The sequence below is a fragment of the Engystomops pustulosus genome, chromosome 6 (genome assembly GCF_040894005.1).
Source record: "Engystomops pustulosus chromosome 6, aEngPut4.maternal, whole genome shotgun sequence".
In the NCBI taxonomy this organism is placed as follows: Eukaryota; Metazoa; Chordata; class Amphibia; order Anura; family Leptodactylidae; genus Engystomops; species Engystomops pustulosus.
The window spans coordinates 189,953,866-190,025,954 of record NC_092416.1 but is presented as its reverse complement, the minus strand read 5'-3'; the positions used below and the strand labels follow the sequence as shown (position 1 = coordinate 190,025,954).

Sequence of the window (72,089 nt, the reverse complement as noted above, 5' to 3'; positions counted from 1 at the left end):
GCGTCACAGTTACATTGCTTAGCAACAGGACGTTTTTTTCCCCCTATAAATTTCAAAACCGGAAGGCGAGCGGCGAAAACGGCTACCGCCCATTCTGTTGTCCTTTACTCGCACTCATCGTTTGATAAAAACGTTTTAATTTTTTTAAATATTTGATGACACCATACTGTGTATTTGGAGGAATTGTTTAATAATGGATAATAATTTTTATCTTATTATATAAAATACCACCTATACAGAAGATTAGAATGTGAAGGTATTTAAATATGGATATCTGAATCTTATATGTTTTAAGCCTGACGAAGGCCCGACTCCCGGGCCGAAACGCGTTGCATACCGAATAAAATACGCTTTTAACAAAGAACCAGTTGCGGAGCAGTTCATCCATGAGCGCCGGTACCAGTGATCTTCCGTAATCCATTTGGGCCCATTTGAATGCATCACAACAACGTCCTCTGAACCTTGGAACAGACGGCCGTGAGGAAGGAGGAACCGGCAGCCACCAAGGATAATTCTGCAGAAGGCGCTAAACCTAGCGCCACAAGGTGAGCGCATAAACCAGAACTACAAATAATTGTCACTTACACTAATCTACTACACTAGGAAAGCGCCTATTTGTCGCTCTTCCTTCCTGCCTCTTTTTCCCCTCCTGTCACTGGGTTTTACCTTCGAGGGCACCACACAGAGGGGATCCAAACTACCATAGCACTCAATCAAGACCGTGATTGGAGGATGAGGTAAGAAGGTCAAAGGGCATCATGAGGTTGTGTTAAATACTCTGGACCAATCAGGTCATAGCCCCTCAGTGTACAAGTCACTTGCTGAATGCTATGAATTTCCCTGGACGCCTTCTAGTGCATTCATTGGTCAGCACACTGGTCAATATTGTGTCGCTAGGCAACCTTACTAGTAATCTGAAGCAATTGGTGTCAGGAATGTAACACAAGGCACCGTGGAAAATAATGTACACATTGGGGGTCATTTACTAAGGGCCCGATTTGCGTTTTTGCGACGGGTTAACCGAATTTTTTTGCGTTTTGCGCCAATTTTCCCTGTATTGCCCCAGGATTTTGACGCACGCGATCGGATTGTGGCGCATCGGCGCTGGCATGCACGCGACGGAAATGGGGGGGGGGCGTGGCCGTGAAAACACCTGACGGTTTCGGAAGAACCGGCGCATTAAAAAAAAAAAGTGGCGCTGGACTCGCGCTTACCTTCATCCAGGAATAGGCCGGTGAACTCCAGTGCGTTCCGATGCTCTTCAGAGCAGCAGCGACACCTGGTGGACGTCGGAGGAACTGCCTTAGCGAATCGCTGGAAGACCAGAATCCACCTCTGAGAAGGCGCCGCTGGATCGCGAATGGACCGGGTAAGTAAATCTGCCCCAATATTTCCCATCTGTACACAGAGGTTTATATGTCTGTAGCTGAATATTAGCAGACGGTCCCTAAGTACAAGGAGGCGGGGCAGTTATATGAGGAGACACAGAGCTGTCAGTCACAATAATGGGGCGTGGCTCACTGCCTGTGAGAGAGAAGAGTCAGACACCAGACACGAGGCAGGAAAGCTAATTTGCATATCAGAAAAATGTCTGTAATTAAGGTGCAGGGCCCCACTGGCAGCTGATTTTAGGTGATGACTTGTAACCCTTTATCAGGCATTGTTTCTCGAGGAGGGGGGTCAAATTCTGGTGACAGGTCTTCTTTAAGAGAGTTGGTGATCTTTGCCTTTAAGATGTGCCCTCCCCTGTTACCTCCTGACGTCCTTCCCTCATACAGCACCTGATGACTCCATGTTATCTCCCTCCTTGAGGCGTCACTCTGTCCTCTTACCCTAATTATGCTCCCGCCTTGTCCTGCCCGGCATAAGCCGAGAGAATACGTCATCACTGTTGTCCCTGACAGGCAGAAGTAATCAATCCGGCTCAGGTTGATTAGTCCTGTCTGGACAGTTCAGGAAGCTCCATGTAAAGTGTTTATGTATGGCGGCCAGAGCACCCAGCTTTCCCAAGGTCCTGAATTTTACAATTGTTTTTTGAGCAAAAGCACTCGGTTCAGGAATTAAGCAAGATATGTTTCTGCATCAGTGCAGCTACAGCATTCTCCGGTTGTGTTTGGTTCATGATGCATGAAAGCAAAGGGTAGATTTCCTATAAAGTGCCCTGTCAGGGGGATTCCACAAGGTGTTACCTGCCCTCCAGTCTGGGGTGGCAGAAAATCAGGTGATATTTAGGGTTGGCCCCTAGAATGAGTCTTATTGGTGATGACGACTACAAGGGGATCTCCAGGAGGGACCCGGGCACTGGAGGGTTAATCGGTGCTGTCACATCTGCACTCGGCCCAGAGAACATCAACCAGACAATAAGGAGAGATGACAGTTTGGGGTCTCCATCCGACAGCGGCCCCTCCGTAACTACAACATCACAGAAGCGACGCGGCCCCGGGGGGCACGAGCTGCAGCAAACAAGACGGCACTGAAATGTCCTGTATATCGGGTATAGTGCAAGACCCCCGATACCGACACCGGGTACAGTGCTAGACCCCCGATACCAACACCGGGTACAGTGCAAGACCCCCGATACCGACACCGGGTACAGTGCAAGACCCCCGATACCAACACCGGTTACAGTGCAAGACCCCCGATACCGACACCAGGTACAGTGCAAGACCCCCGATACCGACACCGGGTACAGTGCAAGACCCCCGATACCAACACCGGGTACAGTGCAAGACCCCCGATACCGACACCAGGTACAGTGCAAGACCCCCGATACCGACACCGGGTACAGTGCAAGACCCCCGATACCGACACCGGGTACAGCGCAAGACCCCCGATACCAACACCGGGTACAGTGCAAGACCCCCGATACCGACACCGGGTACAGTGCAAGACCCCCGATACCGACACCGGGTACAGCGCAAGACCCCCGATACCGACACCGGGTACAGCGCAAGACCCCCGATACCGACACCGGGTACAGTGCAAGACCCCCGATACCGACACCGGGTACAGTGCAAGACCCCCGATACCGACACCGGGTACAGCGCAAGACCCCCGATACCGACACCGGGTACAGTGCAAGACCCCCGATACCGACACCGGGTACAGTGCAAGACCCCCGATACCGACACCGGGTACAGCGCAAGACCCCCGATACCGACACCGGGTACAGCGCAAGACCCCCGATACCGACACCGGGTATAGTGCAAGACCCCCGATACCGACACCGGGTACAGTGCAAGACCCCCGATACCGACACCAGGTACAGTGCAAGACCCCCGATACCGACACCGGGTACAGTGCAAGACCCCCGATACCGACACCGGGTAATAATAATAATTCTTTATTTATATAGCGCACACAGATTACGCAGAGCAGCACAGGCATGTCAAATTGGTCCCTGTCCCCATGGGGCTCACAATCTAAACAAGACCCCCGATACCGACACCGGGTATAGCGCAAGACCCCCGATACCGACACCGGGTACAGTGCAAGACCCCCGATACCAACAACGGGTACAGCGCAAGACCCCCGATACCAACACCAGGACACGTGGCAGATCCGGTGTCTTGCAGATTTCTCAGCTCCTCCTGGAGACGTCCATCACATCTTATTCCATGATCCGTCACCGGCTCCGGATCTGCCCGGAAGGAGCCGGGTCCACACTTGAAATTGTTGTGACATGTCTGCTGGGGGGTCCCCATACAGGGAATGATCTGCAGCCCCCCGAGGTTCTCCAGCGAGACGTCTCCATAATTGTTACCAAATGTCAGGCTGCAGGACACAAGGAGAACATCTGATGACATCTCCAGCCGGGCCCCAGGGAGCCGGGCCCCGGAGTCACCGGAATGATGAGGGGTGATGGGAGATGGACCCGCAGTAAATGAGCCCCATTGCCCGGGATATCTGGGTGATGTTCATATGGCCGAGCGTTTTCCTCTGTCTGTGATTTCTCCTTAGTCTCCTCCTTCCTCCCCAGGTTCTGGACCTTCGCCCTCAGCCGGTGCCATATTTACCGCTGGATCCGCACATTATTGTTTCTCTGAAGTTCAGGAAAATCTTTTTCCTCTCTTGATTTTTCCTTAATTGATCATCAGCTAATCTAACAAGCCAATGAGCTGCAGCCGGTAAGTGTCCGGGGCCGTCTCCTCCTGGGTCTGAGCCGCTGTGGACGCCTTGTGTGACCCAGTATAGGCAGGGATACCTCTGCACCCATGACTTTGGGGATATCCTGGAGACGATGTCTGATGGTCGTGCTAAATCCTTTAAACTCTTCTGACCTAAATTAAGCAGCATTGTCAGAGACCACGGTGTCAGGAGCCATCAGTGTAGCCCCCCAGACACTGCTCACTCCCCCTCTATCAGTGTAGCCCCCCAGACACTGCTCACTCCTCCTCTATCAGTGTAGCCCCCCAGACACTGCTCACTCCTCCTCTATCAGTGTAGCCCCCCAGACACTGCTCACTCCTCCACTATCAGTGTAGCCCCCCAGACACTGCTCACTCCCCCTCTATCAGTGTAGCCCCCCCAGACACTGCTCACTCCTCCTCTATCAGTGTAGCCCCCCAGACACTGCTCACTCCTCCTCTATCAGTGTAGCCCCCCACACACTGCTCACTCCTCCTCTATCAGTGTAGCCCCCGGACACTGCTCACTCCTCCTCTATCAGTGTAGCCCCCCAGACACTGCTCACTCCTCCTCTATCAGTGTAGCCCCCCAGACACTGCTCACTCCTCCTCTATCAGTGTAGTCCCCCAGACACTGCTCACTCCTCCTCTATCAGTGTAGCCCCCCAGACACTGCTCACTCCTCCTCTATCAGTGTAGCCCCCCAGACACTGCTCACTCCTCCTCTATCAGTGTAGCCCCCCCAGACACTGCTCACTCCTCCTCTATCAGTGTAGCCCCCCAGACACTGCTCACTCCTCCTCTATCAGTGTAGCCCCCCAGACACTGCTCACTCCTCCTCTATCAGTGTAGCCCCCCAGACACTGCTCACTCCTCCTCTATCAGTGTAGCCCCCCAGACACTACTCACTCCCCATCTATCAGTGTAGCCCCCCAGACACTGCTCACTCCCCCTCTATCAGTGTAGCCCCCCAGACACTGCTCACTCCTCCTCTATCAGTGTAGCCCCCCAGACACTGCTCACTCCTCCTCTATCAGTGTAGCCCCCCAGACACTGCTCACTCCCCCTCTATCAGTGTAGCCCCCCAGACACTGCTCACTCCTCCTCTATCAGTGTAGCCCCCCAGACACTGCTCACTCCTCCTCTATCAGTGTAGCCCCCCAGACACTGCTCACTCCTCCGCTATCAGTGTAACCCCCCAGACACTGCTCACTCCTCCTCTATCAGTGTAGCCCCCCAGACACTGCTCACTCCTCCTCTATCAGTGTAGCCCCCCAGACACTGCTCACTCCTCCTCTATCAGTGTAGCCCCCCAGACACTGCTCACTCCTCCTCTATCAGTGTAGCCCCCCAGACACTGCTCACTCCTCCTCTATCAGTGTAGCCCCCCAGACACTGCTCACTCCTCCTCTATCAGTGTAGCCCCCCAGACACTGCTCACTCCTCCTCTATCAGTGTAGCCCCCCAGACACTGCTCACTCCTCCTCTATCAGTGTAGCCCCCAGACACTGCTCACTCCTCCTCTATCAGTGTAGCCCCCCAGACACTGCTCACTCCTCCTCTATCAGTGTAGCCCCCCAGACACTGCTCACTCCTCCTCTATCAGTGTAGCCCCCCACACACTGCTCACTCCTCCTCTATCAGTGTAGCCCCCCCAGACACTGCTCACTCCTCCTCTATCAGTGTAGCCCCCCAGACACTGCTCACTCCTCCTCTATCAGTGTAGCCCCCCAGACACTGCTCACTCCTCCTCTATCAGTGTAGCCCCCCAGACACTGCTCACTCCTCCTCTATCAGTGTAGCCCCCCAGACACTGCTCACTCCTCCTCTATCAGTGTAGCCCCCCAGACACTGCTCACTCCCCCTCTATCAGTGTAGCCCCCCAGACACTGCTCACTCCTCCTCTATCAGTGTAGCCCCCCAGACACTGCTCACTCCTCCGCTATCAGTGTAGCCCCCCAGACACTGCTCACTCCTCCTCTATCAGTGTAGCCCCCCAGACACTGCTCACTCCTCCTCTATCAGTGTAGCCCCCCAGACACTGCTCACTCCTCCTCTATCAGTGTAGCCCCCCAGACACTGCTCACTCCTCCTCTATCAGTGTAGCCCCCCAGACACTGCTCACTCCTCCTCTATCAGTGTAGCCCCCCACACACTGCTCACTCCTCCTCTATCAGTGTAGCCCCCCCAGACACTGCTCACTCCTCCTCTATCAGTGTAGCCCCCCAGACACTGCTCACTCCTCCTCTATCAGTGTAGCCCCCCAGACACTGCTCACTCCTCCTCTATCAGTGTAGCCCCCCAGACACTGCTCACTCCCCCTCTATCAGTGTAGCCCCCCAGACACTACTCACTCCCCATCTATCAGTGTAGCCCCCCAGACACTGCTCACTCCCCCTCTATCAGTGTAGCCCCCCAGACACTGCTCACTCCTCCTCTATCAGTGTAGCCCCCCAGACACTGCTCACTCCCCCTCTATCAGTGTAGCCCCCCAGACACTGCTCACTCCTCCTCTATCAGTGTAGCCCCCAGACACTGCTCACTCCCCCTCTATTAGTGTAGCCCCCCAGACACTGCTCACTCCTCCGCTATCAGTGTAGCCCCCCAGACACTGCTCACTCCTCCTCTATCAGTGTAGCCCCCCAGACACTGCTCACTCCTCCTCTATCAGTGTAGCCCCCCAGACACTGCTCACTCCTCCTCTATTAGTGTAGCCCCCCAGACACTGCTCACTCCTCCGCTATCAGTGTAGCCCCCCAGACACTGCTCACTCCCCCTCTATCAGTGTAGCCCCCCAGACACTGCTCACTCCTCCGCTATCAGTGTAGCCCCCCAGGCACTGCTCACTCCTCCTCTATCAGTGTAGCCCCCAGACACTGCTCACTCCTCCTCTATCAGTGTAGCCCCCCAGACACTGCTCACTCCTCCTCTATCAGTGTAGCCCCCCAGACACTGCTCACTCCCCCTCTATCAGTGTAGCCCCCCAGACACTGCTCACTCCTCCTCTATCAGTGTAGCCCCCCAGACACTGCTCACTCCTCCTCTATCAGTGTAGCCCCCCAGACACTGCTCACTCCTCCGCTATCAGTGTAACCCCCCAGACACTGCTCACTCCTCCTCTATCAGTGTAGCCCCCAGACACTGCTCACTCCTCCTCTATCAGTGTAGCCCCTCAGACACTGCTCACTCCTCCTCTATCAGTGTAGTCCCCAGACACTGCCCACTCCTCCGCTATCAGTGTAGCCCCCCAGACACTGCTCACTCCCCCTCTATCAGTGTAGCCCCCCAGACACTGCTCACTCCTCCTCTATCAGTGTAGTCCCCAGACACTGCTCACTCCTCCTCTATCAGTGTAGCCCCCCAGACACTGCTCACTCCTCCTCTATCAGTGTAGCCCCCCAGACACTGCTCACTCCTCCTCTATCAGTGTAGCCCCCAGACACTGCTCACTCCTCCTCTATCAGTGTAGCCCCCAGACACTGCTCACTCCTCCTCTATCAGTGTAGCCCCCCAGACACTGCTCACTCCTCCTCTATCAGTGTAGCCCCCAGACACTGCTCACTCTTCCTCTATCAGTGTAGCCCCCCAGACACTGCTCACTCCTCCTCTATCAGTGTAGCCCCCCAGACACTGCTCACTCCCCCTCTATCAGTGTAGCCCCCCAGACACTGCTCACTCCTCCTCTATCAGTGTAGCCCCCCAGACACTGCTCACTCCTCCTCTATCAGTGTAGCCCCCCAGACACTGCTCACTCCCCCTCTATCAGTGTAGCCCCCCAGACACTGCTCACTCCCCCTCTATCAGTGTAGCCCCCCAGACACTGCTCACTCCTCCTCTATCAGTGTAGCCCCCCAGACACTGCTCACTCCTCCTCTATCAGTGTAGCCCCCCAGACACTGCTCACTCCTCCTCTATCAGTGTAGTCCCCAGACACTGCCCACTCCTCCGCTATCAGTGTAGCCCCCCAGACACTGCTCACTCCCCCTCTATCAGTGTAGCCCCCCAGACACTGCTCACTCCTCCTCTATCAGTGTAGCCCCCAGACACTGCTCACTCCTCCTCTATCAGTGTAGCCCCCCAGACACTGCTCACTCCTCCTCTATCAGTGTAGCCCCCAGACACTGCTCACTCTTCCTCTATCAGTGTAGCCCCCCAGACACTGCTCACTCCTCCTCTATCAGTGTAGCCCCCCAGACACTGCTCACTCCTCCTCTATCAGTGTAGCCCCCAGACACTGCTCACTCCTCCTCTATCAGTGTAGCCCCCCAGACACTGCTCACTCCTCCTCTATCAGTGTAGCCCCCCAGACACTGCTCACTCTTCCTCTATCAGTGTAGCCCCCAGACACTGCTCACTCTTCCTCTATCAGTGTAGCCCCCCAGACACTGCTCACTCCTCCTCTATCAGTGTAGCCCCCAGACACTGCTCACTCCTCCTCTATCAGTGTAGCCCCCCCAGACACTGCTCACTCCTCCTCTATCAGTGTAGCCCCCCCAGACACTGCTCACTCCCCCTCTATCAGTGTAGCCCCCCAGACACTGCTCACTCCTCCTCTATCAGTGTAGCCCCCCAGACACTGCTCACTCCTCCTCTATCAGTGTAGCCCCCCAGACACTGCTCACTCCTCCTCTATCAGTGTAGCCCCCCAGACACTGCTCACTCCTCCTCTATCAGTGTAGCCCCCCCAGACACTGCTCACTCCTCCGCTATCAGTGTAGCCCCCCAGACACTGCTCACTCCTCCTCTATCAGTGTAGCCCCCCAGACACTGCTCACTCCCCCTCTATCAGTGTAGCCCCCCAGACACTGCTCACTCCCCCTCTATCAGTGTAGCCCCCCAGACACTGCTCACTCCTCCTCTATCAGTGTAGCCCCCCAGACACTGCTCACTCCTCCTCTATCAGTGTAGCCCCCAGACACTGCTCACTCCTCCTCTATAAGTGTAGCCCCCAGACACTGCTCACTCCTCCTCTATCAGTGTAGCCTCCAGACACTGCTCACTCCTCCTCTATCAGTGTAGCCCCCAGACACTGCTCACTCCTCCTCTATCAGTGTAGCCCCCCAGACACTGCTCACTCCTCCTCTATCAGTGTAGCCCCCCAGACACTGCTCACTCCTCCTCTATCAGTGTAGCCCCCCAGACACTGCTCACTCCCCCTCTATCAGTGTAGCCCCCAGACACTGCTCACTCCTCCGCTATCAGTGTAGCCCCCCAGACACTGCTCACTCCTCCTCTATCAGTGTAGCCCCCCAGACTCTGCTCACTCCCCCTCTATCAGTGTAGCCCCCCAGACACTGCTCACTCCTCCTCTATCAGTGTAGCCCCCCAGACACTGCTCACTCCCCCTCTATCAGTGTAGCCCCCCAGACACTGCTCACTCCTCCTCTATCAGTGTAGCCCCCCAGACACTGCTCACTCCTCCTCTATCAGTGTAGCCCCCCAGACACTGCTCACTCCCCCTCTATCAGTGTAGCCCCCCAGACACTGCTCACTCCTCCGCTATCAGTGTAGCCCCCCCAGACACTGCTCACTCCTCCTCTATCAGTGTAGCCCCCCAGACACTGCTCACTCCTCCGCTATCAGTGTAGCCCCCCAGACACTGCTCACTCCTCCTCTATCAGTGTAGCCCCCCAGACACTGCTCACTCCTCCTCTATCAGTGTAGCCCCCCAGACACTGCTCACTCCCCCTCTATCAGTGTAGCCCCCCAGACACTGCTCACTCCTCCTCTATCAGTGTAGCCCCCCAGACACTGCTCACTCCTCCTCTATCAGTGTAGCCCCCCAGACACTGCTCACTCCTCCTCTAGACTGGGAGGTAGTAAACATTACCCATGTAACTCCACATGAAGGCACTTTAGTAAAGATACATAATCCTACCCGTAACATTAACCCCATAAACCATTTATAACTAAACATAACTAAGAAATGATGACACGAGGCTCCTGTTGGGCAGAAAAGGTCACAGCTATTTATTGCTGATAAACACAATTATTATTATTTTAATATTCTCAAAATCAACCGCAATCTCTGTTCGTTTCTTTGTAAACCATAGCTGCCGAAGTGGTTTGTTCATCCGGACTCCCGAACCACCACTTCGACTTCCGAAAAAATCCACATCAATTCTCTTTTCCGCCACTAGGAGCTCCGAGTACTCCTACTCGGAGCTCCGACCCCCACCCAACAGGAATAGGGCTCGCTCAAAAACAAAAACAAGCAACCTACAAGAAAGGACATAAGCCTCAGTAACAGTAACAAAGGGCAAACCAGCTCCGAGCCTGCACATAAGCAGACCCAGGTTCTCCTCCTATAAAACTTACAATGGGAGATTTCAGTCTGCCACCCTACAGGACTAATACCATCTCCAGCCGTGAGAAACCCCAGAGGAAGTAGCCCCTGTAACAGGCACCTAAAGGACCCAACAAAGCAAAGAACACCCCGCAACGTTACTCAGCAGTCCAGCCCCTGCACGGCCCTCCCTGAACATCACACAGTACGCTGCTTTATCTGTAAGAAATCTCTGATATGTCTCTTAAGACCAGAGGGCCTTACAGGAGACTACTACCTAAATCCTTGCCTATGATGTACAGCGCTACAGCGCACGTTGTAAATACAGTATAGATATAAATGCTATACAATGAGCCTGCAGGTCTGAATACAGACAGACAACGCCCTTCTGTTATATATACAAGCACAGCAATACAGGCCATAGTCATATCCATTATTTACCCTACATGTGATAATAACTACAATTCTCGTATACAATATAGTGGGGGCAGGTAAGACACTATATAAAATGCACAAAGGACCTGGCTATATCCATACGGTCCGTTTATCTGCAGAAATATGTGCGGCTGCAACCCCAATGGCCCCTGACTATGTGTCTGGCTAATTCCCCCGCTATTTTGTGGGTATAACTGTAGTATAATATTACACCGTTTCTTCCTCATTATAGGCTGAGGCGGCATGTTATCCCCACAATATCGCACTATCCACCACTCATGTAACATACATTATATATGAGTGTGCAGAAGTATACATGGGCACTCCCTAATACATAAGACAACTAAAGGCCATATACATCTATATATCTATATATACACACAACATACAGTTTGCGCCAATAACTACAAAAAGCAGTTAGACAAAGCCACGTACAATGCACAAATACAACAAGCATCTAAATGCAGCATGTGGTGAACATATAGCAAAAGGTAGTGATATGGAGGTTACTTTCAGAGCACCAAAAACTCCCCATAACCAGCCCCCCCAATTTACTCTGTACAGGTCAATGCTGGACCACATAGACCAGGAATGTGGGGGACCTGCACCTATCATGGTCAATCGATAGCCATAAAGTGTAGGACACCATGATTACGGAGAACTGGATGAGATAATAATAGACTCGTACAGTATCACAGATGGAGGCCGCACTATTACATGTGCTCTCTCCCGGCAGCTCCCCTACATAGTGTATAATACATGTGACCTCCCCATAACAAGCAGAGTAATGGAGGATATCTACCCCTTCCAAAGAAGCTCCAGTCCGAGGCTCGTGATTGTCACCATGTTAGTGCCATTAGGACTAGTAATACCGTAGTCATGTGCACCTGTGATTGGAAGGTACAAATAACCTGTGGCACATTACATAGTATACATGAGGTAAGTACCCACATGTAAAACAACAACATATCCAGCGTCTGAGGTCCAGTGTCTGAGGTGAACACCCTCATGTAGATCAGTGCCATGTACAGCGTGAGGAAACTACACCCTCATATATATCAGTGATATGTACAGTGTATGAGGTAAGTACATCCTCATATATATCAGTGATATGTACAGTGTATGAGGTAACTACCCTGATATATACCAGTGATATGTACAGTGTATGAGGTAACTACATCCTCATATATATCAGTGATATGTACAGTGTATGAGGTAACTACCCTGATATATACCAGTGATATGTACAGTGTATGAGGTAACTACATCCCCATATATACCAGTGATATGTACAGTGTATGGGGTAACTACATCCTCATATATATCAGTGATATGTACAGTGTATGAGGTAACTACATCCTCATATATAATCAATGATATGTACAGTGTATGAGGTAACTACACCCTCATATATACCAGTGATATGTACAGTATATGAGGTAACTACACCCTCATATATATCAGTGATATGTACAGTGTATGAGGTAACTACACCCTCATATATATCAGTGATATGTACAGTGTATGAGGTAACTACATCCTCATATATATAAGTGATATGTACAGTGTATGAGGTAACTACATCCTCATATATATCAGTGATATGTACAGTGTATGAGGTAACTACACCCTCATATATATCAGTGATATGTACAGTGTATGAGGTAACTACATCCTCATATATATAAGTGATATGTACAGTGTATGAGGTAACTACACCCTCATATATACCAGTGATATGTACAGTGTATGAGGTAACTACACCCTCATATATACCAGTGATATGTACAGTGTATGAGGTAACTACATCCTCATATATATCAGCGATATGTACAGTGTGTGAGGTAACTACACCCTCATATATATCAGTGATATGTACAGTGTATGAGGTAACTACACCCTCATATATATCAGTGATATGTACAGTGTATGAGGTAACTACATCCTCATATATATCAGTGATATGTACAGTGTATGAGGTAACTACACCCTCATATATATCAGTGATATGTACAGTGTATGAGGTAACTACACCATCATATATATCAGTGATATGTACAGTGTATGAGGTAACTACATCCTCATATATATCAGTGATATGTAAAGTGTATGAGGTAACTACATCCTCATATATATCAGTGATATGTACAGTGTATGAGGTAACTACATCCTCATATATATCAGTGATATGTACAGTGTATGAGGTAACTACATCCTCATATATACCAGGGATATGTACAGTGTATGAGGTAACTACACCCTCATATATATCAGTGATATGTACAGTGTATGAGGTAACTACATCCTCATATATATCAGTGATATGTACAGTGTATGAGGTAACTACATCCCCATATATACCAGTGATATGTACAGTGTATGAGGTAACTACACCCTCATATATATCAGTGATATGTACAGTGTATGAGGTAACTACACCCTCATATATATCAGTGATATGTACAGTGTATGAGGTAACTACACCCTCATATATATCAGTGATATGTACAGTGTATGAGGTAACTACACCCTCATATATATCAGTGATATGTACAGTGTATGAGGTAACTACACCCTCATATATATCAGTGATATGTACAGTGTATGAGGTAACTACACCCTCATATATATCAGTGATATGTACAGTGTATGAGGTAACTACATCCTCATATATATCAGTGATATGTACAGTGTATGAGGTAACTACCTCCTCATATATATCAGTGATATGTACAGTGTATGAGGTAACTACACCCTCATATATATCAGTGATATGTACAGTGTATGAGGTAACTACACCCTCATATATACCAGTGATATGTACAGTGTATGAGGTAACTACATCCTCATATATATCAGCGATATGTACAGTGTGTGAGGTAACTACACCCTCATATATATCAGTGATATGTACAGTGTATGAGGTAACTACACCCTCATATATATCAGTGATATGTACAGTGTATGAGGTAACTACATCCTCATACATATCAGTGATATGTACAGTGTATGAGGTAACTACACCCTCATATATATCAGTGATATGTACAGTGTATGAGGTAACTACACCCTCATATATATCAGTGATATGTACAGTGTATGAGGTAACTACATCCTCATATATATCAGTGATATGTAAAGTGTATGAGGTAACTACATCCTCATATATATCAGTGATATGTACAGTGTATGAGGTAACTACATCCTCATATATATCAGTAATATGTACAGTGTATGAGGTAACTACATCCTCATATATACCAGGGATATGTACAGTGTATGAGGTAACTACACCCTCATATATATCAGTGATATGTACAGTGTATGAGGTAACTACATCCTCATATATATCAGTGATATGTACAGTGTATGAGGTAACTACATCCCCATATATACCAGTGATATGTACAGTGTATGAGGTAACTACACCCTCATATATATCAGTGATATGTACAGTGTATGAGGTAACTACACCCTCATATATATCAGTGATATGTACAGTGTATGAGGTAACTACACCCTCATATATATCAGTGATATGTACAGTGTATGAGGTAACTACACCCTCATATATATCAGTGATATGTACAGTGTATGAGGTAACTACATCCTCATATATATCAGTGATATGTACAGTGTATGAGGTAACTACCTCCTCATATATATCAGTGATATGTACAGTGTATGAGGTAACTACACCCTCATATATATCAGTGATATGTACAGTGTATGAGGTAACTACATCCTCATATATACCAGTGATATGTACAATGTATGAGGTAACTACATCCTCATATATAACAGTGATATGTACAGTGTATGAGGTAACTACATCCTCATATATACCAGTGATATGTACAGTGTATGAGGTAACTACACCCCATATATATCAGTGATATGTACAGTGTATGAGGTAACTACCCCTCATATATATCAGTGATATGTACAGTGTATGAGGTAACTACCCCTCATATATATCAGTGATATGTACAGTGTATGAGGTAACTATATCCTCATATATATCAGTGATATGTACAGTGTATGAGGTAACTACATCCTCATATATAATCAGTGATATGTACAGTGTATGAGGTAACTACACCCTCATATATAATCAGTGATATGTAAAGTGTATGAGGTAACTACATCCTCATATATAATCCGTGATATGTACAGTGTATGAGGTAACTACATCCTCATATATATCAGTGATATGTACAGTGTATGAGGTAACTACATCCTCATATATATCAGTGATATGTACAGTGTATGAGGTAACTACATCCTCATATATATGAGTGATATGTACAGTGTATGAGGTAACTACATCCTCATATATACCAGTGATATGTACAGTGTATGAGATAACTACATCCTCATATATACCAGTGATATGTACAGTGTATGAGGTAACTACACCCTCATATATATATCAGTGATATGTACAGTGTATGAGGTAACTACATCCTCATATATACCAGTGATATGTACAGTGTATGAGGTAACTACATCCCCATATATACCAGTGATATGTACAGTGTATGAGGTAACTACACCCTGATATATACCAGTGATATGTACAGTGTATGGGGCAACTACATCCCCATATATACCAGTGATATGTACAGTGTATGAGGTAACTACACCCTCATATATATCAGTGATATGTACAGTCTGTGAGGTAACTACATCCTCATATATATCAGTGATATGTATAGTGTATGAGGTAACTACACCCTCATATATATCCGTGATATGTACAGTGTATGAGGTAACTATATCCTCATATATATCAGTGATATGTGCAGTGTATGGGGCAACTACATCCCCATATATACCAGTGATATGTACAGTGTATGAGGTAACTACACCCTGATATATACCAGTGATATGTACAGTGTATGGGGCAACTACATCCCCATATATACCAGTGATATGTACAGTGTATGAGGTAACTACACCCTGATATATACCAGTGATATGTACAGTGTGTGAGGTAACTACCCCCACATATATACCAGTGATATGTACAGTGTATGAGGTAACTACCCCTCATATATACCAGTGATATGTACAGTGTATGAGGTAACTATATCCTCATATATATCAGTGATATGTACAGTGTATGAGGTAACTACCCCTCATATATACCAGTGATATGTACAGTGTATGAGGAAAATACCTCCTCATATATATCAGTGATATGTACAGTGTATGAGGTAACTACCCCCATATATATCAGTGATATGTACAGTGTATGAGGTAACTACACCCTCATATATATCAGTGATATGTACAGTGTATGAGGTAACTACATCCTCATATATATAAGTGATATGTACAGTGTATGAGGTAACTACACCCTCATATATATCAGTGATATGTACAGTGTATGAGGTAATTACACCTCATATATATCAGTGATAAGTACAATGTATGAGGTAATTACCCCCATATATATCAGTGATATGTACAGTGTATGAGGTAACTACCCCCATATATATCAGTGATATGTACAGTGTATGAGGTAACTACATCCTCATATATTTCAGTGATATGTACAGTGTATGAGGTAACTACACCCTCATATATATCAGTGATATGTACAGTGTATGAGGTAACTACACCCTCATATATATCAGTGATATGTACAGTGTATGAGGTAACTACATCCTCATATATATCAGTGATATGTACAGTGTATGAGGTAACTACACCCTCATATATATCAGTGATATGTACAGTGTATGAGGTAACTACACCCTCATATATATCAGTGATATGTACAGTGTATGAGGTAACTACATCCTCATATATATCAGTGATATGTAAAGTGTATGAGGTAACTACATCCTCATATATACCAGGGATATGTACAGTGTATGAGGTAACTACACCCTCATATATATCAGTGATATGTACAGTGTATGAGGTAACTACATCCTCATATATATCAGTGATATGTACAGTGTATGAGGTAACTACATCCCCATATATACCAGTGATATGTACAGTGTATGAGGTAACTACACCCTCATATATATCAGTGATATGTACAGTGTATGAGGTAACTACACCCTCATATATATCAGTGATATGTACAGTGTATGAGGTAACTACACCCTCATATATATCAGTGATATGTACAGTGTATGAGGTAACTACACCCTCATATATATCAGTGATATGTACAGTGTATGAGGTAACTACATCCTCATATATATCAGTGATATGTACAGTGTATGAGGTAACTACCTCCTCATATATATCAGTGATATGTACAGCGTGAGGAAACTACATCCTCATATATACCAGTGATATGTACAATGTATGAGGTAACTACATCCTCATATATAACAGTGATATGTACAGTGTATGAGGTAACTACATCCTCATATATACCAGTGATATGTACAGTGTATGAGGTAACTACATCCTCATATATAATCAATGATATGTACAATGTATGAGGTAACTACACCCCATATATATCAGTGATATGTACAGTGTATGAGGTAACTACCCCTCATATATATCAGTGATATGTACAGTGTATGAGGTAACTACCCCTCATATATATCAGTGATATGTACAGTGTATGAGGTAACTATATCCTCATATATATCAGTGATATGTACAGTGTATGAGGTAACTACATCCTCATATATAATCAGTGATATGTACAGTGTATGAGGTTACTACACCCTCATATATATCAGTGATATGTACAGTGTATGAGGTAACTACATCCTCATATATATCAGTGATATGTACAGTGTATGAGGTAACTACATCCTCATATATATCAGTGATATGTACAGTGTATGAGGTAACTACATCCTCATATATAATCCGTGATATGTACAGTGTATGAGGTAACTACATCCTCATATATATCAGTGATATGTACAGTGTATGAGGTAACTACATCCTCATATATATCAGTGATATGTACAGTGTATGAGGTAACTACATCCTCATATATATCAGTGATATGTACAGTGTATGAGGTAACTACATCCTCATATATACCAGTGATATGTACAGTGTATGAGGTAACTACATCCTCATATATACCAGTGATATGTACAGTGTATGAGGTAACTACACCCTCATATATATATCAGTGATATGTACAGTGTATGAGGTAACTACATCCTCATATATACCAGTGATATGTACAGTGTATGAGGTAACTACATCCCCATATATACCAGTGATATGTACAGTGTATGAGGTAACTACACCCTGATATATACCAGTGATATGTACAGTGTATGGGGCAACTACATCCCCATATATACCAGTGATATGTACAGTGTATGAGGTAACTACACCCTCATATATATCAGTGATATGTACAGTCTGTGAGGTAACTACATCCTCATATATATCAGTGATATGTATAGTGTATGAGGTAACTACACCCTCATATATATCCGTGATATGTACAGTGTATGAGGTAACTATATCCTCATATATATCAGTGATATGTGCAGTGTATGGGGCAACTACATCCCCATATATACCAGTGATATGTACAGTGTATGAGGTAACTACACCCTGATATATACCAGTGATATGTACAGTGTATGGGGCAACTACATCCCCATATATACCAGTGATATGTACAGTGTATGAGGTAACTACACCCTGATATATACCAGTGATATGTACAGTGTGTGAGGTAACTACCCCCACATATATACCAGTGATATGTACAGTGTATGAGGTAACTACCCCTCATATATACCAGTGATATGTACAGTGTATGAGGTAACTATATCCTCATATATATCAGTGATATGTACAGTGTATGAGGTAACTACCCCTCATATATACCAGTGATATGTACAGTGTATGAGGAAAATACCTCCTCATATATATCAGTGATATGTACAGTGTATGAGGTAACTACACCCTCATATATATCAGTGATATGTACAGTGTATGAGGTAACTACATCCTCATATATATAAGTGATATGTACAGTGTATGAGGTAACTACACCCTCATATATATCAGTGATATGTACAGTGTATGAGGTAATTACACCTCATATATATCAGTGATAAGTACAATGTATGAGGTAATTACCCCCATATATATCAGTGATATGTACAGTGTATGAGGTAACTACCCCCATATATATCAGTGATATGTACAGTGTATGAGGTAACTACATCCTCATATATATCAGTGATATGTACAGTGTATGAGGTAACTACACCTCATATATATCAGTGATATGTACAATGTATGAGGTAACTACCCCTCATATATATCAGTGATATGTACAATGTATGAGGTAACTACATCCTCATATATATCAGTGATATGTACAGTGTATGAGGTAACTACATCCTCATATATACCAGTGATATGTACAGTGTATGAGGTAACTACATCCTCATATATACCAGTGATATGTACAGTGTATGAGGTAACTACACCCTCATATATATATCAGTGATATGTACAGTGTATGAGGTAACTACATCCTCATATATACCAGTGATATGTACAGTGTATGAGGTAACTACATCCCCATATATACCAGTGATATGTACAGTGTATGAGGTAACTACACCCTGATATATACCAGTGATATGTACAGTGTATGGGGCAACTACATCCCCATATATACCAGTGATATGTACAGTGTATGAGGTAACTACACCCTCATATATATCAGTGATATGTATAGTGTATGAGGTAACTACACCCTCATATATATCCGTGATATGTACAGTGTATGAGGTAACTATATCCTCATATATATCAGTGATATGTGCAGTGTATGGGGCAACTACATCCCCATATATACCAGTGATATGTACAGTGTATGAGGTAACTACACCCTGATATATACCAGTGATATGTACAGTGTATGGGGCAACTACATCCCCATATATACCAGTGATATGTACAGTGTATGAGGTAACTACACCCTGATATATACCAGTGATATGTACAGTGTGTGAGGTAACTACCCCCACATATATACCAGTGATATGTACAGTGTATGAGGTAACTACCCCTCATATATACCAGTGATATGTACAGTGTATGAGGTAACTATATCCTCATATATATCAGTGATATGTACAGTGTATGAGGAAAATACCTCCTCATATATATCAGTGATATGTACAGTGTATGAGGTAACTACCCCCATATATATCAGTGATATGTACAGTGTATGAGGTAACTACACCCTCATATATATCAGTGATATGTACAGTGTATGAGGTAATTACACCTCATATATATCAGTGATATGTACAGTGTATGAGGTAACTACACCCTCATATATATCAGAGATATGTCCAGTGTATGAGGTAACTACACCTCATATATATCAGTGATATGTACAATGTATGAGGTAACTACCCCTCATATATACCAGTGATATGTACAGTGTATGAGGTAACTATATCCTCATATATATCAGTGATATGTACAGTGTATGGGGTAACTACATCCTCATATATACCAGTGATATGTACAGTGTATGAGGTAACTACATCCTCATATATATCAGAGATATGTCCAGTGTATGAGGTAACTACATCCGCATATATAATCAGTGATATGTACAGTGTATGAGGAAAATACCTCCTCATATATATCAGTGATATGTACAGTGTATGAGGAAAATACCTCCTCATATATATCAGTGATATGTACAGTGTATGAGGTAACTACATCCTCATATATATCAGTGATATGTATAGTGTATGAGGTAACTACATCCTCATATATACCAGTGATATGTACAGTGTATGAGGTAACTACCCCCATATATATCAGTGATATGTACAGTGTATGAGGTAACTACACCCTCATATATATCAGTGATATGTACAGTGTATGAGGTAATTACACCTCATATATATCAGTGATATGTACAATGTATGAGGTAACTACCCCTCATATACCAGTGATATGTACAGTGTATGAGGTAACTACACCCTCATATATATCAGTGATATGTACAGTGTATGAGGTAACTACATCCTCATATATATCAGTGATATGTACAGTGTATGAGGTTACTACACCCTCATATATATCAGTGATATGTACAGTGTATGAGGTAACTACATCCTCATATATATCAGTGATATGCACAGTGTATGAGGTTACTACACCCTCATATATACCAGTGATATGTACAGTGTATGAGGTAACTACACCCTCATATATATCAGTGATATGTACAGTGTATGAGGTAACTACATCCCCATATATATCAGTGATATGTACAGTGTATGAGGTAACTACATCCTCATATATAATCAGTGATATGTACAGTGTATGAGGTAACTACATCCTCATATATATCAGTGATATGTACAGTGTATGAGATAACTACATCCTCATATATACCAGTGATATGTACAGTGTATGAGGTAACTACATCCTCATATATATCAGTGATATGTACAGTGTATGAGGTAACTACACCCCATATATATCAGTGATATGTAAAGTGTATGAGGTAACTACATCCTCATATATATCAGTGATATGTACAGTGTATGAGGTAACTACCCCTCATTTATATCAGTGATATGTACAGTGTATGAGGTAACTACATCCTCATATATATCAGTGATATGTACAGTGTATGAGGTAACTACATCCTCATATATATCAGTGATATGTACAGTGTATGAGGTAACTACCCCTCATATATATCAGTGATATGTACAGTGTATGAGGTAACTACACCCTCATATATATCAGTGATATGTACAGTGTATGAGGTAACTACACCCTCATATATATCAGTGATATGTACAGTGTATGAGGTAACTACTTCCTCATATATAATCAGTGATATGTACAGTGTATGAGGTAACTACACCCTCATATATATCAGTGATATGTACAGTGTATGAGGTAACTACATCCTCATATATAATCAATGATATGTACAGTGTATGAGGTAACTACACCCTCATATATACCAGTGATATGTACAGTGTATGAGGTAACTACATCCTCATATATATCAGTGATATGTACAGTGTATGAGGTAACTACACCCTCATATATATCAGTGATATGTACAGTGTATGAGGTAACTACACCCTCATATATACCAGTGATATGTACAGTGTACGAGGTAACTACATCCTCATATATATCAGTGATATGCACAGTGTATGAGGTTACTACACCCTCATATATACCAGTGATATGTACAGTGTATGAGGTAACTACCTCCTCATATATATCAGTGATATGTACAGTGTATGAGGTAACTACCTCCTCATATATATCAGTGATATGTACAATGTATGAGGTAACTACATCCTCATATATATCAGTGATATGTACAGTGTATGAGGTAACTACATCCTCATATATAATCAGTGATATGTACAGTGTATGAGGTAACTACATCCTCATATATACCAGTGATATGTACAGTGTATGAGATAACTACATCCTCATATATATCAGTGATATGTACAGTGTATGAGGTAACTACATCCTCATATATATCAGTGATATGTACAGTGTATGAGGTAACTACCCCTCATATATATCAGTGATATGTACAGTGTATGAGGTAACTACCTCCTCATATATACAAGTGATATGTACAGTGTATGAGGTAACTACACCCTCATATATATCAGTGATATGTACAGTGTATGAGGTAACTACACCCTCATATATATCAGAGATATGTACGGTGTATGAGGTAACTACATCCTCATATATATCAGTGATATGTACAGTGTATGAGGTAACTACACCCTCATATATATCAGAGATATGTACGGTGTATGAGGTAACTACATCCTCATATACATCAGTGATATGTACATTGTATGAGGTAACTACACCCTCATATATATCAGTGATATGTACAGTATATGAGGTAACTACACCCTCATATATACAAGTGATATGTACAGTGTATGAGGTAACTACATCCTCATATATATCAGTGATATGTACAGTATATGAGGTAACTACACCCTCATATATATCAGTGATATGTACAGTGTATGAGGTAACTACATCCTCATATATATCAGTGATATATACAGTGTATGAGATAACTATATCCTCATATATATCAGTGATATGTACAGTATATGAGGTAACTACACCCTCATATATATCAGTGATATGTACAGTGTATGAGGTAACTACATCCTCATATATATCAGTGATATGTACAGTGTATGAGATAACTATATCCTCATATATATCAGTGATATGTACAGTATATGAGGTAACTACACCCTCATATATACCAGTGATATGTACAGTGTATGAGGTAACTACACCCTCATATATATCAGTGATATGTACAGTGTATGAGGTAATTACACCTCATATATATCAGTGATATGTAAAGTGTATGAGGTAACTACATCCTCATATATATCAGTGATATGTACAGTGTATGAGGTAACTACACCCTCATATATATCAGTGATATGTACAGTGTATGAGGTAACTACACCCTCATATATATCAGTGATATGTACAGTGTATGAGGTAACTACACCCCATATATATCAGTGATATGTAAAGTGTATGAGGTAACTACATCCTCATATATATCAGTGATATGTACAGTGTATGAGGTAACTACATCCTCATATATATCAGTGATATGTACAGTGTATGAGGTAACTACCCCCATATATATCAGTGATATGTACAGTGTATGAGGTAACTACACCCTCATATATATCAGTGATATGTACAGTGTATGAGGTAATTACACCTCATATATATCAGTGATATGTACAGTGTATGAGGTAACTACACCCTCATATATATCAGAGATATGTCCAGTGTATGAGGTAACTACACCTCATATATATCAGTGATATGTACAATGTATGAGGTAACTACCCCTCATATATACCAGTGATATGTACAGTGTATGAGGTAACTATATCCTCATATATATCAGTGATATGTACAGTGTATGGGGTAACTACATCCTCATATATACCAGTGATATGTACAGTGTATGAGGTAACTACATCCTCATATATATCAGAGATATGTCCAGTGTATGAGGTAACTACATCCGCATATATAATCAGTGATATGTACAGTGTATGAGGAAAATACCTCCTCATATATATCAGTGATATGTACAGTGTATGAGGAAAATACCTCCTCATATATATCAGTGATATGTACAGTGTATGAGGTAACTACATCCTCATATATATCAGTGATATGTATAGTGTATGAGGTAACTACATCCTCATATATACCAGTGATATGTACAGTGTATGAGGTAACTACCCCCATATATATCAGTGATATGTACAGTGTATGAGGTAACTACACCCTCATATATATCAGTGATATGTACAGTGTATGAGGTAATTACACCTCATATATATCAGTGATATGTACAATGTATGAGGTAACTACCCCTCATATACCAGTGATATGTACAGTGTATGAGGTAACTACACCCTCATATATATCAGTGATATGTACAGTGTATGAGGTAACTACATCCTCATATATATCAGTGATATGTACAGTGTATGAGGTTACTACACCCTCATATATATCAGTGATATGTACAGTGTATGAGGTAACTACATCCTCATATATATCAGTGATATGCACAGTGTATGAGGTAACTACACCCTCATATCTATCAGTGATATGTACAGTGTATGAGGTAACTACATCCTCATATATACTAGTGATATGTACAGTGTATGAGGTAACTACACCCCATATATATCAGTGATATGTACAGTGTATGAGGTAACTACACCCTCATATATATCAGTGATATGTACAGTGTATGAGGAAACTACATCCTCATATATATCAGTGATATGTACAGTGTATGAGGTAACTACACCCTCATATATATCAGTGATATGTACAGTGTATGAGGTAACTACACCCTCATATATATCAGTGATATGTACAGTGTATGAGGTAACTACACCCTCATATATACCAGTGATATGTACAGTGTATGAGGTAACTACACCCTCATATATATCAGTGATATGTACAGTGTATGAGGTAACTACATCCCCATATATATCAGTGATATGTACAGTGTATGAGGTAACTACACCCTCATATATATCAGTGATATGTACAGTGTATGAGGTAACTACATCCTCATATATATCAGTGATATGTACAGTATATGAGGTAACTACACCCTCATATATATCAGTCATATGTACAGTGTATGAGGTAACTACATCCTCATATATATCAGTGATATGTACAGTGTATGAGATAACTACATCCTCATATATATCAGTGATATGTACAGTATATGAGGTAACTACACCCTCATATATACCAGTGATATGTACAGTGTATGAGGTAACTACACCCTCATATATATCAGTGATATGTACAGTGTATGAGGTAATTACACCTCATATATATCAGTGATATGTAAAGTGTATGAGGTAACTACATCCTCATATATATCAGTGATATGTACAGTGTATGAGGTAACTACACCCTCATATATATCAGTGATATGTACAGTGTATGAGGTAACTACACCCTCATATATATCAGTGATATGTACAGTGTATGAGGTAACTACACCCCATATATATCAGTGATATGTAAAGTGTATGAGGTAACTACATCCTCATATATATCAGTGATATGTACAGTGTATGAGGTAACTACATCCTCATATATATCAGTGATATGTACAGTGTATGAGGTAACTACACCCTCATATATATCAGTGATATGTACAGTGTATGAGGTAACTACACCCTCATATATATCAGTGATATGTACAGTGTATGAGGTAACTACACCCTCATATATATCAGTGATATGTACAGTGTATGAGGTAACTACATCCCCATATATACCAGTGATATGTACAGTGTATGAGGTAACTACACCCTCATATATACCAGTGATATGTACAGTGTATGAGGTAACTACACCCTCATATATATCAGTGATATGTACAGTGTGTGAGGTAACTACACCCTCATATATATCAGTGATATGTACAGTGTATGAGGTAACTACCCCCATATATATCAGTGATATGTACAGTGTATGAGGTAACTACACCCTCATATATATCAGTGATATGTACAGTGTGTGAGGTAACTACACCCTCATATATACCAGTGATATGTACAGTGTATGGGGTAACTACCTCCTCATATATATCCGTGATATGTACAGTGTATGAGGTAACTACACCCTCATATATATCAGTGATATGTACAGTGTATGAGGTAACTACATCCTCATATATAATCTATGATATGTACAGTGTATGAGGTAACTACACCCTCATATATACCAGTGATATGTATAGTATATGAGGTAACTACACCTCATATATACCAGTGATATGTACAGTGTATGAGGTAACTACACCCTCATATATACCAGTGATATGTACAGTGTATGAGGTAACTACACCCCATATATATCAGTGATATGTACAGTGTATGAGGTAACTACATCCTCATATATATCAGTGATATGTACAGTGTATGAGATAACTACACCCTCATATATATCAGTGATATGTACAGTGTATGATGTAACTACATCCCCATATATATATCAGTGATATGTACAGTGTATGAGGTAACTACACCCTCATATATATCAGTGATATGTACAGTGTATGATGTAACTACATCCCCATATATATATCAGTGATATGTACAGTGTATGAGGTAACTACATCCTCATATATTGTACAGTCTGTGAGGTAACTACCCCTAATATATGTACTGTGTATGAAGACAGCGTATGAGGTAACTACCTCCGCACATATATCAGTGATAATGAGATCTCTACCTTCAGTGCAAAGCAGTGATATGAACAATGAGGGACATGTCAGAGTGTGAGGTAAGTCAGCCATATATCCAGTGTACCAAGCAATAAGCTCACATATCAGCCATGTATGTGGTGTGTGAGGTGACCGGGGGTAGATACGTAGGGTAATTACCCTCCATTATACAGCACTCACAAGACTGAAAAAACGCTCCCATAGGCATAACAATCTGTCTGCACTCAGTAACACTTTCATGTCCAAATTGAACTAGTAAATAAAGTTAATCAGCCACATAAAGCAGCCATATCTACTGTGTGTGATGTATAGTCTTACACATAAAGCAGCCATATCTATAGTGTGTGATGTATAGTCTCACACATATCACAGCATCACTGCAGGGTATAAGATATCTGGGAGCAGACTCCTGAGGAGACATGGCTGAGGAGACATGGCAGCTTCTTACACAACTTTATCCAACATGCACATCACATCAGGTAATGCTGCTCCCCAGAAACATTAACCAGTCATATCCTGTAGGGTTATGTGCTCACACTTAGCACAGCCATAGCTGCCATGTGTAAGGAAGCTGAGCAGATACATGAGGAGACATGGAGACATGATCTCCTGTGGTAATTAGTAATTCCTGAGGTAAAAATCCTCTCACACATGATGTGGAAGCTGAGGATATACTAGTACACGATGTGGTAACAGCAGAGATATAACATGGTAACACCCAGCCTTTTAGGGAGAGAAACAATACTCGCCAAAAACCGTAACACCTGTGGGCGGAGCCACGGGCGTCGAGATGTTGGCCGATGCTATCGGCAGTGGAACCAGGCTGGTCTCCCTGGCAGAAACGGCTCTGGTCGCTCCCACGTCGTCCTCGGCTCCAGTAACCAGTCATCGCCGCGGCATCCGAGGAACCGCCCGATGTAGACGGGGGACGCCACCCGGACGACCTGGACCTCCTCTCCCGATGAGAGGAGCGGGATCACATGCCATTACGATAAAATGCACCGCAGAGCCGCCGCGGCGCCGCCTGCGTGCATCCCGGGCGGGCGAGGAAAAAAGGACCTGCTGCGCTGGCGCCTAAACCTAGCAGGAGCTGGAGGCGCCAGGGGAAAGGGGGGGTAGTGGCTATGGGACTAGGACCACAGGGGGCTTGGGAAGTACAGGTGGAGGAGCACTAGCCTCCACTCTAAAATGTGCAGCAGCAGGCATCACATAAGGTGCTGAGAGCTCTTGCCTCTCCTCAAGCACCAGATCAGGACTAGGGGGACCTGTGGATGGGGTCTCCTCTAAGGAAGCAGCAGTGCTGCGGTGCGCCCACCATGCTGGCCACGGAGCGGACTAAATGTGCCAGCTGCCGCCACATACGCGCAGACCGCCGGCCAGAAAATCACACTAATGTGTGTGTGTGGGGGGGGGGCTTAAACAGTCCGGCGGATGCGCCATACATGTGGACTGACATCAATGACTGAGGGGCAGCAGGGGCAGTGAAGGAGAGAGGAGCTGAAAGAGCCAGCACTCTCCTTCACTTAATATGCAGGCGCAAAGCACCTCAAGAAGTATAAGGGGTCGCCCATTAGCAAACCTGGCCACCTAAGGTACCAGGACACAAGCCAGATACCGCTCACCACAACTGCAGACAGCCTGAAGATGGCGCGGGCAAGAGGAAGTGCAGGCCCAGTGCCTGCCCTATAAAGGCTCAGCTATGGGAGGGACTGAGCAGCAGCAGCAGGGAGGAGAAAGGAAGCAAATACCACCCCTATTTATAGTGCAAACGTCCCATGTAATAAATTGCAACACTAGGACACCCCCAGTCAGAGGGCGCCCTCCTTATGCAGTCGGGGGCACCCTTCATCAGTGTAGCTTCCCAGACACTGCTCACTCCTCCTCTATCAGTGTAGCCCCCCAGGACACTGCTCACTCCTCCTCTATCAGTGTAGCCCCCCAGACACTGCTCACTCCTCCTCTATCAGTGTAGCCCCCAGACACTGCTCACTCCCCCTCTATCAGTGTAGCCCCCCAGACACTGCTCACTCCTCCTCTATCAGTGTAGCCCCCCAGACACTACTCACTCCTCCTCTATCAGTGTAGCCCCCCAGACACTGCTCACTCCTCCTCTATCAGTGTAGCCCCCCAGACACTGCTCACTCCTCCTCTATCAGTGTAGCCCCCCAGGACACTGCTCACTCCTCCTCTATCAGTGTAGCCCCCCAGACACTGCTCACTCCTCCTCTATCAGTGTAGCCCCCAGACACTGCTCACTCCCCCTCTATCAGTGTAGCCCCCCAGACACTGCTCACTCCTCCTCTATCAGTGTAGCCCCCCAGACACTACTCACTCCTCCTCTATCAGTGTAGCCCCCCAGACACTGCTCACTCCTCCTCTATCAGTGTAGCCCCCCAGACACTGCTCACTCCTCCTCTATCAGTGTAGCCCCCCAGACACTGCTCACTCCTCCTCTATCAGTGTAGCCCCCCAGACACTGCTCACTCCTCCTCTATCAGTGTAGCCCCCCAGACACTGCTCACTCCTCCTCTATCAGTGTAGCCCCCCAGACACTGCTCACTCCTCCTCTATCAGTGTAGCCCCCCAGACACTGCTCACTCCCCCTCTATCAGTGTAGCCCCCCAGACACTGCTCACTCCTCCTCTATCAGTGTAGCCCCCCAGACACTGCTCACTCCTCCTCTATCAGTGTAGCCCCCCAGACACTGCTCACTCCTCCTCTATCAGTGTAACCCCCCAGACACTGCTCACTCCTCCTCTATCAGTGTAGCCCCCGGACACTGCTCACTCCCCCTCTATCAGTGTAGCCCCCCAGACACTGCTCACTCCTCCTCTATCAGTGTAGCCCCCCAGACACTGCTCACTCCTCCTCTATCAGTGTAGCCCCCCAGACACTGCTCACTCCTCCTCTGTCAGTGTAGCCCCCCAGACACTGCTCACTCCTCCTCTATCAGTGTAGCCCCCCAGACACTGCTCACTCCCCCACTATCAGTGTAGCCCCCCAGACACTGCTCACTCCCCCTCTATCAGTGTAGCCCCCCAGACACTGCTCACTCCTCCTCTATCAGTGTAGCCTCCCAGACACTGCTCACTCCTCCTCTATCAGTGTAGCCCCCCAGACACTACTCACTCCTCCTCTATCAGTGTAGCCCCCGGACACTGCTCACTCCCCCTCTATCAGTGTAGCCCCCCAGACACTGCTCACTCCTCCTCTATCAGTGTAGCCCCCCAGACACTGCTCACTCCTCCTCTATCAGTATAGCCCCCCAGACACTGCTCACTCCTCCTCTATCAGTGTAGCCCCCCAGACACTGCTCACTCCTCCTCTATCAGTGTAGCCCCCCAGACACTGCTCACTCCCCCTCTATCAGTGTAGCCCCCCAGACACTGCTCACTCCTCCTCTATCAGTGTAGCCCCCCAGACACTGCTCACTCCTCCTCTATCAGTGTAGCCCCCCAGACACTGCTCACTCCCCCTCTATCAGTGTAGCCCCCCAGACACTGCTCACTCCTCCTCTATCAGTGTAGCCCCCCAGACACTGCTCACTCCTCCTCTATCAGTGTAGCCCCCCCAGACACTGCTCACTCCTCCGCTATCAGTGTAGCCCCCCAGACACTGCTCACTCCCCCTCTATCAGTGTAGCCCCCAGACACTGCTCACTCCTCCTCTATCAGTGTAGCCCCCCAGACACTGCTCACTCCTCCTCTATCAGTGTAGCCCCCCAGACACTGCTCACTCCTCCTCTATCAGTGTAGCCCCCCAGACACTGCTCACTCCTCCTCTATCAGTGTAGCCCCCCAGACACTGCTCACTCCTCCTCTATCAGTGTAGCCCCCCAGACACTGCTCACTCCTCCTCTATCAGTGTAGCCCCCCAGACACTGCTCACTCCCCCTCTATCAGTGTAGCCCCCCAGACACTGCTCACTCCTCCTCTATCAGTGTAGCCCCCCAGACACTGCTCACTCCTCCTCTATCAGTGTAGCCCCCCCAGACACTGCTCACTCCTCCGCTATCAGTGTAGCCCCCCAGACACTGCTCACTCCCCCTCTATCAGTGTAGCCCCCAGACACTGCTCACTCCTCCTCTATCAGTGTAGCCCCCCAGACACTGCTCACTCCTCCTCTATCAGTGTAGCCCCCCAGACACTGCTCACTCCTCCTCTATCAGTGTAGCCCCCGGACACTGCTCACTCCTCCTCTATCAGTATAGCCCCCCAGACACTGCTCACTCCTCCTCTATCAGTGTAGCCCCCCAGACACTGCTCACTCCTCCTCTATCAGTGTAGCCCCCCAGACACTGCTCACTCCCCCTCTATCAGTGTAGCCCCCCAGACACTGCTCACTCCTCCTCTATCAGTATAGCCCCCCAGACACTGCTCACTCCTCCTCTATCAGTGTAGCCCCCAGACACTGCTCACTCCTCCTCTATCAGTGTAGCCCCCAGACACTGCTCACTCCCCCTCTATCAGTGTAGCCCCCCAGACACTGCTCACTCCTCCTCTATCAGTGTAGCCCCCCAGACACTGCTCACTCCTCCTCTATCAGTATAGCCCCCCAGACACTGCTCACTCCTCCTCTATTAGTGTAGCCCCCAGACACTGCTCACTCCTCCTCTATAAGTGTAGCCCCCAGACACTGCTCACTCCCCCTCTATCAGTGTAGCCCCCCAGACACTGCTCACTCCTCCTCTATCAGTGTAGCCCCCCAGACACTGCTCACTCCTCCTCTATCAGTGTAGCCCCCCAGACACTGCTCACTCCTCCTCTATCAGTGTAGCCCCCAGACACTGCTCACTCCTCCTCTATCAGTGTAGCCCCCCAGACACTGCTCACTCCTCCTCTATCAGTATAGCCCCCCAGACACTGCTCACTCCTCCTCTATCAGTGTAGCCCCCAGACACTGCTCACTCCTCCTCTATCAGTGTAGCCCCCAGACACTGCTCACTCCCCCTCTATCAGTGTAGCCCCCCAGACACTGCTCACTCCTCCTCTATCAGTGTAGCCCCCCAGACACTGCTCACTCCTCCTCTATCAGTGTAGCCCCCCAGACACTGCTTACTCCTCCTCTATCACTGTAGCCCCCCAGACACTGCTCACTCCTCCTCTATCAGTGTAGCCCCCCAGACACTGCTCACTCCTCCTCTATCAGTGTAGCCCCCCAGACACTGCTCACTCCTCCTCTATCAGTGTAGCCCCCCAGACACTGCTCACTCCTCCTCTATCAGTGTAGCCCCCCAGACACTGCTCACTCCCCCTCTATCAGTGTAGCCCCCCAGACACTGCTCACTCCCCCTCTATCAGTGTAGCCCCCCAGACACTGCTCACTCCTCCTCTATCAGTGTAGCCCCCCAGACACTGCTCACTCCTCCTCTATCAGTGTAGCCCCCCAGACACTGCTCACTCCTCCTCTATCAGTGTAGCCCCCCAGACACTGCTCACTCCTCCTCTATCAGTGTAGCCCCCCAGACACTGCTCACTCCTCCTCTATCAGTGTAGCCCCCCAGACACTGCTCACTCCTCCTCTATCAGTGTAGCCCCCCAGACACTGCTCACTCCTCCTCTATCAGTGTAGCCCCCCAGACACTGCTCACTCCCCCTCTATCAGTGTAGCCCCCCAGACACTGCTCACTCCCCCTCTATCAGTGTAGCCCCCCAGACACTGCTCACTCCTCCTCTATCAGTGTAGCCCCCCAGACACTGCTCACTCCTCCTCTATTAGTGTAGCCCCCCAGACACTGCTCACTCCTCCTCTATCAGTGTAGCCCCCCAGACACTGCTCACTCCTCCTCTATCAGTGTAGCCCCCCAGACACTGCTCACTCCTCCTCTATCAGTGTAGCCCCCCAGACACTGCTCACTCCTCCTCTATCAGTGTAGCCCCCCAGACACTGCTCACTCCCCCTCTATCAGTGTAGCCCCCCAGACACTGCTCACTCCTCCTCTATCAGTGTAGCCCCCCAGACACTGCTCACTCCTCCTCTATCACTGTAGCCCCCCCATACACTGCTCACTCCTCCGCTATCAGTGTAGCCCCCCAGACACTGCTCACTCCCCCTCTATCAGTGTAGCCCCCAGACACTGCTCACTCCTCCTCTATCAGTGTAGCCCCCCAGACACTGCTCACTCCTCCTCTATCAGTGTAGCCCCCCAGACACTGCTCACTCTTCCTCTATCAGTGTAGCCCCCCAGACACTGCTCACTCCTCCTGTATCAGTGTAGCCCCCCAGACACTGCTCACTCCTCCTCTATCAGTGTAGCCCCCCAGACACTGCTCACTCTTCCTCTATCAGTGTAGCCCCCCAGACACTGCTCACTCCTCCTCTATCAGTGTAGCCCCCCAGACACTGCTCACTCCTCCTTTATCAGTGTAGCCCCCCAGACACTGCTCACTCCCCCTCTATCAGTGTAGCCCCCGGACACTGCTCACTCCCCCTCTATCAGTGTAGCCCCCCAGACACTGCTCACTCCTCCTCTATCAGTGTAGCCCCCAGACACTGCTCACTCCTCCTCTATCAGTGTAGCCCCCAGACCCTGCTCACTCCTCCTCTATCAGTGTAGCCCCCCAGACACTGCTCACTCCTCCTCTATCAGTGTAGCCCCCCAGACACTGCTCACTCCTCCTCTATCAGTGTAGCCCCCCAGACACTGCTCACTCCTCCTCTATCAGTGTAGCCCCCCAGACACTGCTCACTCCCCCTCTATTAGTGTAGCCCCCCAGACACTGCTCACTCCTCCTCTATCAGTGTAGCCCCCAGACACTGCTCACTCCTCCTCTATCAGTGTAGCCCCCCAGACACTGCTCACTCCTCCTCTATCAGTGTAGCCCCCCAGACACTGCTCACTCCTCCTCTATCAGTGTAGCCCCCCAGACACTGCTCACTCCCCCTCTATCAGTGTAGCCCCCCAGACACTGCTCACTCCCCCTCTATCAGTGTAGCCCCCCAGACACTGCTCACTCCCCCTCTATCAGTGTAGCCCCCCAGACACTGCTCACTCCTCCTCTATCAGTGTAGCCCCCCAGACACTGCTCACTCCTCCTCTATCAGTGTAGCCCCCCAGACACTGCTCACTCCTCCGCTATCAGTGTAGCCCCCCAGACACTGCTCACTCCTCCTCTATCAGTGTAGCCCCCAGACACTGCTCACTCCTCCTCTATCAGTGTAGCCCCCCCAGACACTGCTCACTCCTCCTCTATCAGTGTAGCCCCCCAGACACTGCTCACTCCTCCTCTATCAGTGTAGCCCCCCAGACACTGCTCACTCCTCCGCTATCAGTGTAGCCCCCCAGACACTGCTCACTCCTCCTCTATCAGTGTAGCCCCCAGACACTGCTCACTCCTCCTCTATCAGTGTAGCCCCCCCAGACACTGCTCACTCCTCCTCTATCAGTGTAGCCCCCAGACACTGCTCACTCCTCCTCTATCAGTGTAGCCCCCAGACACTGCTCACTCCTCCTCTATCAGTGTAGCCCCCCAGACACTGCTCACTCCTCCGCTATCAGTGTAGCCCCCCAGACACTGCTCACTCCTCCTCTATCAGTGTAGCCCCCCAGACACTGCTCACTCCTCCTCTATCAGTGTAGCCCCCCCAGACACTGCTCACTCCTCCTCTATCAGTGTAGCCCCCCCAGACACTGCTCACTCCTCCTCTATCAGTGTAGCCCCCCAGACACTGCTCACTCCTCCTCTATCAGTGTAGCCCCCCAGACACTGCTCACTCCTCCTCTATCAGTGTAGCCCCCCAGACACTGCTCACTCCTCCTCTATCAGTGTAGCCCCCCAGACACTGCTCACTCCCCCTCTATCAGTGTAGCCCCCCAGACACTGCTCACTCCCCCTCTATCAGTGTAGCCCCCCAGACACTGCTCACTCCCCCTCTATCAGTGTAGCCCCCCCAGACACTGCTCACTCCTCCTCTATCAGTGTAGCCCCCAGACACTGCTCACTCCTCCTCTATCAGTATAGCCCCCCAGACACTGCTCACTCCCCCTCTATCAGTGTAGCCCCCAGACACTGCTCACTCCTCCTCTATCAGTGTAGCCCCCCAGACACTGCTCACTCCTCCTCTATCAGTGTAGCCCCCCAGACACTGCTCACTCTTCCTCTATCAGTGTAGCCCCCCAGACACTGCTCACTCCTCCTGTATCAGTGTAGCCCCCCAGACACTGCTCACTCCTCCTCTATCAGTGTAGCCCCCCAGACACTGCTCACTCTTCCTCTATCAGTGTAGCCCCCCAGACACTGCTCACTCCTCCTCTATCAGTGTAGCCCCCCAGACACTGCTCACTCCTCCTCTATCAGTGTAGCCCCCCAGACACTGCTCACTCCTCCTCTATCAGTGTAGCCCCCCAGACACTGCTCACTCCCCCTCTATCAGTGTAGCCCCCCAGACACTGCTCACTCCTCCTCTATCAGTGTAGCCCCCAGACACTGCTCACTCCTCCTCTATCAGTGTAGCCCCCCAGACACTGCTCACTCCTCCTCTATCAGTGTAGCCCCCCAGACACTGCTCACTCCTCCTCTATCAGTGTAGCCCCCCAGACACTGCTCACTCCCCCTCTATCAGTGTAGCCCCCCAGACACTGCTCACTCCCCCTCTATCAGTGTAGCCCCCCAGACACTGCTCACTCCCCCTCTATCAGTGTAGCCCCCCAGACACTGCTCACTCCCCCTCTATCAGTGTAGCCCCCCAGACACTGCTCACTCCTCCTCTATCAGTGTAGCCCCCCAGACACTGCTCACTCCCCCTCTATCAGTGTAGCCCCCCAGACACTGCTCACTCATCCTCTATCAGTGTAGCCCCCAGACACTGCTCACTCATCCTCTATCAGTGTAGCCCCCCAGACACTGCTCACTCCCCCTCTATCAGTGTAGCCCCCCAGACACTGCTCACTCCTCCTCTATCAGTGTAGCCCCCCAGACACTGCTCACTCCTCCGCTATCAGTGTAGCCCCCCAGACACTGCTCACTCCTCCTCTATCAGTGTAGCCCCCAGACACTGCTCACTCCTCCTCTATCAGTGTAGCCCCCCAGACACTGCTCACTCCTCCTCTATCAGTGTAGCCCCCCAGACACTGCTCACTCCTCCGCTATCAGTGTAGCCCCCCAGACACTGCTCACTCCTCCTCTATCAGTGTAGCCCCCCAGACACTGCTCACTCCTCCTCTATCAGTGTAGCCCCCAGACACTGCTCACTCCTCCTCTATCAGTGTAGCCCCCCAGACACTGCTCACTCCTCCGCTATCAGTGTAGCCCCCCAGACACTGCTCACTCCTCCTCTATCAGTGTAGCCCCCCAGACACTGCTCACTCCTCCTCTATCAGTGTAGCCCCCAGACACTGCTCACTCCTCCTCTATCAGTGTAGCCCCCCAGACACTGCTCACTCCTCCGCTATCAGTGTAGCCCCCCAGACACTGCTCACTCCCCCTCTATCAGTGTAGCCCCCCAGACACTGCTCACTCCCCCTCTATCAGTGTAGCCCCCAGACACTGCTCACTCCCCCTCTATCAGTGTAGCCCCCCAGACACTGCTCACTCCTCCTCTATCAGTGTAGCCCCCAGACACTGCTCACTCCTCCTCTATCAGTGTAGCCCCCCAGACACTGCTCACTCCTCCTCTATCAGTGTAGCCCCCCAGACACTGCTCACTCCTCCTCTATCAGTGTAGCCCCCCAGACACTGCTCACTCCTCCTCTATCAGTGTAGCCCCCCAGACACTGCTCACTCCCCCTCTATCAGTGTAGCCCCCCAGACACTGCTCACTCCCCCTCTATCAGTGTAGCCCCCCAGACACTGCTCACTCCTCCGCTATCAGTGTAGCCCCCCAGACACTGCTCACTCCTCTTCTATCAGTGTAGCCCCCCAGACACTGCTCACTCCCCCTCTATCAGTGTAGCCCCCCAGACACTGCTCACTCCTCCGCTATCAGTGTAGCCCCCCAGACACTGCTCACTCCTCCTCTATCAGTGTAGCCCCCCAGACACTGCTCACTCCTCCTCTATCAGTGTAGCCCCCCAGACACTGCTCACTCCTCCTCTATCAGTGTAGCCCCCCAGACACTGCTCACTCCTCCTCTATCAGTGTAGCCCCCCAGACACTGCTCACTCCTCCTCTATCAGTGTAGCCCCCCCAGACACTGCTCACTCCTCCTCTATCAGTGTAGCCCCCCAGACACTGCTCACTCCCCCTCTATCAGTGTAGCCCCCCAGTCCTTAGGTCCATATACATTGTTCTGTCTTGTTCTCCTTCCCCCAGACCCTGGAGAGCAGCAGACAAAGGAATGATCTCTTCATGTCCTGACAGTCAGGGGGTCCGCAGCCTCTCATCCAGCAATGTAAGGGTTGAGGAGGGTGGGGGGTGGTAAACCCCCCATGTGCCATGCTCCTCATACTCCCAGGAGTTGTGTCCTCCTCCTCCTCCTCTGGATGTTACTGTCTCCTGGCGGGGGGCTTGTTTTCCTCCCTGTAGATCCCTGGGGGTCTCAGCCTGCCAGAGCCCCTCGTGCTGTTATCCCTGGTCCTCCCTGATTGGTGGCGGATGCAGGAGGAGGGTCCAGGCTGGAAGGTTAGGAGCCCCATCATCTTCATGAGGAGTAACAGTCCAGGAGGATCCGAGGAGAACAAAGCTACTTCACTGGGAGGTTACTGATGCTAGAGGACGAGCGCTGAGACCCCCGTCCTGCTGAGACCCCCCTCATCCTGAGACCCCTGCCCTGCTGAGACCCCCCTCCTGCTGAGACCCCCCTCATCCTGAGACCCCTTCCCTGCTGAGACCCCCGTCCTGCTGAGACCCCCCTCATCCTGAGACCCCTGCCCTGCTGAGACCCCCCTCCTGCTGAGACCCCCCTCATCCTGAGACCCCTTCCCTGCTGAGACCCCCCTCCTGCTGAGACCCCCCTCATCCTGAGACCCCCGTCCTGCTGAGACCCCCGCCCTGCTTAGACCCCCCTCCTGCTGAGACCCTTTTTGTGCTGAGACCCCCCTCCTGCTGAGACCCTTTTTGTGCTGAGACCCCCGTCCTGCTGAGACCCCCGTCCTGCTGAGACCCCCGTCCTGCTGAGACCCCCTCATCCTGAGACCCCTGCCCTGCTGAGACCCCCCTCCTGCTGAGACCCCCCTCATCCTGAGACCCCTGCCCTGCTGAGACCCCCCTCCTGCTGAGACCCCCCTCCTGCTGAGACCCTCCTCCTGCTGAGACCCTCCTCCCGCTGAGACCCCCGTCCCGCTGAGACCCCCATCCCGCTGAGACCCCCCTCATCCTGAGACCCCCGTCCTGCTGAGACCCCCGTCCTGCTGAGACCCCCCTCATCCTGAGACCCCCGTCCTGCTGAGACCCCCCTCCTGCTGAGACCCCCGCCCTGCTGAGACCCCCGCCCTGCTGAGACCCCCCTCCTGCTGAGACCCCCCTCCTGCTGAGACCCCCGTCCTGCTGAGACTCCCCTCATCCTGAGACCCCCCTCCTGCTGAGACCCCCCTCATCCTGAGACCCCCGTCCTGCTGAGACCCCTGCCCTGCTGAGACCCCTGCCCTGCTGAGAGCCCCCTCCTGCTGAGACCCTCCTCGTGCTGAGACCCTCCTCGTGCTGAGACCCTCCTCGTGCTGAGACCCTCCTCGTGCTGAGACCCCCGTCCTGCTGAGACCCCCGTCCTGCTGAGACCCCCCTCATCCTGAGACCCCCCTCATCCTGAGACCCCCGTCCTGCTGAGACCCCCGTCCTGCTGAGACCCCCCTCATCCTGAGACCCCTGCCCTGCTGAGACCCCCCTCCTGCTGAGACCCCCCTCATCCTGAGACCCCTGCCCTCCCGAGACCCCCGCCCTCCCGAGACCCCCGCCCTCCCGAGACCCCCGCCCTGCTGAGACCCCTGCCCTGCTGAGACCCCCGTCCTACTGAGACCCCTGCCCTGCCTAGACCCCTGTCCTGCCTAGACCCCTGTGTTGCTGTGCCCCCCTCCTGCTGAGCCCCTCTTCCCTGTGAGACCCCCAGGTGTTGCTCATGCCCCCTGCTCTGAGCCCTTTGCCTGGAGATGTTGTAGTTGGGTGGGCACTGCTGGAGCATGAAGCACCATGGTCTGGTGTGATCGTGGGGTGCAGATGTTGCTGACCACTGTGGGGGCTTTTGCAGCCTTCAGCCTCATGACCATCGCCATCGGCACTGACTATTGGCTCTATTCCCGGGCTCATATCTGCAACGGGACCAACCTGAGCACTGAGGACCCTCAGAGCCAAGCCAAGAAGACCAAAGGGGACCTGACCCACTCCGGCCTCTGGAGGATCTGCTGCATCGAGGGTAAGTGTGTCCCGCAGCTGCTCCTGTGCAGTGTGGAGGTCATGAACTAGGGCCACAGCACGAGGGGCCACAGCACGAGGGGCCACAGCACGAGGGGCCACAGCATGAGGGACCACAACACGAGGGGCCACAGCACTAGGGGCATAGAACTAAGGACCACAGCACGAGGGGCCACAGCACTAGGGACACAGACCTAAGGACCACAGCACGAGGGGCCACAGCACTAGGGGCATAGAACTAAGGACCACAGCATGAGGGGCCACAGCACTAGGGGCATAGAACTAAGGACCACAGCATGAGGGGCCACAGCACTAGGGGCATAGAACTAAGGACCACAGCACGAGGGGCCACAGCACTAGGGACACAGACCTAAGGACCACAGCATGAGGGACCACAGCACGAGGGGCCACAGCACTACGGACACAGAACTAAGGACCACAGCACGAGGGGCCACAGCACTAGGGGCATAGAACTAAGGACCACAGCACGAGGGGCCACAGCACTAGGGGCATCGAACTAAGGACCACAGCATGAGGGGCCACAGCACTAGGGGCCACAGCACAAGGGGTCACAGCACTAGGGACACAGAACTAAGGACCACAGCACGAGGGGCCACAGCACTACGGACACAGAACTAAGGACCACAGCATGAGGGACCACAGCACGAGGGGCCACAGCACTACGGACACAGAACTAAGGACCACAGCATGAGGGACCACAGCACGAGGGGCCACAGCACTAGGGGCATCGAACTAAGGACCACAGCACGAGGGGCCACAGCACTAGGGGCCACAGCACGAGGGGCCACAGCACTAGGGGCATAGAACTAAGGACCACAGCACGAGGGGCCACAGCACTAGGGGCATAGAACTAAGGACCACAGCATGAGGGGCCACAGCACTAGGGGCCACAGCACAAGGGGTCACAGAAATAAGGACCACAGCATGAGAGGCCACAGCACGAGGGGCCACAGCACTAGGGACACAGAACTAAGGACCACAGCACTAGGGGCTATAGCATGAGGGGCAACAGCACTAGGGGCCACAGAACTAAGGACCACAGCACTAGGGGCTACAGCATGAGGGGCCACAGCACGAGGGGCCACAGCACTTGGGCCACAGCACAAGGGGTCACAGAAATAAGGACCACAGCACGAGGGGCCACTGCACTAGGGACACAGAACTAAGGACCACAGCACTAGGGGCTACAGCATGAGGGGCAACAGCACTAGGGGCCACAGCACAAGGGGTCACAGAACTAAGGACCACAGCATGAGGGACCACAGCATGAGGGACCACAGCACGAGGGGCCACAGCACAAGGGGTGACAGAACTAAGGACCACAGCACGAGGGGCCACAGCACTAGGGGCATAGAACTAAGGACCACAGCACTAGGGGCATCGAACTAAGGACCACAGCATGAGGGGCCACAGCACTAGGGGCCACAGCACTACGGACACAGAACTAAGGACCACAGCATGAGGGACCACAGCACGAGGGGCCACAGCACTAGGGGCATCGAACTAAGGACCACAGCACGAGGGGCCACAGCACGAGGGGCCACAGCACTAGGGGCATCGAACTAAGGACCACAGCATGAGGGGCCACAGCACTAGGGGCCACAGCACGAGGGGCCACAGCACTAGGGGCATAGAACTAAGGACCACAGCACGAGGGGCCACAGCACTAGGGGCATAGAACTAAGGACCACAGCATGAGGGGCCACAGCACTAGGGGCCACAGCACAAGGGGTCACAGAAATAAGGACCACAGCATGAGAGGCCACAGCACGAGGGGCCACAGCACTAGGGACACAGAACTAAGGACCACAGCACTAGGGGCTATAGCATGAGGGGCAACAGCACTAGGGGCCACAGAACTAAGGACCACAGCACTAGGGGCTACAGCATGAGGGGCCACAGCACGAGGGGCCACAGCACTTGGGCCACAGCACAAGGGGTCACAGAAATAAGGACCACAGCACGAGGGGCCACTGCACTAGGGACACAGAACTAAGGACCACAGCACTAGGGGCTACAGCATGAGGGGCAACAGCACTAGGGGCCACAGCACAAGGGGTCACAGAACTAAGGACCACAGCACTAGGGGCTACAGCATGAGGGACCACAGCACGAGGGGCCACAGCACAAGGGGTGACAGAACTAAGGACCACAGCACGAGGGGCCACAGCACTAGGGGCATAGAACTAAGGACCACAGCACTAGGGGCATCGAACTAAGGACCACAGCATGAGGGGCCACAGCACTAGGGGCATCGAACTAAGGACCACAGCATGAGGGGCCACAGCACTAGGGGCATCGAACTAAGGACCACAGCACGAGGGGCCACTGCACTAGGGACACAGAACTTAGGACCACAGCACTAGGGGCTACAGCATGAGGGGCAACAGCACTAGGGGCCACAGCACAAGGGGTCACAGAACTAAGGACCACAGCACGAGGGACCACAGCACGAGGGACCACAGCACGAGGGGCCACAGCACAAGGGGTCATAGAACTAAGGACCACAGCACGAGGGGCCACAGCACTAGGGGCATAGAACTAAGGACCACAGCACTAGGGGCATCGAACTAAGGACCACAGCATGAGGGGCCACAGCACTAGGGGCATAGAACTAAGGACCACAGCATGAGGGGCCACAGCACTAGGGACCACAGCACAAGGGGTCACAGAAATAAGGACCACAGCACGAGAGGCCACAGCACGAGAGGCCACTGCACTAGGGACACAGAACTAAGGACCACAGCACTAGGGGCTACAGCATGAGGGGCAACAGCACAAGGGGCCACAGAACTAAGGACCACAGCACTAGGGGCTACAGCATGAGGGGCCACAGCACTTGGGGCATAGAACTAAGGACCACAGCACGAGGGGCCACAGCACTAGGGGCATAGAACTAAGGACCACAGCACTAGGGGCTACAGCATGAGGGGCCACAGCACTAGGGACACAGACCTAAGGACCACAGCACTAGGATGTGAACCTCGGAGCAGGAGCTCCAAATGTAGTTACATTATACACTGTGTGGGGCATGGAGACCACTACCGATGACTACTGACTAATGGAGACCACTACCGATGACCACTGACTAATGGAGACCACTACCGATGACCACTGACTAATGGAGACCGCTACCGATGACTACTGACTGATGGAGACCACTACCGATGACAACTGACTAATGGAGACCACTACCGATGACTACTGACTAACGGAGACCACTACCGATGACCACTGACTAACGGAGACCACTACCGATGACCACTGACTAATGGAGACCACTACCGATGACCACTGACTAATGGAGACCACTACCGATGACAACTGACTAATGGAGACCACTACCGATGACTACTGAATAAGGGAGACCACTACCGATGACCACTGACTAACGGAGACCACTACCGATGACCACTGACTAATGGAGACCACTACCGATGACTACTGACTAATGGAGACCACTACCAATGACTACTGACTAATGGAGACCACCACCGATGACTACTGACTAATGGAGACCACTACCGATGACCACTGACTAATGGAGACCACTACCAAAGACTACTGACTAATGGAGACCACTACCAATGACTACTGACTAATGGAGACCACTACCAATGACTACTGACTAATGGAGACCACTACCGATGACCACTGACTAATGGAAACCACTACCAATGACTACTGACTAATGGAGACCACTACCGATGACTACTGACTAATGGAGACCATTACCGATGACCACTGACTAATGGAGACCATTACCGATGACCACTGACTAATGGAGACCACTACCGATGACTACTGACTAATGGAGACCAATACCGATGACCACTGACTAATGGAGACCATTACCGATGACCACTGACTAATGGAGACCACTACCGATGACTACTAACTAATGGAGACCAATACCGATGACTACTGACTAATGGAGACCCCTACCGATGACTACTGACTAATGGAGACCACTACCGATGACTACTGACTAATGGAGACCACTACCGATGACTACTGACTAATGGAGACCACTACCTATGACTACTGACTAATGGAGACCACCACCGATGACTACTGACTAATGGAGACCACTACCGATGACTACTGACTAATGGAGACCACTACCTATGACCACTGACTAATGGAGACCACCACCGATGACTACTGACTAATGGAGACCACTACCGATGACTACTGACTAATGGAGACCGCTACTGATGACTACTGACTATTGGAGACCACTACCGATGACTACTGACTAATGGAGACCAATACCGATGACCACTGACTAATGGAGACCCCTACCGATGACTACTGACTAATGGAGACCAGTACTGATGACTACTGACTAATGGAGACCAATACTGATGACCACTGACTAATGGAGACCACTACCGATGACTACTGACTAATGGAGACCACTACCTATGACGCCTGACTAATGGAGACCACTACCGATGACTACTGACTAATGGAGACCACCACCGATGACTACTGACTAATGGAGACCACTACCGATGACTACTGACTAATGGAGACCACCACCGATGACTACTGACTAATGGAGACCACTACCGATGACCACTGACTAATGGCGACCACTACCGATGACTACTGACTAATGGAGACTACTACCGATGACTACTGACTAATAGAGACCACTACCAATGACCACTGACTAATGAAGACCACCACCGATGACTACTGACTAATGGAGACCATGACCGATGACTACTGACTAATGGAGACCACTACCGATGACCACTGACTAATGGAGACCCCTACCGATGACTACTGACTAATGGAGACCACTACCGATGACTACTGACTAATGAAGACCACTACTGATGACTACTGACTTATGGAGACCACTACCGATGACTACTGACTAAGGGAGACCAATACCGATGACTACTGACTAATGGAGACTCCTACCGATGCCTACTGACTAATGGAGACTACTACCGATGACTACTGACTAATGGAGACCAGTACTGATGACTACTGACTAATGGAGACCACTACCGATGACTACTGACTAATGGAGACCACGACCGATGACTACTGACTAATGGAGACCACGACTGATGACTACTGACTAAGGGAGACCACTACCGATGACCACTGACTAATGGAGACCACTACTGATGACCACTGACTAATGGAGAGCACTACCGATGACCACTGACTAATGGAGACCCCTACCGATGACTACTGACTAATGGAGACCACTACCGATGACTACTGACTAATGGAGACCACTACCGATGACTACTGACTAATGGAGACCCTTACCGATGACCACTGACTAATGGAGACCCTTACCGATGACTACTGACTAAGGGAGACCACTACCGATGACCACTGACTAAGGGAGACCACTACCGATGACCACTGACTAAGGGAGACCACTACCGATGACCACTGACTAATGGAGACCACCACCGATGACTACTGACTAGTGGAGAGCACTACCGATGACTACTGACTAGTGGAGAGCACTACCGATGACTACTGACTAATGGAGACCACTACCGATGACTACTGACTAATGGAGACCACGACCGATGACTACTGACTAATGGAGACCACCACCGATGACTATTGAGCAGTACTTTCCACAACTGAAGACTTCTGAGCAAGGCTGACCACTACTGATGATTACTGACCGGTGCTGACCACTACTGATGATTACTGACCGGTGCTGACCACTACTGATGATTACTGACCGGTGCTGACCACTACTGATGATTACTGACCGGTGCTGACCACAACTGATGATTACTGACTGGTGCTGACCACAACTGATGATTACTGTCCGGTGCTGACCACAACTGATGATTACTGACCGGTGCTGACCACTACTGATGATTACTGACCGGTGCTGACCACAACTGATGATTACTGACCGGTGCTGACCACTATTGATGACTTCTGATTAGTGCTGAGCCCGACTGATGACTACTGATTAGTGCTGACCACTAGTGATGACTAATGACAAGTGCTGACCACTACTGACCACTGCTGACCATTACTGTGCTTACAACTACTGATAACTACTGACCAGTGCTGAGCCCTACTGATGACTACTGACCAGTGCTGAGCCCTACTGATGACTACTGACCAATGCTGTCATTACTGATGGCTATTGATGAGTCAGTCTACAGTCTAATGTAATTTCTGCTACCAGTCAGTCCTCAGTCTAGTATAATCACTATTACAAGTCAGTCCTCAGTCTAGTATAATCACTGCCACCAGCCAGTCCTCAGTGTAGTGTAATCACTGCCACCAGTCAGTCCTCAGTCTAGTATAATCACTGCCACCAGTCAGTCCTCAGTCTAGTATAATCACTGCCACCAGTCAGTCCTCAGTCTAGTATAATCACTGCCACCAGTCAGTCCTCAGTCTAGTATAATCACTGCCACCAGCCAGTCCTCAGTGTAGTGTAATCACTGCCACCAGTCAGTCCTCAGTCTAGTATAATCACTGCCACCAGTCAGTCCTCAGTCTAGTATAATCACTGCCACCAGTCAGTCCTTAGTCTAGTATGATGACTTCCACCAGTCAGTCCTCGGTCTAGCATGATCGCTGCCACCAGTCAGTCCTCAGTCTATTATAATCACTGCCACCAGTCAGAACTCAGTTTAATATGATGACTTCCACCAGTCAGTCCTCAGTCTAGTATAATCACTGCCACCAGCCAGTCCTCAGTGTAGTGTAATCACTGCCACCAGTCAGTCCTCAGTCTAGTATAATCACTGCCACCAGTCAGTCCTCAGTCTAGTATAATCACTGCCACCAGTCAGTCCTTAGTCTAGTATAATGACTTCCACCAGTCAGTCCTCGGTCTAGCATGATCGCTGCCACCAGTCAGTCCTCAGTCTATTATAATCACTGCCACCAGCTAGTTCTCAGTCTAGTATAATCACTGCCACCAGTCAGTCCTCAGTCTAGTATAATCCCTGCGGCCAGTCAGTCCTCAGTTTAGTATGATGACTTCCACCAGTCAGTCCTCAGTCTAGTATAATCACTGCCACCAGTCAGTCCTCAGTCTAGTATAATCACTGGCACCAATCAGTCCTCTGTCTAATATAATCACTGCCACCAGTCAGTCCTCGGTCTAGTATAATCACTGCCACTAGTCAGTCCTCGGTCTAGTATAATCACTGCCACCAGTTAGTCCTCAGTCTAGTATAATCACTACCACCAATCAGACCTCGGTCTAGTATAATCACTGCCACCAGTCAGTTCTCTGTTTAGTATAATAACTGCCACCAGTCAGTCCTCAGTCTAGTGTAATCACTGCCACCAATCAGACCTCGGTCTAGTATAATCACTGCCATCAGTCAGTCCTCGGTCTAGTATAATGACTGCCACCAGTTAGTTCTCAGTCTAGTATAATCACTACCACCAGCCAGTCCTCAGTGTAGTGTAATCACTGCCACCAGTCAGTACTCAGTCTAGTATAATCACTACCACAAGTCAGACCTCAGTCTAGTATAATCACTACCACAAGTCAGTCCTCAGTCTAGTATAATCACTGCCACCAGTCAGTCCTCAGTCTAGTATAATCACTACCACCAGTCAGTCCTCAGTCTAGTATAATCACTGCCACCAGTCAGTCCTCAGTCTAGTATAATCACTACCACCAATCAGACCTCGGTCTAGTATAATCACTGCCACCAGTCAGTTCTCTGTTTAGTATAATAACTGCCACCAGTCAGTCCTCAGTCTAGTGTAATCACTGCCACCAATCAGACCTCGGTCTAGTATAATCACTGCCATCAGTCAGTCCTCGGTCTAGTATAATGACTGCCACCAGTTAGTTCTCAGTCTAGTATAATCACTACCACAAGTCAGACCTCAGTCTAGTATAATCACTACCACAAGTCAGTCCTCAGTCTAGTATAATCACTGCCACCAGTCAGTCCTCAGTCTAGTATAATCACTACCACCAGTCAGTCCTCAGTCTAGTATAATCACTGCCACCAGTCAGTCCTCAGTCTAGTATAATCACTACCACAAGTCAGTCCTCAGTCTAGTATAATCACTACCACCAGTCAGTCCTCAGTCTAGTATAATCACTACCACAAGTCAGTCCTCAGTCTAGTATAATCACTACCACAAGTCAGTCCTCAGTCTAGTATAATCACTACCACCAGTCAGTCCTCAGTCTAGTATAATCACTGCCACCAGTCAGTCCTCAGTCTAGTATAATCACTGCCACCAGTCAGTCCTCAGTCTAGTATAATCACTGCCACCAGTCAGTCCTCAGTCTAGTATAATCACTGCCACCAGTGAGTGAGGAGAAGTAGTACTGTGCGCTGTCCATATATACAGGAGAAGTAGTACTGTGCACTGTCCATATATACAGGAGAAGTAGTACTGTGCACTGTCCATATATACAGGAGAAGTAGTACTGTGCACTGTCCATATGTACAGGAGAAGTAGTAATGTGCACTGTATATATATACAGGAGAAGTAGTACTGTGCATTGCCCATATATACAGGAGAAGTAGTACTGTGCACTGCCCATATATACAGGAGAAGCTGTATAGTGCACTGCCATATATACAGGAGAAGTAGTACTGTGCACTGTATATACGGGAGAAGTAGTACTGTGCACTGTCCATATATACACGAGAAGTAGTACTGTGCACAGTACATATATACAGGAGAAGTAGTACTGTGCACTGTCCATATATACAGGAGAAGTAGTACTGTGCACTGTATATATACAGGAGAAGTAGTACTGTGCACTGTATATATACAGGTGAAGTAGTACTGTGCACTGCCCATATATACAGGAGAAGTAGTACTGTGCACTGTATATATACAGGAGAAGTAGTACTGTGCACTGTATATATACAGGAGAAGTAGTACTGTGCACTGCCCATATATAGAGGAGAAGTAGTACTGTGCACTGCCCATATATACAGGAGAAGTAGTACTGTGCACATATATACAGGAGAAGTAGTACTGTGCACTGTCCATATATACAGGAGAAGTAGTACTGTGCACTGGATATATACAGGAGAAGTAGTACTGTGCACTGTATATATGCAGGAGAAGTAGTACTGTGCACTGTATATATGCAGGAGAAGTAGTACTGTGCACTGCCCATATATACAGGAGAAGTAGTACTGTGCACTGCCCATATATACAGGAGAAGTAGTACTGTGCACATATATACAGGAGAAGTAGTACTGTGCACTGCCCATATATATATACAGGAGAAGTAGTACTGTGCACTGTATATATATATATACAGGAGAAGTAGTACTGTGCACATATATACAGGAGAAGTAGTACTGTGCACTGTATATACAGGAGAAGTAGTACTGTGCACTGCCCATATATACAGGTGAAGTAGTACTGTGCACTGTGTATATATATATATATATATATACAGGAGAAGTAGTACTGTGCACATATATACAGGAGAAGTAGTACTGTGCACTGTATATACAGGAGAAGTAGTACTGTGCACTGTCCATATATACAGGAGAAGTAGTACTGTGCACTGTATATATACAGGAGAAGTAGTACTGTGCACTGTATATATGCAGGAGAAGTAGTACTGTGCACTGCCCATATATACAGGAGAAGTAGTACTGTGCACTGCCCATATATACAGGAGAAGTAGTACTGTGCACATATATACAGGAGAAGTAGTACTGTGCACTGCCCATATATATATACAGGAGAAGTAGTACTGTGCACTGTATATATATATATATACAGGAGAAGTAGTACTGTGCACATATATACAGGAGAAGTAGTACTGTGCACTGTATATACAGGAGAAGTAGTACTGTGCACTGCCCATATATACAGGTGAAGTAGTACTGTGCACTGTGTATATATATATATATACAGGAGAAGTAGTACTGTGCACTGTATATATACAGGAGAAGTAGTACTGTGCACTGTATATACAGAAAAAGTAGTACTGTGCACTGCCCATATATACAGGAGAAGTAGTACTGTGCACTGTGTATATACAGGAGAAGTAGTACTGTGCACTATATATATACAGGAGAAGTAGTACTGTGCACTGTATATATACAGGAGAAGTAGTACTGTGCACTGTATATATACAGGAGAAGTAGTACTGTGCACTGCCCATATATACAGGAGAAGTAGTACTGTGCACTGTATATATATACAGGAGAAGTAGTACTGTGCACTGTATATATATACAGGAGAAGTAGTACTGTGCACTGTATATATATACAGGAGAAGTAGTACTGTGCAGTGTATATACAGGAGAAGTAGTACTGTGCACTGTATATATATACAGGAGAAGTAGTACTGTGCAGTGTATATACAGGAGAAGTAGTACTGTGCACTGTGTATATATACAGGAGAAGTAGTACTGTGCACTGTATATATATACAGGAGAAGTAGTACTGTGCAGTGTATATACAGGAGAAGTAGTACTGTGCACTGTATATATACAGGAGAAGTAGTACTGTGCGCTTTATATATACACAGGAGAAGTAGTACTGTGCACTGTGTATATATACAGGAGAAGTAGTACTGTGCACTGTATATATACACAGGAGAAGTAGTACTGTGCACTGTGTATATATACAGGAGAAGTAGTACTGTGCACTGCCCATATATACAGGAGAAGTAGTACTGTGCACTGTATATATATATACAGGAGAAGTAGTACTGTGCACATATATACAGGAGAAGTAGTACTGTGCACTGTATATACAGGAGAAGTAGTACTGTGCACTGCCCATATATACAGGAGAAGTAGTACTGTGCACTGTATATACAGGAGAAGTAGTACTGTGCACTGCCCATATATACAGGTGAAGTAGTACTGTGCACTGTATATATACAGGTGAAGTAGTACTGTGCAGTGTGTATATACAGGAGAAGTAGTACTGTGCACTGTATATATACAGGAGAAGTAGTGCTGTGCACTGTATATATACAGGAGAAGTAGTACTGTGCACTGTATATATACAGGAGAAATAGTACTGTGTATATATATACAGGAGAAGTAGTACTGTGCACTGTATATATACAGGAGAAGTAGTACTGTGCACTGTGTATATATACACAGGAGAAGTAGTACTGTGCACTGTATATATACAGGAGAAGTAGTACTGTGCACTGTATATATATACAGGAGAAGTAGTACTGTGCACTGTATATATACAGGAGAAGTAGTACTGTGCACTGTATATACAGGAGAAGTAGTACTGTGCGCTGTGTATATATACAGGAGAAGTAGTACTGTGCACTGTATATATACAGGAGAAGTAGTACTGTGCACTGTATATATGCAGGAGAAGTAGTACTGTGCACTGCCCATATATACAGGAGAAGTAGTACTGTGCACTGCCCATATATACAGGAGAAGTAGTACTGTGCACATATATACAGGAGAAGTAGTACTGTGCACTGCCCATATATATATATACAGGAGAAGTAGTACTGTGCACTGTATATATATATATATATACAGGAGAAGTAGTACTGTGCACATATATACAGGAGAAGTAGTACTGTGCACTGTATATACAGGAGAAGTAGTACTGTGCACTGCCCATATATACAGGTGAAGTAGTACTGTGCACTGTGTATATATATATATATATACAGGAGAAGTAGTACTGTGCACTGTATATATACAGGAGAAGTAGTACTGTGCACTGTATATACAGAAAAAGTAGTACTGTGCACTGCCCATATATACAGGAGAAGTAGTACTGTGCACTGTGTATATACAGGAGAAGTAGTACTGTGCGCTGTATATATACACAGGAGAAGTAGTACTGTGCACTGTGTATATATACAGGAGAAGTAGTACTGTGCACTGTATATATACACAGGAGAAGTAGTACTGTGCACTGTGTATATATACAGGAGAAGTAGTACTGTGCACTGCCCATATATACAGGAGAAGTAGTACTGTGCACTGTATATATATATACAGGAGAAGTAGTACTGTGCACATATATACAGGAGAAGTAGTACTGTCACTGTATATACAGGAGAAGTAGTACTGTGCACTGCCCATATATACAGGAGAAGTAGTACTGTGCACTGTATATACAGGAGAAGTAGTACTGTGCACTGCCCATATATACAGGTGAAGTAGTACTGTGCACTGTATATATACAGGTGAAGTAGTACTGTGCAGTGTGTATATACAGGAGAAGTAGTACTGTGCACTGTATATATACAGGAGAAGTAGTACTGTGCACTGTATATATACAGGAGAAGTAGTACTGTGTATATATATACAGGAGAAGTAGTACTGTGCACTGTATATATACAGGAGAAGTAGTACTGTGCACTGTGTATATATACACAGGAGAAGTAGTACTGTGCACTGTATATATACAGGAGAAGTAGTACTGTGCACTGTATATATATACAGGAGAAGTAGTACTGTGCACTGTATATATACAGGAGAAGTAGTACTGTGCACTGTATATACAGGAGAAGTAGTACTGTGCGCTGTGTATATATACAGGAGAAGTAGTACTGTGCACTGTGTATATACAGGAGAAGTAGTACTGTGCGCTGTGTATATATACAGGAGAAGTAGTACTGTGCACTGTATATACAGGAGAAGTAGTACTGTGCACTGTATATACAGGAGAAGTTGTACTGTGCACTGCCCATATATACAGGAGAAGTAGTACTGTGCACTGTGTATATACAGGAGAAGTAGTACTGTGCACTGTGTATATATACAGGAGAAGTAGTACTGTGCGCTGTGTATATATACAGGAGAAGTAGTACTGTGCACTGTGTATATACAGGAGAAGTAGTACTGTGCACTGTATATATACAGGAGAAGTAGTACTGTGCACTGTGTATATATACAGGAGAAGTAGTACTGTGCACTGTATATACAGGAGAAGTAGTACTGTGCACTGTATATATATACAGGAGAAGTAGTACTGTGCACTGTATATATACAGGAGAAGTAGTACTGTGCACTGTGTATATACAGGAGAAGTAGTACTGTGCACTGCCCATATATACAGGAGAAGTAGTACTGTGCACTGCCCATATATACAGGAGAAGTAGTACTGTGCACTGTATATACAGGAGAAGTAGTACTGTGCACTGTATATACAGGAGAAGTTGTACTGTGTAATGATGGAATCAGTGGAAGCTGCTGGTGGATGTGGGGTCTTCTGCCCGGATGATTCCTGTGATTCATGATGATCGGAGGTGACAGTGATAATCCCGCTGCCGCGCTCTTGTATGTGAGATGTGGCATTTGGCGAGTAATCGGGGACAGGCGTGCGCCGGCAGGAGATGCCCCCGGCTCGCCCCCTGTCACGCCATTAGTAGACCCCGTTATCCGGTCACCGGGAGCACTGAGCCACATCTGAGCCCTGGTGCCACGGCCGCCGTGTCATCTCCTTCCGTGGGATCTGATGCCATTCACAGTCCTAGTATTACATGGGTGTAAGAAGTCAACATTTAAGGTTTATAAATCTCTTATCACTTGTCATGGCCCCAGCTCCGGGCAAGACATGGGGCATCAGGGATGGTGCTGGGGGCATTCATCTCATACTTGGTAGATTTGTAGATAGTTGGTCATAAAAACCTCCACTCAGAACTATTCCATGTGAGTGCGATGCAGGACAGAGAGCGGGTAACAGGTCACTGCTGGAGTTTATTGACCTGAGGTCTTGATATTTCCACTGCAATGGTTGGATGTTCTGGTTGGGTCCTTAGCTCTAACAGTTTTTTAATCTTCTTCCTACGCTGTAAGTACAGTCTTGTCATGGTGGTTGGGTCTACTGCTGTGATGACTGGGACTCTATCATGGTGGTTGGGTCTACTGCTGTGATGACTGGGACTCTATCATGGTGGTTGGGTCTACTGCTGTGATGTCTGGGTCTCTATCATGGTGGTTGGTTCTTCTGCTGTGATGTCTGGGTCTCTATCATGGTGGTTGGGTCTACTGCTGTGATGTCTGGGTCTCTATCATGGTGATTGGGTCTTCTACTCTTATGTCTGGGACTCTATCATGGTGGTTGGGTCTACTGCTGTGATATCTGGGTCTCTATCATGGTGGTTGGGTCTTCTGCTGTGATGTCTGGGACTCTATCATGGTGGTTGGGTCTTCTGCTGTGATGTCTGGGTCTCTATCATGGTGGTTGGGTCTTCTGCTGTTATGTCTGGGTCTCTATCATGGTGGTTGGGTCTACTGCTGTGATGTCTGGGTCTCTATCATGGTGATTGGGTCTTCTACTCTTATGTCTGGGACTCTATCATGGTGGTTGGGTCTTCTGCTGTGATGTCTGGGTCTCTATCATGGTGGTTGGGTCTTCTGCTGTTATGTCTGGGACTCTATCATGGTGGTTGGGTCTTCTGCTGTTATGTCTGGGTCTCTATCATGGTGGTTGGGTCTTCTGCTGTTATGTTTGGGTCTCTATCATGGTGATTGGGTCTTCTGCTGTGATGTCTGGGACTCTATCATGGTGGTTGGGTCTTCTGCTGTGATGTCTGGGACTCTATCATGGTGGTTGAGTCTTCTGCTGTGATGTCTGGGACTCTATCATGGTGGTTGGGTCTTCTGCTGTGATGTCTGGGACTCTATCATGGTGGTTGGGTCTTCTGCTGTGATGTCTGGGACTCTATCATGGTGGTTGGGTCTTCTGCTGTGATGTCTGGGACTCTATCATGGTGGTTGGGTCTTCTGCTCTGATGTCTGGGACTCCATCATGGTGGTTGGGTCTTCTGCTCTGATGTTTGGGTCTCTATCATGGTGATTGGGTCTTCTGCTGTGATGTCTGGGACTCTATCATGCTGGTTGGGTCTTCTGCTGTGATGTCTGGGACTCTATCATGGTGATTGGGTCTTCTGCTGTGATGTCTGGGACTCTATCATGGTGGTTGGGTCTTCTGCTGTTATGTCTGGGACTCTATCATGGTGGTTGGGTCTCCTGCTGTGATGTCTGGGTCTCTATCATGGTGGTTGGGTCTTCTGCTCTGATGTCTGGGATTCTATCATGGTGGTTGGGTCTTCTGCTCTGATGTCTGGGTCTCTATCATGGTGGTTGGGTCTTCTGCTCTGATGTCTGGGACTCTATCATGGTGGTTGGGTCTTCTGCTCTGATGTCTGGGTCTCTATCATGGTGGTTGGGTCTTCTGCTCTGATGTCTGGGACTCTATCATGGTGGTTGGTTCTTCTGCTGTGATGTCTGGGACTCTATCATGGTGGTTGGGTCTTCTGCTGTGATGTCTGGGACTCTATCATGGTGGTTGGTTCTTCTGCTGTGATGTCTGGGACTCTATCATGGTGGTTGGGTCTTCTGCTGTGATGTCTGGGACTCTATCATGGTGGTTGGGTCTTCTGCTGTTATGTCTGGGTCTCTATCATGGTGGTTGGGTCTTCTGCTGTGATGTCTGGGTCTCTATCATGGTGGTTGGGTCTTCTGCTCTGATGTCTGGGTCTCTATCATGGTGGTTGGTTCTTCTGCTGTGATGTCTGGGTCTCTATCATGGTGGTTGGGTCTTCTGCTGTGATGTCTGGGTCTCTATCATGGTGGTTGGTTCTTCTGCTGTGATGTCTGGGACTCTATCATGGTGGTTGGGTCTTCTGCTGTGATGTCTGGGACTCTATCATGGTGGTTGGTTCTTCTGCTGTGATGTCTGGGACTCTATCATGGTGGTTGGGTCTTCTGCTGTGATGTCTGGGACTCTATCATGGTGGTTGGGTCTTCTGCTGTGATGTCTGGGACCCTATCATGGTGGTTGGGTCTTCTGCTGTGATGTCTGGGTCTCTATCATGGTGGTTGGGTCTTCTGCTGTGATGTCTGGGTCTCTATCATGGTGGTTGGTTCTTCTGCTGTGATGCCTGGGTCTCTATCATGGTAGTTGGGTCTTCTGCTGTGATGTCTGGGTCTCTATCATGGTGGTTGGGTCTTCTGCTGTGATGTCTGGGACTCTATCATGGTGGTTGGGTCTTCTGCTGTGATGTCTGGGACTCTATCATGGTGATTGGGTCTTCTGCTGTGATGTCTGGGTCTCTATCATGGTGGTTGGGTCTTCTGCTGTGATGTCTGGGACTCTATCATGGTGGTTGGGTCTTCTGCTGTTATGTCTGGGTCTCTATCATGGTGGTTGGGTCTTCTGCTGTGATGTCTGGGTCTCTATCATGGTGGTTGGTTCTTCTGCTGTGATGTCTGGGTCTCTATCATGGTGGTTGGGTCTTCTGCTGTGATGTCTGGGACTCTATCATGGTGGTTGGTTCTTCTGCTGTGATGTCTGGGTCTCTATCATGGTGGTTGGGTCTTCTGCTGTGATGTCTGGGTCTCTATCATGGTGGTTGGTTCTTCTGCTGTGATGTCTGGGTCTCTATCATGGTGGTTGGGTCTTCTGCTGTGATGTCTGGGTCTCTATCATGGTGGTTGGTTCTTCTGCTGTGATGTCTGGGACTCTATCATGGTGGTTGGGTCTTCTGCTGTGATGTCTGGGTCTCTATCATGGTGGTTGGGTCTTCTGCTGTGATGTCTGGGTCTCTATCATGGTGGTTGGGTCTACTGCTGTGATATCTGGGTCTCTATCATGGTGGTTGGGTCTTCTGCTGTGATGTCTGGGACTCTATCATGGTGGCTGGTTCTTCTGCTGTGATGTCTGGGTCTCTATCATGGTGGTTGGGTCTTCTGCTGTGATGTCTGGGTCTCTATCATGGTGGTTGGGTCTTCTGCTGTGATGTCTGGGTCTCTATCATGGTGGTTGGGTCTTCTGCTGTGATGTCTGGGTCTCTATCATGGTGGTTGGGTCTTCTGCTATGATGTCTGGGTCTCTATCATGGTGGTTGGGTCTTCTGCTGTGATGTCTGGGTCTCTATCATGGTGGTTGGGTCTTCTGCTGTGATGTCTGGGTCTCTATCATGGTGGTTGGGTCTTCTGCTGTTATGTCTGGGACTCTATCATGGTGGTTGGGTCTTCTGCTGTGATGTCTGGGTCTCTATCATGGTGGTTGGGTCTTCTGCTATGATGTCTGGGTCTCTATCATGGTGGTTGGGTCTTCTGCTATGATGTCTTGGTCTCTATCATGGTGGTTGGGTCTTCTGCTGTGATGTCTGGGTCTCTATCATGGTGATTGGGTCTTCTGCTGTGATGTCTGGGTCTCTATCATGGTGGTTGGGTCTTCTGCTATGATGTCTTGGTCTCTATCATGGTGGTTGGGTCTTCTGCTGTGATGTCTGGGTCTCTATCATGGTGGTTGGGTCTTCTGCTGTGATGTCTGGGTCTCTATCATGGTGGTTGGGTCTTCTGCTGTGATGTCTGGGTCTCTATCATGGTGGTTGGGTCTTCTGCTGTGATGTCTGGGTCTCTATCATGGTGGTTGGGTCTTCTGCTGTGATGTCTGGGTCTCTATCATGGTGGTTGGGTCTTCTGCTGTGATGTCTGGGACTCTATCATGGTGGTTGGGTCTTCTGCTATGATGTCTTGGTCTCTATCATGGTGGTTGGGTCTTCTGCTGTGATGTCTGGGTCTCTATCATGGTGGTAAGGTCTTCTACTGAGGTGGATACGTTGGAGGTTCTTTCATGGAGGTTCTTCTGTTTAGGGTTTCAGTTCGGATTGGAGAATGGCTCTGGGTATTCTGCGATGGAAATCCTTCCTGGACACTTGTCTTCTGTCCTATCTGGTGGCCTTCAGTGATGCCGGGAGGTTTTCTATAGAGGTCGCAGAGGGATTTCAAAATAGTAACAGCCGCCATTTTGTATTCTGTGTTTTCAGGTCTCTACAAAGGAAACTGCTTCAGGATTAATCACTTCCCAGAAGACAATGACTACGACCATGACAGCTCCGAATATCTACTGCGTGAGTACAGCCCCAAATGGGATTGTGGGAACTAGGGAGGGACATTGTTATATCAGGGGGGCGGGGCTGTGATTACCTCTCACACAGGATATACAGGCAGGGGGCGGGGCTGTGATTACCTCTCACACAGGATATACAGGCAGGGGGCGGGGCTGTGATTACCTCTCACACAGGATATACAGGCAGGGGGCGGGGCTGTGACTACCTCTCACACAGGATATACAGGCAGGGGGCGGGGCTGTGACTACCTCTCACACAGGATATACAGGCAGGGGGCGGGGCTGTGACTACCTCTCACACAGGATATACAGGCAGGGGGCGGGGCTGTGACTACCTCTCACACAGGATATACAGGCAGGGGGCGGGGCTGTGACTACCTCTCACACAGGATATACAGGCAGGGGGCGGGGCTGTGATTACCTCTCACACAGGATATACAGGCAGGGGGCGGGGCTGTGACTACCTCTCACACAGGATATACAGGCAGGGGGCGTGGTTGTGACCTCACACACAGGATATACAGGCAGGGGGCGGGGCTGTGACTACTTCTCACACAGGATATACAGGCAGGGGGCGGGGCTGTGACTACCTCTCACACAGGATATACAGGCAGGGGGCGGGGCTGTGACTACCTCTCACACAGGATATACAGGCGGGGGCGGGGCTGTGACTACCTCTCACACAGGATATACAGGCAGGGGGCGGGGCTGTGACTACCATCACACAGGATATACAGGCAGGGGGCGGGGCCGTGACTACCATCACACAGGATATACAGGATGTAGTAATAGGTGGAGGAGTCTGTACACATACACTGAGGATATTAGTTCTGGATGTGATTATAATAAGATCTGCTTTCTCTCTGGCATTTGGGGATTAGTCGGGGTGACGTCTCCTTGTAGTCTGTGATCCTCTGTGATCATTCATTTAGGCACCAAAAGCATATAAGACCTGATGTAAGGTGCTTGATAAAGTTTTTTGAAAACGAACAAATTTCATTGAAAAAACTTTATTCGTCACAATCTTCAGTGCAATTTACTTTTCCATTTTTAAGACAAAATCCAGCTCCGGCCTGAGGAGCGGCCTGAACCCTCCGGCCCCGTGTCCGCCCTCCGTACCTGATGCTTTATGATGTTTCTAGTTCATTCAGGGGTTTTTAGCGGAAAAAGAAGAGAAGACATTTCCAAAAATAGTCGAGGCCTGGGGGGCCTTTGCTGAAGCGTAAACCCCCTCCCCCACCACACGAAACTCTCCGAGTCACAGCCACCCAGGGAAATAGAGAAAGATATCAAAGCCGACAGAATTTTTGAAGATTTTCAGTTAGTAGGTGATAGTGGGGCAGAGAAGTGTCCTCCACACAGGGGCGTCCCCCCACCGCAGCTCACAGCGTCCCCCTGCGCCCCCATATCCCCCTATCCCCAGCTGTCCACTCCTGACCCTTCCTGCCCTCACAAAGACCCATGAACCCACAACCCTCTGACCCTAATGTCTGCCCCCTCAGGACCATGAACTCCCCATCACCCTCTGACCCTAATGTCTGCCCCCTCAGGACCATGAACTCCTAATCACCCTCTGACCCTAATGTCTGCCCCCTCAGGACCATGAACTCCTAATCACCCTCTGACCCTAATGTCTGCTCCCTCAGGACCATGAACTCCCCATCACCCTCTGACCCTAATGTCTGCCCCCTCAGGACTATGAACTCCTAATCACCCTCTGACCCTAATGTCTGCCCCCACAGGACCATGACCTCCTAATCGCCCTCTGACCCTAATGTCTGCCCCCTCAGGACCATGAGCTCCTAATCACCCTCTGACCCTAATGTCTGCCCCCTCAGGACCATGACCTCCTAATCACCCTCTGACCCTAATGTCTGCCCCCTCAGGACCATGAACTCCTAATCACCCTCTGACCCTAATGTCTGCCCCCTCAGGACCATGAACTCCTAATCACCCTCTGACCCTAATGTCTGCCCCCTCAGGACCATGAACTCCTAATCACCCTCTGACCCTAATGTCTGCCCCCTCAGGACCATGAACTCCTAATCACCCTCTGACCCTAATGTCTGCCCCCTCAGGACCATGAACTCCCCATCACCCTCTGACCCTAATGTCTGCCACCACAGGACCATGACCTCCTAATCGCCCTCTGACCCTAATGTCTGCCCCCACAGGACCATGACCTCCTAATCGCCCTCTGACCCTAATGTCTGCCCCCTCAGGACCATGACCTCCTAATCACCCTCTGACCCTAATGTCTGCCCCCTCAGGACCATGAACTCCCCATCACCCTCTGACCCTAATGTCTGCCCCCACAGGACCATGACCTCCTAATCGCCCTCTGACCCTAATGTCTGCCCCCACAGGACCATGACCTCCTAATCGCCCTCTGACCCTAATGTCTGCCCCCTCAGGACCATGAACTCCTAATCACCCTCTGACCCTAATGTCTGCCCCCTCAGGACCATGAACTCCTAATCACCCTCTGACCCTAATGTCTGCCCCCTCAGGACCATGAACTCCTAATCACCCTCTGACCCTAATGTCTGCCCCCTCAGGACCATGACCTCCTAATCGCCCTCTGACCCTAATGTCTGCCCCCACAGGACCATGACCTCCTAATCGCCCTCTGACCCTAATGTCTGCCCCCTCAGGACCATGACCTCCTAATCACCCTCTGACCCTAATGTCTGCCCCCTCAGGACCATAACCTCCTAATCACCCTCTGACCCTAATGTCTGCCCCCTCAGGACTATGAACTCCTAATCACCCTCTGACCCTAATGTCTGCTCCCTCAGGACCATGACCTCCTAATCACCCTCTGACCCTAATGTCTGCCCCCTCAGGACCATGAACTCCTAATCACCCTCTGACCCTAATGTCTGCTCCCTCAGGACCATGAACTCCTAATCACCCTCTGACCCTAATGTCTGCTCCCTCAGGACCATGACCTCCTAATCACCCTCTGACCCTAATGTCTGCCCCCTCAGGACCATGAACTCCTAATCACCCTCTGACCCTAATGTCTGCCCCCACAGGACCATGACCTCCTAATCGCCCTCTGACCCTAATGTCTGCCCCCTCAGGACCATGAACTCCTAATCACCCTCTGACCCTAATGTCTGCCCCCTCAGGACCATGAACTCCTAATCACCCTCTGACCCTAATGTCTGCCCCCTCAGGACCATGAACTCCTAATCACCCTCTGACCCTAATGTCTGCCCCCTCAGGACCATGAACTCCTAATCACCCTCTGACCCTAATGTCTGCCCCCTCAGGACCATGAACTCCTAATCACCCTCTGACCCTAATGTCTGCCCCCTCAGGACCATGACCTCCTAATCACCCTCTGACCCTAATGTCTGCCCCCTCAGGACCATGAACTCCCCATCACCCTCTGACCCTAATGTCTGCCCCCTCAGGACCATGAACTCCTAATCACCCTCTGACCCTAATGTCTGTCCCCTCAGGACCATGAACTCCCCATCACCCTCTGACCCTAATGTCTGCCCCCTCAGGACCATGAACTCCTAATCACCCTCTGACCCTAATGTCTGCCCCCTCAGGACCATGAACTCCTAATCACCCTCTGACCCTAATGTCTGCCCCCTCAGGACCATGAACTCCTAATCACCCTCTGACCCTAATGTCTGCCCCCTCAGGACCATGACCTCCTAATCACCCTCTGACCCTAATGTCTGCCCCCTCAGGACCATGACCTCCTAATCACCCTCTGACCCTAATGTCTGCCCCCTCAGGACCATGAACTCCTAATCACCCTCTGACCCTAATGTCTGCCCCCTCAGGACCATGAACTCCTAATCACCCTCTGACCCTAATGTCTGCCCCCTTAGGACCATGAACGCCTAATCACCCTCTGACCCTAATGTCTGCCCCCTCAGGACCATGAACTCCTAATCACCCTCTGACCCTAATGTCTGCTCCCTCAGGACCATGAACGCCTAATCACCCTCTGACCCTAATGTCTGCCCCCTCAGGACCATGAACTCCTAATCACCCTCTGACCCTAATGTCTGCTCCCTCAGGACCATGAGCTCCTAATCACCCTCTGACCCTAATGTCTGCTCCCTCAGGACCATGAGCTCCTAATCACCCTCTGACCCTAATGTCTGCCCCCTCAGGACCATGACCTCCTAATCACCCTCTGACCCTAATGTCTGCCCCCTCAGGACCATGAACTCCCCATCACCCTCTGACCCTAATGTCTGCTCCCTCAGGACCATGAACTCCTAATCACCCTCTGACCCTAATGTCTGCTCCCTCAGGACCATGACCTCCTAATCACCCTCTGACCCTAATGTCTGCCCCCTCAGGACCATGAACTCCTAATCACCCTCTGACCCTAATGTCTGCCCCCTCAGGATCACCCCTCACCTGACCATCCTCAATTACCCCATTAATCCAAGAAACTCTATAAATCATGGTTGGCAGCCCATCCCCCACCCCGCACCCTCAGGAACCCCCATTGTTCCTGTGGCAGCCTCAGAGCCCCCTGCCCTGCCATGTACACCGGCATCAGCCCATCCCCCTTCCCTATGTAGGTATTACTGTTCCCCAGAGCTGACACTCTTACCCCCTCTTGGTGCGGCTGATGCTGTGTGACGGCCCCAGAGCTGTAATCTGTGCGCAGCCGCGGTGGGGGGGCCCTGCCAGGGAGCAATGATACCACCACATGGCTGCAGCCTTCTCCTGAGCTGGGAGGGGTCCAGAGTATTTGGGAGGGGGCTCATCCCCAGGCTTGGTCTGTAACACTGTCCTGTTATGTCCCGCAGGTATCGTCCGCGCCTCCAGTGTCTTCCCCATCCTCAGCACCATCTTACTGTTGCTGGGAGGACTGTGTGTCGGGGCCGGACGCATCTACAACAGACGGAATAACATCCTCCTGAGCGCCGGCATACTCTTTGTGGCAGCTGGTGAGTACAGCCATGGCATCTCAGTCACCCTCTGTCACCACTGCCCCATCACCGCTAGGATTGGCCTGCTCACCCATTCATCCACCATGCTTTACACTACAGCTTTGATTACATAGTTGACTCCACCTCATCTGCATTCTGCATTGGAATTTCCAGAACAATTGGCACCGCCATGGGGCACACGAAGACCCCACAATGTTCTATGATGGATTCTCTTACCCTTTTGTACTCTCTAACTGCAGCTGTTCCCCTACAGAACACTGATCATTGCCCATCCACATCTGTTGTTGCTCTGCCATCCTCCACACTTTACACTGCAGCGCTGCTCTATGATTGTCCTTCTGCTCTCAGGTCTCAGTAACATCATTGGGATCATCGTGTATATATCCAGCAATGCTGGAGACCCCAGCGACAAGAAGGATGAGGATAAGAAGAACCACTACAACTACGGCTGGTCCTTCTACTTTGGGGCCCTGTCCTTTATTGTAGCAGAGACAATTGGGGTTCTGGCCGTAAATATTTATATAGAGCGAAACAAGGAGATCAGGTTCAAGTCCAAGAGGGATTTCATCCGGTCCTCAACCTCCCCCTACGCTAGAATACCCAGCTACAGGTATCGGAGGAGACGGTCTCGCTCCAGCTCCAGGTCCACAGAGGCTTCTCCATCCCGAGAACTGTCCCCAGCTGCCATTAAGTATGCCAGTGCCATCCCCATGGGGGACATTTCCATGTACACTCTGACCAGGGAACCCCTGAAAATCACCACAATGGCCGGCTTTACCCCAGATCATGATCCCAGCTTCATGCAGGTCCATAACTGCTTCCAGAAGGAACTGCAGGAGGGTCTGCAGATCAGTGTGATGAACCGAAGGACCACCCCAGTATGAGCAGTGCCTTGTGTCGTGTGTGGGTGATCAGGTGGGAGCATATTAATCCATGAGAAGAAGTGGTACTGCCATGGGGCAAACACTAACCCCACCCCTGTTCTGTGATGTTTCACCCTTCACACTCAGTATTAAAGTTTTCAGGTCTCGGAGAAGCAAGGAAGGTCCAGGGTGATCAATATGGGGCAAGAAATGATCGTGCCCTCAAAAATCAGACTGGAATCAGTCCCCAAAAATATTCACAAAAACCGCAGGTCATGTGGCAGAGAGGATATTTCTGCAGGTTTTCTGTTATTATCTGATGAGGGTCTCATGAGGCTTCACTGCTTACAATATGTAGCCCCGCCCTCAGTGCACTGGTAAGTTTCAATATAATATGACTGGTCTATGTGTCTCCAAAGACGCTAATACACCCAGCAACATCGAGGACAGAGGAGAGGACAAACAAATTGATTGCAAGTGTCTTAGTATTCAGGTAGTGACCGGTATCAGAGACCGCGGTGCTTTACCTGCAGCCTTCTGGCCTCGCTAGTGAACAATGGTTGGACGAGGTCTTCTTACCCAAATGCATTAGTGTTGCTTTGATCATGAGTCTACATTGTCACCTCATATGATCCCCCTCCAGCCCCTCATAAGCTTGGCCAACATGTTGTCCATGGTCCCTCAATGCTTTCAGTAGAGTTCTGCACCTTGGGGGAACCTAGCATATCATTGACAAAAACCTGAAAAATTTTAGGGGCACGTTTGTTATTCTTCTTGGGAGCAGACCATTGCGGTGCCTCCCCTTATCTACGCCTGTCCCATTGTTACGGCCTCGTCCATAAGTTATGGTAACAATGAGTTGTGTGGTGAAAGCCTAATGGGAAGTCTCCCTATAAAACTCAGGACCCCCCCCCCCATGTTATTCATTGTAGATACATTCCACATTGTGAACTTCCAAAAAGTTGGATTATATGAAGTTGAAAACCACAAAGTGACTAAAACCCGAGTAGTATTCATTGTGATGTAGTGTAGATACATATGTCACTTTATTACACCAACTCCACCACCATTGTCTACAGTCCTCAAGGACCATCTCCAAATCCTTATCTACAGTCCTCAAGGACCATCTCCAAATCCTTATCTACAGTCCTCAAGGACCATCTCCAAATCCTTATCTACAGTCCTCACGGACGAATTCCACCACCATTATTCGCAGTCTTCAAGGACCTTCTCCACCAAAATTGTCAATAGTCCTCAAGGACCAACACCACCACCATTGTCCACAGGTCTCAAGGACCAACACCACCACCAGTGTCCAGTCCTCAAGGACCAACTTCGCCACCATTGTCTACAGACCTCAAGGACCAACAGCACCAACATTGTCTGTAGTTATCAAGGATCAACTTCACCAATCCTGTCTACAGATAATTTTGTTGTCTATATAAATCATGGACCAGCACTTGGAGACGTTTCATTCCAGCCTTCATTGGCTCATGTTCAGGTCCAGGCAGTACCGGCCTTTCCCTCCAGACAGGGTTGGGCTGGAGGACCGGGCAGGGGGTCCCTGATGCCTCCAGACATGAAGGGCTTCTTACTACTCTCTACAGTAACACAAGAACTCCCCTGAAAATGGACAAAGAAAAGGAATAATACAGAAATGTCAGACTGTGCTCGTAATCCTGGAAATGTCTTTCCTAAAATGTTGTGTTTTTAAAAGAATATTTCCCAACGCTGAGCATTATGGGTGTTTTTTTTACTGGGGGCTCCGTTATAAATCAACATTATATGGGGGTAAGAGCGAGGGCAAAACCTGCCTCCCCACATCTTACACCTGACCAAACCCACAACACGCTACAGACACGCTACAGACACGCTACAGACACGCTACAGACACGCTACAAACACGCTACGTACACGCTACAGACACACTACAGACACACTACAAACACGCTACAGACACGCTACAGACACACTACAAACACGCTACAGACACGCTACAAGAACACTACAAACACGCTACAGACACGCTACAGACACACTACAAACACGCTACAGACACGCTACAGACACACTACAAACACGCTACAGACACGCTACAAGAACACTACAAACACGCTACAGACACGCTACAGACACACTACAAACACGCTACAGACACGCTACAAGAACACTACAAACACGCTACAAGAACGCTACAAACACGCTACAAACACGCTACAAGAACGCTACAAACACGCTACAAACACGCTACAAGAACACTACAAACACGCTACAAGCACGCTACAAGAACACTACAAACACACTACAAACACGCTACAAGCACGCTACAAGAACACTACAAACACACTACAAACACACTACAAACACACTACAAACACACTACAAACACACTACAGACACGCTACAGACACGCTACAAACACGCTACAGACACGCTACAGACACGCTACAAACACGCTACAGACACACTACAGACACGCTACAGACACAATACAGACACGCTACGTACACGCTACAGACACGCTACAAACACGCTACAAACACGCTACGGACACGCTACGGACACGCTACAGACACGCTACGGACACGCTACAGACACGCTACAGACACACTACAAACACGCTACAGACACGCTACAAGAACACTACAAACACGCTACAGACACGCTACAGACACACTACAAACACGCTACAGACACGCTACAGACACACTACAAACACGCTACAGACACGCTACAAGAACACTACAAACACGCTACAGACACGCTACAGACACACTACAAACACGCTACAGACACGCTACAAGAACACTACAAACACGCTACAAGAACGCTACAAACACGCTACAAACACGCTACAAGAACGCTACAAACACGCTACAAACACGCTACAAGAACACTACAAACACGCTACAAGCACGCTACAAGAACACTACAAACACACTACAAACACGCTACAAGCACGCTACAAGAACACTACAAACACACTACAAACACACTACAAACACACTACAAACACACTACAAACACACTACAGACACGCTACAGACACGCTACAGACACGCTACAAACACGCTACAGACACGCTACAGACACGCTACAGACACGCTACAAACACGCTACAGACACACTACAGACACGCTACAGACACGCTACAGACACGCTACAGACACGCTACAAGCACGCTACAAGAACACTACAAACACGCTACAAGCACGCTACAGACACACTACAGACACACTACAGACACGCTACAGACACGCTACAGACACGCTACAAACACGCTACAAGCACGCTACAAGAACACTACAAACACGCTACAAGCACGCTACAGACACACTACAAACACGCTACAAGCACACTACAAACACGCTACAAACACGCTACAAACACACTACAAACACGCTACAAGCACGCTACAAGAACACTACAAACACGCTACAAACACGCTACAAGAACACTACAAACACACTACAAACACACTACAAACACGCTACAAGCACGCTACAAGAACACTACAAACACGCTACAAGCACGCTACAAGAACACTACAAGCACGCTACAAACACGCTACAAACACGCTACAAGAACACTACAAACACGCTACAAGAACACTACAAACACACTACAAACACGCTACAAACACACTACAAACACGCTACAAGCACGCTACAAGAACACTACAAACACGCTACAAACACGCTACAAGAACACTACAAACACACTACAAACACGCTACAAACACACTACAAACACGCTACAAGCACGCTACAAGAACACTACAAACACGCTACAAGCACGCTACAAGAACACTACAAGCACGCTACAAACACGCTACAAACACGCTACAAGAACACTACAAACACGCTACAAGAACACTACAAACACACTACAAACACGCTACAAACACACTACAAACACACTACAGACACACTACAGACACACTACAGACACGCTACAAACACGCTACAGACACGCTACAGACACACTACAGACACGCTACAAACACGCTACAGACACGCTACAGACACACTACAGACACGCTACAGACACGCTACAAGAACACTACAAACACGCTACAAGCACGCTACAGACACACTACAGACACGCTACAAACACGCTACAGACACACTACAGACACGCTACAAACACGCTACAGACACGCTACAAACACGCTACAAGCACGCTACAAGAACACTACAAACACGCTACAAGCACGCTACAGACACACTACAAACACGCTACAAGCACACTACAAACACGCTACAAACACGCTACATCGCGCTACAAATGCGCTATAATGCGCTACAAACACCCTACCAACGCGCTACAAACACCCTACAGACACGCTACAAACACACCACAAACACCCTACAGACACGTTACAAACACGCTACAACACGCTACCAACATACTCCACTGTGCTGACCCCCAGGCACAGGGGCGGGGAACACAAGACACCAACTTATTGGGGGGCATTTATTATATTGGGCGCAGGGTACGTGCTATAATTTTCAGCGGGATGTAACTTTGTGGCGGAACGGATCAATGATTTGGGGCATTAACCTGAAGATTAAGAACTGTCTCCACATTTGTGGGGGTGAAATAGATCTCCCTGGACTTTTAGCTGCTCTAATTGGGCCACAAAACTGGTTAAAAAGAATAGAAGTGCCGGAAAAACATTGGATTCACAAATGGCGGCACAAAGTCATGAGTGACGGAAAATAACCGATATTATTACGCCCCGCCGCCCCCCTTCCCCATGGCCAAAGAGTTATATACTGCACTCATGCTCCCTGCCATATAATGCCCCTCCCCTGCTGCCCCCGGTCTATAATGCCCCTCCCCTGCAGCCCCCGGTCTATAATGCCCTTCCACTGCAGCCCCCGGTCTATAATGCCCCTTTCCTCCAGCCCCTGGTCTATAATGTCCCTTCCCTGCAGCCCCCAGTCTATAATGCCCCTCCCCTGTAGCCCCCGTTCTATAATGCCCCTCCCCTGCAGCCCCCGGTCTATAATGCCCCTCCCCTGCAGCCCCCGGTCTATAATGCCCCTCCCCTGTAGCCCCCGGTCTATAATGCCCCTTCCCTCCAGCCCCCGGTCTATAATGTCCCTTCCCTGCAGCCCCCAGTCTATAATGCCCCTCCCCTGTAGCCCCCGTTCTATAATGCCCCTCCCCTGCAGCCCCCGGTCTATAATGCCCCTCCCCTGCAGCCCCGGGTCTATAATGCTCCTCCCCTGTAGCCCCCGGTCTATAATGCCCCTTCCCTCCAGCCCCCAGTCTATAATGCCCCTTCCCTGCAGCTCCCGGTCTATAATGCCCCTTCCCTGCAGCCCCGGTCTATAATGCCCCTCCCCTGAAGCCCCCGGTCTATAATGCCCCTCCCCTGCAGCCCCCGGTCTATAATGCCCCACCCCTGTAGCCCCCGGTCTATATTGCCCCTTTCCTGCAGCTCCCGGTCTATAATGCCCCTTCCCTGCAGCCCCGGTCTATAATGCCCCTCCCCTGAAGCCCCCAGTCTATAATGCCCCTTCCCTGCAGCCCCCGGTCTATAATGCCCCTTCCCTGCAGCGCCCGGTCTATAATGCTCCTTCCCTGCAGCCGCCGGTCTATAATGCCCCTTCCCTCCAGCCCCCAGTCTATGATGCCCCTCCCCTGCAGCCCCCGGGTCTATAATGCCCCTCCCCTGCAGCCCCCGGTCTATAATACCCCTCCCGTGCAGCCCCGGTCTATAATGCCCCTCCCCTGCAGCCCCCGGCCTATAATGCTCCTCCCCTGCAGCCCCTGGTCTATAATGCCCCCTGTCCTGCAACTCCTGGTCTATAATGTCCCTTTCGTGCAGCCCCCGGTCTATAATGCCCCTTTCCTCCAGCCCTGGGCTATAATGTCCCTTTCCTGCAGCCCCCGGTCTATAATGCCCCATTCATGGTGCCCTGCACGGCTGCAGAGCAGGTGGCTATCAAATCTGGAGCCAGGAGCCACTTCAATAGCCATGCAGCAGTATACGGTGTACAGAAGTAAGTGATGGTGAGCTCTGGGAGGGACGTGGTATTGGGGAATGCCGGGAGCATGGCGCCATCTTACTCCTCAGGAGGGAGCACTGCATAAACAAGAGGTCCTGAGGCAGGAATTTACCTCAATCCAGTAGCCTAGGTCCTAGTTAGTAAGAGCTGAAGATCAGCAAACCAGGAGCAAGATGGAGCCTCAAGAACCCATGCTGGAACCAGAAGCACTCAAGGGGCATTTTCTTTTATTCGGGGTAAGGGGCATTGTCTTCCTTCGGGGCGAGGGACATCGTCTTCCATCGGGGCGAGGGGCATCGTCTTCTATCGGGGTGAGAGGCATTGTCTTCCATCGGGGCGAGGGGCATCGTCTTCCATCGGGATGAGAGGCATCGTCTTCCATCGGGATGAGAGGCATCGTCTTCTATCGGGGTGAGAGGCATCGTCTTCTATCGGGCGAGGGGCATCGTCTTCCATCGGGATGAGAGGCATCGTCTTCTATCGGGGTGAGAGGCATCGTCTTCTATCGGGCGAGGGGCATCGTCTTCCATCGGGATGAGAGGCATCGTCTTCTATCGGGCGAGGGACATCGTCTTCCATCGTGGCGAGGGGCATCTTCTTCCATCGGGGTGAGGGGCATCGTCTTCTATCGGGGCGAGGGAAATTGTCTTCCATCGGGATGAGAGGCATCGTCTTCTATCGGGGTGAGAGGCATCGTCTTCTATCGGGCGAGGGGCATCGTCTTCAATCGGGATGAGAGGCATCGTCTTTTATCGGGCGAGGGACATCGTCTTCCATCGTGGCGAGGGGCATCTTCTTTTATCGGGCCGAGGGGCAACGTCTTCTGTCGGGGTGAGGGGCATCTTCTTTTATCGGGGTGAGGGGCATCTTCTTTTCTCGGGGTGAGGGGCATCTTCTTTTCTCGGGGTGAGGGGCAACGTCTTCTGTCGGGGTGAGGGGCATCTTCTTTTATCGGGGTGAGGGGCATCTTCTTTTCTCGGGGTGAGGGGCATCTTCTTTTCTCGGGGTGAGGGGCATCTTCTTCCATCGGGGTGAGGGGCATCGTCTTCTATCGGGGCGAGGGAAATCGTCTTCCATCGTGGTGAGGGGCATCTTCTTTTCTCGGGGTGAGAGGCATCGTCTTCTATCGGGCGAGGGGCATCGTCTTCCATCGGGATGAGAGGCATCGTCTTCTATCGGGCGAGGGACATCGTCTTCCATCGTGGCGAGGGGCATCTTCTTTTATCGGGCCAAGGGGCAACGTCTTCTGTCGGGGTGAGGGGCATCTTCTTTTCTCGGGGTGAGGGGCATCTTCTTTTCTCGGGGTGAGGGGCATCTTCTTCCATCGGGGTGAGGGGCATCGTCTTCTATCGGGGCGAAGGAAATCGTCTTCCATCGTGGTGAGGGGCATCTTCTTTTCTCGGGGTGAGAGGCATCGTCTTCTATCGGGCGAGGGGCATCGTCTTCCATCGGGATGAGAGGCATCGTCTTCTATCGGGCGAGGGACATCGTCTTCCATCGTGGCGAGGGGCATCTTCTTTTATCGGGCCAAGGGGCAACGTCTTCTGTCGGGGTGAGGGGCATCTTCTTTTCTCGGGGTGAGGGGCATCTTCTTTTCTCGGGGTGAGGGGCATCTTCTTCCATCGGGGTGAGGGGCATCGTCTTCTATCAGGGCGAGGGAAATCGTCTTCCATTGTGGTGAGGGGCATCTTCTTTTCTCGGGGTGAGGGGCATCGTCTTCTATCGGGGTGAGAGGCATCATCTTCTATCGGGGCGAGGGACATCTTCTTTTATCGGGGCGAGGGGCAACGTCTTCTGTCGGGGTGAGGGGTATCTACTTTTCTCGGGGTGTGGGGCATCGACTTCTGTCGGGGCGAGGAGCATCTTCTTTTATCGGGGTGAGGGGCGTTGTCTTCTGTCCGGGTGAGGGGCATCTTCTTTTCTCGGGGAGAGGGGCATCTTCTTTTCTCGGGGAGAGGGGCATCGTCTTCTATCGGGCGAGGGACATCGTCTTCCATCGTGGCGAGGGGCATCTTCTTTTATCGGGCCGAGGGGCAACGTCTTCTGTCGGGGTGAGGGGCATCTTCTTTTATCGGGGTGAGGGGCATCTTCTTTTCTCGGGGTGAGGGGCATCTTCTTTTCTCGGGGTGAGGGGCATCTTCTTCCATCGGGGTGAGGGGCATCGTCTTCTATCAGGGCGAGGTAAATCGTCTTCCATCGTGGTGAGGGGCATCTTCTTTTCTCGGGGTGAGAGGCATCGTCTTCTATCGGGCGAGGGGCATCGTCTTCTGTCGGGATGAGAGGCATCGTCTTCCATCGTGGCGAGGGGCATCTTCTTTTATCGGGCCGAGGGGCAACGTCTTCTGTCGGGGTGAGGGGCATCTTCTTTTATCGGGGTGAGGGGCATCTTCTTTTCTCGGGGTGAGGGGCATCTTCTTCCATCGGGGTGAGGGGCATCGTCTTCTATCGGGGCGAGGGAAATCGTCTTCCATCGTGGTGAGGGGCATCTTCTTTTCTCGGGGTGAGAGGCATCGTCTTCTATCGGGCGAGGGACATCGTCTTCCATCGTGGCGAGGGGCATCTTCTTTTATCGGGCCGAGGGGCAACGTCTTCTGTCGGGGTGAGGGGCATCTTCTTTTATCGGGGTGAGGGGCATCTTCTTTTCTCGGGGTGAGGGGCATCTTATTTTCTCGGGGTGAGGGGCATCTTCTTCCATCGGGGTGAGGGGCATCGTCTTCTATCAGGGCGAGGGAAATCGTCTTCCATCGTGGTGAGGGGCATCTTCTTTTCTCGGGGTGAGGGGCATCGTCTTCTATCGGGGTGAGAGGCATCATCTTCTATCGGGGTGAGGGACATCTTCTTTTATCGGGGCGAGGGGCAACGTCTTCTGTCGGGGTGAGGGGCATCTACTTTTCTCGGGGTGTGGGGCATCGACTTCTGTCGGGGCGAGGAGCATCTTCTTTTATCGGGGTGAGGGGCGTTGTCTTCTGTCCGGGTGAGGGGCATCTTCTTTTCTCGGGGAGAGGGGCATCTTCTTCCATTGGGATGAGGGGCATCATCTTCTATCGGGGCGAGGGAAATCATCTTCCATCGTGGTGAGGGGCATCTTCTTTTCTCAGGGTGAGGGGCATTGTCTTCTGTCGGGGCGAGAAGCATCTTCTTTTCTCGGGGTGAGGGGCATCTTCTTCCATCGGGGTGGGGTGCAGTTAATCAGAGTAACCGATGGATGATGTCATCATATAATGTGTCATGTGACGTAATTCTTTCAGTGATGTCATCAGTTTTCATGTGTCACAGCATTATGTGATGTCATCAGTGTGGAGGATGTGCCACTCTCTTGGGGCGATGACATCACTGCTGCTCCCTGGTTTGGGGGTTGGTCTGCAGGAGGAGCGCAGCTGTTTTCTCCATGTGTCTCTATGAGATGAAGCAGATTTAGACATGGGGGGGTGGGTAGGGGGTGACTCAGACATTTGGCCTCCTGGG

At 49.0% G+C, this 72,089-nt stretch overlaps 1 protein-coding gene across 1 annotated transcript; it reads left to right on the top strand.

The window, feature by feature from the left end:
• Positions 1–37,072: 37,072 nt before the first annotated feature.
• On the top strand, positions 37,073–64,333 carry CACNG4 (calcium voltage-gated channel auxiliary subunit gamma 4). Its single transcript, XM_072112808.1, has 5 exons — positions 37,073–37,309; positions 38,792–38,956; positions 56,722–56,805; positions 61,598–61,738; positions 62,090–64,333. The coding sequence occupies exons 1-5, from the start codon at positions 37,207–37,209 to the stop codon at positions 62,623–62,625; spliced, it is 1,029 nt and encodes a 342-aa protein (XP_071968909.1). The 5' UTR covers positions 37,073–37,206; the 3' UTR covers positions 62,626–64,333.
• Positions 64,334–72,089: the final 7,756 nt, after the last annotated feature.

What these genes read in the sequence shown, in the direction of transcription:
- CACNG4 (XM_072112808.1), top strand. Translation starts at nt 37,207, where the DNA reads ATGCAGGAGGAGGGTCCAGGCTGGAAGGTTAGGAGCCCCATCATCTTC. An exon ending in CAAAGCTACTTCACTGGGAG is followed by an intron (nt 37,310 to 38,791) that starts GTTACTGATGCT and finishes GGGCTTTTGCAG; the next exon opens with CCTTCAGCCTCATGACCATC. An exon ending in CATACTCTTTGTGGCAGCTG is followed by an intron (nt 61,739 to 62,089) that starts GTGAGTACAGCC and finishes TTCTGCTCTCAG; the next exon opens with GTCTCAGTAACATCATTGGG.